Here is a 71711-nt window from a genome sequence, read left to right as displayed (position 1 = left end):
TGTAACTGGACCCACAATTGGTCTTCTCCAGCAGGTTGCGTTTTTTCTGCACACCAAGCGATGAGTTTTTGTATGGAGCTCAATGAGAGTTGTTTGGATGTTAAATGACGAGACAGAATCCTTGATGACAGTAACCAGTCTTGTTCGTGCCATCTTACACCCAAAACAAGAGTGTCTAATTTAGTTTAAAAAAATGGAATGGCTTATTTGCTCGAATATAAATTTTGTAACGATTTGGTTGTTAGAAGTGTACCGATATAAGTAGGACACATGACATCCCGGTAACTTTGAGGAAAAAAACACTGTCGGAGTTGTGCCTGGTCGTCACTAATTACCACGACCATAGTCATAAACCCAACCCATTTCTGCAATTTATCTTCTTAAAATGTGATTTTATACCTAACCTTAGGACCAAAAAGCAAATGTAGATTTAATGGCAACTAGTGGAAACAGTTGTGCCTGTTGTTCCTGCCCTCTCATTGGCTAGAATGGTCTTCTGTTTTTGAAGAAAGGTATTTCCATTGTTAGAGCGGCCACTAGGACGGCATGAAGCGAGACGGTGGATGGAAGAGCGCGCTTTGAAATGGAAAAGTGTTGCGGTAGTGTCACGCCCTGACCATAGAGAGCTGTTTATTCTCTATGTTGGTTAGGTCGGTGTGTGATTAAGGGTGGGTTATCTAGAGTAATTATATATCTATGTTGGCCTGGTATGGTTTCCAATCAGAGGCAGCTGTTTATCGTTTTCTCTGATTGGGGATCATATTTAGGTAGCCATTTCCCCATTGTGCTTTGTGGGATCTTGTCTAGGTATAGTTGCCTGTGAGCACTCGTTTGAGCTTCACGGTTCGTTTGTTCGCGTTATTGTTTTTCCCCTTTGAGTTTTCTATTCCAAATAAAAGGATGGAAACATACCACGCTGCGCTTTGGTCCAATCATACTGCATTGTCGGAACTAGAAGCACAAGCATTTCGCTACACTCGCATTAACATCTGCTAACCATGTGTATGTGACAAATAAAATTTGATTTGATTTTGATCATTATGACGAACGTGACAGGTAGCTTTTGATAAAGAATAACATCAAGTGAGATGCAGTGTTGAGCGCCACATCCCGAGGGGTTCGAGCTGATTGTGACAGACTGTTAAATGGCGTCCCTCGAGAAGACAAGAACAATATGTATGTCAGAAGTGCAGTATTATCATAAGGAGACATATACTTGGAATACGGAGGAGGAATGGAGGTCTAAGAGAGAGGGGGGGGAGTATGAGTCGGTTAAAAAAGGGAGATGGTTTGTTAAAATAGAATGGTAGAAAGCCTTCCAATTTCTCGCATGGAATAGCCTTCATTTCTCAGCACAAGAATAGACTGACGAGTTTCAGAAGAAAGGTCTTTGTTTCTGGCCATTTTGAGCCTGTAATCGAACCCACAAATGCTGATGCTCCAAATACTCAACTAGTCTAAAGAAGGCCTTTTTGTTTTTCTTCTTTAATAAGCACAACAGTTTTCAGCTGTGCTAACATAATTGTAAAGGGTTTTCTAATGATCAATTAGCCTTTTAAAATGATAAACTTGGATTAGCTAACACAATGTGCCATTGGAACACAGGAGTGATGGTTGCTGATAATGGGCCTCTGTATGCCCACCCGACTAGCATCACTACCCTGAATGGTTCTGACTTAAAATATGTGGACAACTACAAATACTAGGTGTCTGGCTAGACTGTAAACTCAACTTCCAGACTCATATTAAACATCTCCAATCCAAAATTAAATCTAGAATTGGCTTCCTATTTCGCAACAAAGCCTCCTTCACTCACGCCGCCAAACATGCCCTCATAAAACTGAGGGAGACTTGACATCAGAAGAGTTACAGAATGTGTTAAGTGGTGGTGTCCCATCCTTTCAGGTTGTTGGCCTGAGGTAGGACTAAATAGATTTAAATAGTAGAGTAGGGTGGTGTAATTTTGTATTTTTTTTGTGAGTAGTGTTAGATGGTAGGGTATTTACTTATTTTTTCATTCAAAGTATATGGGAGTTGTACTCCAGTCTAGCAGGTGGCGGTAATGCAACATTTTATTGGATGCCAACCGCAGTTAAAGCTCAGCTAAGAAGTAGAGAGCGGCCACTAGAGTATCTGGTCAATATAATATATAAATATATAAAATATCATCTGTGTTCTAGCAGACGTCTCTTTAATGAGTGTGAAATCAAAGACGGTTTAGAAACTCTGGTGGAATCACAGGCTATAGGAGAGTTAGCTAATCTGGCGGTAAACAACGTGCTCAAAAGTTCGTAGCTAGCTATATTTCTGTATTTTGAAGAATTGTCGATTTACCCAGTGGTGTCACTTAACTTAGGCGTCCTGGCTGGGTGTTCAAACTAGAATGGGTCGAAAAGTGCCTGACTAACTAGCTAATGTAGACTGATTTGCCAGCTAGTAGTTAACCCTAGCGGCTAAATTATGATGGACAAAGCCTTCCCTGCAAACAAATTATTTAGCTCGCTAGATGGCTGCAAGAAGCAGTTTTGTTTTAGAAAGATTGGTTAGCAGCGTGTGTTGTTGCTAGCTAGCATTGGCCCTTATACTAAAGATGGTCTCATGAGCTTATCTGTGTTTATACTGTTTGTTCCAACGCGCTTCACCCATCATTATCGCCACCAATTGACGAGGATGTGCAACTGCACTGCAGTCCCCACGAACTTCGGACCTGGGCAGGGCCGTTCGCAGTGTTTTGGTCTTAAATAGCTTCATAAACCCCGTACATTTCTACAATTTCTCTTTTTAAAATGTGATTTAAACCTAACCACACTGCTAACCGTATACTTTCTTTTTTGTTATTGCAATTTTTGCTATTTTGTGGCTGTGGAATCTGACTTTGTTGCTAGAAGCTAGTGGAAACCTAGCTAGTACTTCGGTGGGACGACAGAGTTTGCAAGTACGATATCAGAATGCAGTTAATTTGTTAGCAATTCTAATAATAACAGGTTATTAAGGATGCCCACAGGTTGAATATAAAACATTCATATGAAGATCTGTATTGGCAAGTAAACAATATTGTATAATTGCTGCACTCATATCATTTTTCACTTCCGTGTAGCCATGGCCGATTCTGTAGCAGTAGAGGACCCGAAATTCACTTTACAAGAGGTTCTTGACACTTTTAAGTCATGCCTATCTGAAAACAAAGAAGTATTCCTCGAACATTATGTAGCAGGATGGCTTGGTCTTGTAAGGTAAGTCGTTTAAATCTATGCTAGCCTAGATTCTTAACTAACTAGGTAGCCCTGGGCTAACATTAAACATACAGCTGGCAAATCATTGTGTGCACATAATCTAGTTATATGTACTAAAAAAAAATCTGCTATGTACATTACAGGGATTAACATTAAAGTTAGAATCCTTAGTTGAAACAATAACAAAGCGTAACCCCACCTTTGTTTTGATAAAAAGCTGAGAGATTGGCCTGGAGAAGTGTTACCACAATCAAATTCGTAGAAAGAGCTATTTATACAAGGACTGACCATCCCTGATATCAAAATTATAGTTTGAACAATGTTTTGGGCCTATAGCTACAGTGTTTGTTTACATTGTTTACAAATAAAGTAAAACTAGCTCATGTTTAGGTTCTGATGGGGTACAACAGTTGAACTAAGTTCAGGAGGCATTTATAAGTTATATTCTTCAAGAATCAATGGGTATACATCGTAATTGAATTATAGCATTTAAAAAATGGATGTAGCAACTAAGGACTCTAGCTTTAAGTGTTGCCCTATTGCCTGGGGCAAGTGAAGGGAGTAGTCACACAAGTTGAGCCGGCTCTGAGAGCCGGCTCTGAGATTGCACCATGTTAATAAAAAAAAAAAGACAAAACAACCAAACTGCAAAGAATTCCATTAGCCTAAAACTGATCTTTCTGGTTCCTCACCATTGTTTAAGTGAACGACAGACAATGTATGGTATTTATAGACAGGTTGGTTGTAACAGACGGGGTTGGCGTAGACTGTTGATAACATGTAAACTGTATTTAGTCTCCATGTTTATTGAAAACATACATTTTGACAATGAGCAGTTGTTTCTCAAATATATCTTTACAGTTGTTGGTTAGCTAGCTAGCAAATTTGAGCCATATTGGCATATACATGACATCAGTCAAAACAAGACATGGTATCAATAACAAGCTACGAGCTGAAACGAGCCATCTACGATTTCCCACATGGCAGCTTTTTGTCATTGATGCTTGCTATCTGACCGTTCAGAATCATAAGAACGCACGCCACATCAATGCGCACACATCATTTTCGTGATGTCAGCCAACCCGGGCAAGTTGAGCCTGCACTGAGAGTTTTTTATTTACTGATAACAACACAAATACAAAATCCCAGTACTGATCTTAATTGTTCCTTGATGTCAACCCCTGAAATGATTCTGGTTGTCTCAATATAGAGCCATTTAGCATAAGGAAACATTTGAAGACTCTTCCAATAAAAAAGCTTTTATGTTGTATTAAATGTGTTTATTGTCCTTTGTATCCAGATTCATGAACAGCCTGGGGAGTGTGTTCTCCTTCATCGCCAAGGATGCTGTCAACAAGATCCAAATCCTGATCAACCATCTGAACGGTGAGAATGGGGCCCACTACGTCACCGTCCAGTCTATGGTCAAATACGAACTGGACAACCAACTGGTGGACCTGACTAAGAGAGGCAGCTTCCCCGAGTCCGGCTGCCGCACCCTTCTGAGGCTGCACCGTGCCCTGCGCTGGCTGGAGCTCTTTCTTGAACGTCTGCGCACCAGCACTGAGGAAAGCAAGACCTCCGTCATGTGCTCTGAGGCCTATAATGAGTCCCTCTCCCAACACCATGCATGGATCATCCGCAAGGCTGCCGGTACAGCTTTCTGGGCTCTCCCAGGGCGTGCTACGTTCTTTGATGTGATGAATGTAGGTACCCCAGAGCAGGTAGTGGCCATGCTAGGGGATGCCCTGCCGCTCATCTCTGAGGTGTACCAAGTGACAGAGGACCTCTATGCCCAGAACAATATACTGGACTTGCCCTAGTAGGCAGGAAATACTGTAGTAGTAGTTGCCTGGTGGTCCCAGATCTGTGTGTGTCATCTTGCCAACTCCAATGGAATTGTTTATGAGAGTTGGCAAGACAGCATAAATAGATCTGAGACCACCAGGCTACTGTAGGCATCGTAGTCCAACCAGCACATCAATGCTGGCAAGCCGTGCTGCTCCTTATTGTTTCTTGGTGACAATTTCTGGTGTATAGAGATGGGTGAATTACTGTATGTACATTACATTATTATGTAATAAGGCAGCATTACCCATATATTTATTTCTAATTAGATTTGTGAAATGGGATTTCTATGGCATTCAGTGCTGTTTTTGTGCAACACATCTTTTTGCATTTAAGTCTCTCCTTAATTTGTTTAAATATGCATCAGTTTTTATCGCTCAAAGTAGGTTTTGTATTACGAGAACAGTATGATTTCATTGCGAATGCAATAGCATATTTTTAGGTTGTATGTCTGTCTTGTCTAATCTAAAGATATACATGTCCTTAATTGTCCCCCTACAATGAAATTGGGGGGGGGACTGTGGATCTGTCTCTGTCCGTTATCACGTGTGACGAACGAACGTATTATCTCGGACCGCACTGGCCCAATTTTGACAAATCGACAGCAATTTTGTGGAATGATGCGTCTTGCCATAGAAATCAGGCATTTACAAAATTACAGTGATTATTCAGATGGCGTGACAAAGGAAGTGCAGCCCATTGTTCAGATGGGTTAAATGGAAACTGAAATCTGGAGACTGACTAGGTCTATAACCTTTCACGTAGTCTTAATATTAACTCCTGCAGAATTAAGCATTTCTTGAAGTAAACTGATACACCAAGTTTTACTCTGGAACAGGAGTGGAGAAATATGATTGGTTTATTTCAGCATCTTGAGAGAATGCAAATGTGCAGTCTGTAGAGGTGCTATCTTTATCAGTGTCATAAAAGCTGATAGATGTATATTTTATGTGGTTGAAATACTAAGTCGAATGGAAATCTTATCAGAAACATGTTGGGTTGTTTTCACAGCTTTCTATTTCCTTACAACCGGTTAAACTGATGTCATTTGGACATTCTGCACAGAAAATCTTTCCCATTTTCTTTTGTTCTTGCATTTTCTCCCCGGTCCCTAAATGTCTTTGCTCTGTGAAAGAAGCAGAGATGACAGGGGAGCTTTACCGTTGTCAACTAAATTTAAGCAATCATTCTATCATTTATACAATTCTGGTGAGCAAGGGTTTATTTAGGGTGTGTTTGTAAATTCACTGGCAGTGCCAGAGTGCGCTCTGGGCAATCTTAAATTCAGAGCATTGTCAGATAGTCGGTTCACAAATTCAGAGCGCTTCCCTCTCGGAGCGTTCAGAGTGCACACTGAACGCTTTGGCCGAGAAGTAGGGTTGATCCGAGCATTCTGACCTCACCACGGCACCCAATCTAACTGGCTAAAGTTGGCTAGCTACTTCCAGACACAAATGACAACACCTCACTCTGACCATTTTACTTGGCCCTTGCATAGCTGGTTAGGCTGTTTTCATGTTATCTAGAGCATTGGTGACTAACTGTGCTGCTGGCAACAATTTAATTATATGTTTTTTTTGCTGACGTTTACTGACACACCTTACAAAAAAAGATTGCCGTATAACTGCAGTATGTTGCAAATACTGCACCCAAAATATATATATTTCTTTATAACTGCAGTGTATCTGCAGTTACAGTGCAGTATAACTGCAGTGTATCTGCAGTTATTCTGCAATTACTGCATCCAAAATACCACAGTCAACTATAGTTACTACGCTTTTACTGCAGTTTCAAATCTGTAATCTTTATTTGGAAGAGACCGATCATATTCAACGAGAGTTGTGCATTCTTAAATTCATCAGTTATTCTGCACTCAGGCATACTCAGAGTAGTGCTCTGAAATCTTAGTAGATAGCCAGAGTGAATTTACCAACTCACCCTTAGTGTTCTAGGGCAACATAATGACAGAAGAGAAGGTGCATGTAGGCCTATCTAAATATAGACAAGTTACCTAACAAATAGCCTACCAAAATGTTGGAAATTATAAGCAGGAACATATCTAAATTAGGCACACAAAAAATCCTGCACCTCCTGTCAAAAACGTATTCTGCGGTATGACTGTAGCCTACAGGGCATTTTCTATATTTGCTGGTTAGGGTCAGGTGCGGGCCTCAGATTTTCACTTTAACACATATAGTCAGTGGTTGCGGATGGGTTATTAGCAATTGCGGGTAGGTACGTGACAGGTGAACAAACTTCTGAATCGTGCACCACTATCAGACAAGACTGGCTGATTTTTGAGGAAACTTGGGTGAATGATGAGTCTTGCCCAGTGGCGTTCAGTGCCGTTTAAGATGAGTGAGGACAATTATTTTTCATGAGCATGGCCTTATTTCTATTACAGCATATTGGATGACTCTAATTCATATTCCATTCACCTAGTTCAATGTAACAGCGATAGGTTTAGACTACTACATGATACTCAAATTTTCCCTATACCCATCATGAGGTTGCTACAACCTAGCCTATGAATGAAAGTTTACAACTTAGGTGCGTGCACACGTCGAAAGACATAGGGTGTCTTAATTAGTCCAACAGTTGCAAACGAGTTTCTATTGGACAAATTCAGGTATGTTTGTTTCATTTGATTCCATTTAAGAAACGTTTTTCAACAGAATTGGTTGAATGAATACACCTCTGATAATGTGTAAACACCGTTCACTTTCATAACAGCCACGTTGTATTCCTTCTCGCATCTCCTCTCACCTCTTCCCTTTGTTGTGGACTTCAATGCACAACACATCAGCTGTATGTGACCAGGCGGAAAAAAACCTTTCCAAGCCAAACCGCTACACACAGCCTACATCATTGTCACCATATTAGCTAAAGTAATGTCATAGTCAGCATAGATAATAGAACTAACGCGTTAGTAAACCCGCTAGAGTAATTCAGTAACGCTACAGTGTACGGTCAGTAAGAAGTTACATCAAAGAGGCCCTGGTGGCAATAAATTAGTAATACCAAAAGCTTACCTTGGAGAAAAAAGAAAAAACAACTTGGAGTTCCAGTGTTAGGTTGGAAAGTCATAGCCAGCTAGCTAGCATAGCATCCCTCTGTTTGAGAAGGGTGTTTCAGTAGGCTAAACTAGCCAGCTGCATTTGCTAGCTAAGTGAAACTGAAAGTGGGGAAAAAGGACAATCTTTATTTCTCTCTTGCTTCCCCTTAATTTGTTAAAAACTGTTCCAACTATTGTCTTTCTCTTTGAGTCAACTACTCACCCCATTGTATACACTGCAGTGCTAGCTAGCTGTAGCTTATGCTTTCAGTACTAGATTCATTCTCTGATCCTTTGATTGGGTGGACAACATGTCCTGTTCATGCTGCAAGAGCTCTGATAGGCTGGTGGATGTCCTCTGGGAGTTGTCATAATTACTGTGTAAGTCTATGGAAGGGGGTGAGAACCATGAGCCTCCTAGGTTTTGTATTGAAGTCAATGTACCCAGAGGAGCACGGAAGCTAGCTGTCCACCGGCTATACCATGGAACTATACTACAGAGTGCTGTTGAGGCTACTGTAGACCTTCATTGCAAAATAGTGTTTTAATCAATTATTTGGTGATGTGATTATATTTAGTATAGGTTTATCTAAAAAGGGTAACTTTTTTAATGTTTTACAATTTACATTTTTCTGAAATTCACTGAGGAGGATGGTCCTCCCGTTCATCCTCTGAGGAGCCTCCTCTGGTTTTGCCTTAAAAATCTGTCATTTACAAAATTACACTGATTGGCCCAGGGGGGGGCTGCATCATTCGTGGGGGATGACATGTTTACTGTTGCCTTGTTTGTTTAAAATATGTACCACTTGATCTTACAGTTTGGCATTTTTTCTGTTGACAATGAATGAATGAAATTAAACACTGAGACCTGATAAGTCTAGACTTTGTCTTTGTTCTATTTCTGCAATGATTTATGTTTCTTCATAATTGTGTCATGGTATTATATAACCTAAGAATGAAGATGGATATTAGCGTTAAATCTGGTGCAATGTTTCAAATACAGTTTGCATAATGCAAAACATCTCTGTCTGGAGTACAGTTCCAAAATTACAGAAACTTTCAATAAATTCTCTGGTATTCCCTAAATCTCAGTTGGAGGGAATCAGGAGGGAATACACAGGAAATCCAGAATCCTCTAATCAGGATTTACGAAAAAACAGGGAATTTATTGAAAGTTCCTGAAATCTTGCAACCCTAGTCTGGAGCAGTGTGATTAGAAATGAAATAGATACGACTGATGCTGCACGCTCCTTGACTTGCACCAGGGGGCAGCTTTGTTGATGTGTGAGGCAAGCAGCGTTGTCAAGGTAACTATAGCTGTGTCGGTAACTGTTACGCTGCCTGCTGAAAAAGCTTGAAAACTTCCCTCGAGTGTTGACAAGCAAAAAAAGAGACTGATCTATCAGCTGAAATGCAAGGTATGGTGCATATGTTTGTTAGTGCACGATAAGAATACTATCTGTAATTCTAGTGGCAAGTATGTCCCCTCTTTGTCACCTACTTGGATCGGACAGCTTAGTTAGCTAACGTTAATTTGGTAACGTTAACTGGTCAACAAGGAAATCAAATGGAAGACATTTTCTGTCATTTGCATGTCAAGATTAGTAAACTTTCAAGCTGGCTAGTGCTCTCAAAAAGGGTGGCCAGTCTCCTCCTTAACAGCTACTGGGCATGAAGACTTTTGCGCCAACCCTGATGAGCAGACCGTAACAGAACTTTCAGCAGGGATGTAACAAAAGCCTGCACACCCAGTGGCTCTCCGCAAGAATGCCATTCACAGTGTGACTATGATGAGACAGAGAATGTCACAGAATAGCTATTACATTTATATTTCAGTTCTCTCTTAACTATCTTCCATCTTTTAGAGTTGAGTCACATCTAAAACACTCGACTGCTGTGGAGAAGAATGCATTTGACCAGGCCAAAGTCCTCGAAAGGGCGTAGTCGACCCAACCTGAGCCACACGCCAAACATGGATGTGGCTGACAGCTTCCACAACACACCTCTGATCCCGAAGCCTCCTTCAATGGGCTACGACAGGTCCGGTCGTTGCCTCCGCTCCCGCTCTCGCTCTCAATCCCTCTTCAGGCAGAGCAGCCAGCTGAGCGTGAAACAAGACCCAGACTACCTAGATACGGTTCCCGAGGTACCCTCTCTTCCCTTCCCTTGGAACAAATACAAGCCCCTCCCCTCCATTGAGAAGAAGCCGTCAGAGGAGGGTGTCTCTTTGAGGGGCATGGAGGAGAAGACATCCAAGCTCAGCCTGTCCGACAGCCTCATTGTCCAGGCTCGGCAAGGGCACGGGGAGCATCAGCTGTCCTCAGTGAGGACCCGATCAGTATCCCGGAGCAACCCGGAGATAGGCAACATGTCAGAGGTGCTTTGCAAGGTCTGCCCCACTCCCAACCCTCCGGGCCTCAGCGTGATGGCCACAACCCCAGAGGCAGAAAGCCCACCAGTATTCTCCCCTGGCACTCCTGATCCTTTGAGCTTACTCCTTGCCATCCGGGCTCCGTGTGGTAGGAGGTTTGAGTACCACTTCCTACCCACAGACACCCTACTGACGGTGCTTGCCAGTGCAGAGGCCAGATATGGGGCCAGATATGAGCATGGTTACATTGAGATCGTGGATGGCTACGTTAAGAGTGGTGTGGATAGACCCCTCCGAAGGACATTCATAGACCTGAACATGACTTTGGCCCAATGTGGCATCTTAAATAGATCAGTACTGTGCATCTTTCAGGAGGATATGGACTCTGCCTGAACTCAAGATAGATGACACAGTATAACAAACATTAAAGTAATCTGACAAATAGGCCTATATATATTAACAATGAAGCCATATGTTTTTAGAGGAAAGAGTGCTTGTTTCCATTGTAAAGAGGAGCTTAGGAAGGTGTGTTTTGTATTTAAGGTAAAACAAAACTAGCCTTTTCTCACAGCCACTGTGCCACAGAATAAGCCCAGACAGACATACTTTAGGTAAGTCATCTTTATTACAACCACCATTTAGAAGTGACAAAACCAAAAAAGTGCAGAAAGTATAAGAGAATAGATTCAGCAGAGGCTATTTTAGCTTTCATAGCCAAGGTAAACACTCTAAACTCTTGTTTAGTTCAAGCAGTCCAAAAATAAATCATATTCACCGAGGTACAAAATAAAACAATTCAATGGTGTTTTGCTCAATAAAGCTTTTCCTCTTGAAATAGATCTATTATTTATTCCTAACAACTTAGGTATATTCCATACAATCTTATTTTACTTGGTAAAAGTGACCAACTTCTGTCAGTTGACAGAATAAGCTTGAATGTGACTGAACAAAACTTGTTTCCACTGAAACAACCTCCCGCAATAGATTTGCAGAACCTATTGGGGGAAAAAAATAAAAAATAAATGAGGGAGCAACTGCTCCAATACTTGCCGTATTAATACAATGGAATCTTTGGATTATTGTGAAGCACACATCTAAATTATCAAGAATGTATTTAGTGTTGTGATCCTGAAATGCTTTATATCACTTGAGGATTGTTAGTCTAGACTGATCATGAGTTGCCTGCCTTCTCATTAATAAGGAATTGACATTTCTCCAGTTTGATTACTACTTCCCATTCACTCAACTTCAAATCACATTACCTTCCACTCATATTATTCTATAAGAAAAGGGTTTTTAAGACCAATCAGCACAGCAAACTTCCCCCATTCTAACAATTGCAAAGTCTTGTTTGATTCAATATATTGTATATTGCTAACAACCAATGGCTACCTATACATGCCTCAGAGAGACTTCAAGATCTAGAGGGTCAAATATTAGTTTAGTGCAACCACTCAATAAAAAAAAATATATATAGCAACTGAACACCAACCGTAATGCTAATAGTATCAATATCCTGCTTTTGTCAGATTTTACTTTTCATAGCAGGTTATGAGAATTAGGTTAAGGTTAGGATTCGCTAAAATACAAAAAAATGTCAACTTTTGACATTCATTTGAAAAAAGCTGGATCCCTCCTAGCCTTGACCTCTCTTTGGCATGAACTATTGTCCTGAAAATGCTAAAATGCTTTGCATTTAAGGCATGGCTAACATCTGTAATTTAATGTAAACATTCAAATAAATCCTTAAAGTGACAAGTCCAAAAGCCCAAATGAGTTAGTCCAAACTGCATAAATAGTTGCATTAAATGATTCGTGATCAAGGTTAGCAGCATCTAGTTGCTGATTTTCTCGATTTCATCGAGATCATCAGTGTCAAGCTTGTTGATCTTCTTATCTATGGAAAAAAAAATACAGGAAATTATTAGAACATTGTCTTATAGATCAAAATGTACAACCTTGTGAAGACTTCTAGAAACAGAGTGACGTACTGAAATGTTCCTCGATTTGGTTGAGAATGTTCATGCTGTGTTTGCTGTCAATCATATTGACTGCAAGGCCCCTCTTGCCAAAACGTCCTGTGCGACCAATCCGGTGAAGGTATGTCTCGTTGTCAGCGTTTCCGTCTTTGTCCATGGGCAGGTCAAAATTTATCACCACAGAAACTTGCTCAACATCAATGCCTAGCAATAGAAAGAGAGAAAAAAAACATGCCCGCCCTTAGGCCTATTCAATGTAAAAAAATATATATATAATTAAAAATGAATTAAACACTCATCCTCACCCTCCTACATGGGATAAATGGTACCATTAATCTAGCTTTCAATGACAGTCTTTATACCTCTGGAGCATACGTTGGTGGTCACCAGGACTTTCTCTTTGCCCTCCCTGAAGCGTTCGATGATGGCCGCTCTCTGTTCCACAGTCATCTCCCCACTAAGCAGCGCCACCACATGGCCCTCCTTGGTCAGCTCTGCAGCCAGCCAGCCAGCTGTCCTTCGGGTCTAGAGGCAAAGAAGCCTACTTTATTTCTTTACTTCATTAGTTTATGTACCGTATCAAATCAAATCCCTCAGAGAATTCCTTCAATCCTAGGATAAGTTGAGGACACTCACGTGACAGAAGATCATAGCTTGGGCGATGGTGATGGCGCCGTAGATATTACAGAGTGCTGTAAACTTCTCCTCCTTGTCGCTGCAAAGCACGTAATACTGCTTGATGGTGTCCAGAGTCTCCTCTTCACGTTTCAGCTTGATGACGTTGGGGTCGGGCACAACCCTCTCAGCAAACTTCCACACGGAGTCCTCAAAGGTGGCAGAGAACAGCAGCATCTGACATTCCTTTGGCAACATTCTGAATGGGGGAAAGAAAAGTCCTTAGATAACTAGACTGTTACGCTGTTATTGAGTCAAATAGCATCTGAAAATCATCAGTGGTCATTAAGAGCCCTTTTACAGGTGTCTGTAAACAAAGTTAAATGGCAGCACTCGTGATTACTGGCCTGCAAGACGAACTTGTCTCGTATCACTTAAGTTCTGCTAGATGAGAGTACTGTGCATTTACAACTTTCTATATGGAAAACTCACCTTTGGATGCGGATGCTCTGGTCCTGGTGACCCTGTGTGGCGATCATGACATCAGCCTCGTCCAGGACAAAGACGCTGATCTTCTTGGGGTTGATGATCTTCAGTTTAGAGCACCAGTCCAAGACCGTGCCAGGTGTCCCGATGACAATCTGCTCCTGAAGCTTCGCCCCTCGGTCCACTGCTCAGCACCCAGAGACAAACAGGACAGTTAATGATATTGTTACAATGATGCTTTTCATCAGCATCTTATATTTACAGAACATCAACTCTATAATACACGTGTGGCATTTTCTTCATTGACAGTTATGCTTTCGACATGAAATTTGTGAGAGAGCACTGGCAGTGACAGCATAGGCCTACCATTTCCCCAGTGAAATTAGGCACCCAAACATTACAGGTTGTATTCAAAATAAAAGAGGAATGTTTTGAGACTTACATTTATTGCCACGAATGGCATATGCCAATTTGACCTCAGGATAGAATTTCCCCATCTGCTCAATGACTTTACCAGTCTGCAAAGCTAGCTCGTACGTTGGGGCAATGCAAAGACACTGAGGGGGGAAAATAAGAAGTTTCAGTAATAAGAGGCTTCCATCTACAAAATCAACAAAAAAAGCAACACATTGTGATAGATGTTCTCTAAACTAAGACAATTTCCTGTAACTCTGATCTGTAGGTGCTCTTAATAAAACAACCCATACAAATCCACCTAAAGAGCAAACTCTTTCTGACCTCACTGATTACCTGACCTCTTGAGGTCTAACCTCTCTCATAGCCTGAGTAATGCTAATGGACCATAGCATTGCTGAAGATGGAGATGCCACTCACCTGTGCCCATTTGTTAGTTGGGTCGACATGGCTGAGCATGGCCAGCACGAAGGCAGCTGTTTTACCTGTGCCGGACTGTGATTGGGCAATCAGGTTCTGAGGTCTGTAACCAGAGGGATAATACACGCTGAAGAGAGATTAATGGGGGACTAAAAGGTAGATTCCATTAATTTCACATAAATTCAATCAAACAACTATATTACTGTGTACATAAACAATGGTTAATAACTAGTTTGACTACATCTGACTGAAAGTTGAAATTAAATGTGTAATCTCAGAACACACATCACAACACCTTCAAATGTCCAGAATATCTAGGCTATTTCCTCTATTATCGCCAACAGCATACCACCCTGCATACCACTGCTGGCTTGCTTCTGAAGCTAAGCAGGGTTGGTCCTGGTCAGTCCCTGGATGGGAGACCAGGTGCTGCTGGAAGTGGTGTTGGAGGGCCAATAGGAGGCACTCTTTCCTCTGGTCTAAACAAAGATCCCAATGCCCCAGGGCAGTGATTGGGGACACTGCTCTGTGTAGGGTGCRGTCTTTCGGATGGGACGTTAAACGGGTGTCCTGACTCTCTGAGGTCATTAAAGATCCCATGGCACTTATCGTAAGAGTAGGGGTGTTAACCCCGGTGTCCTGGCTAAATTCCCAATCTGGCCCTCAACCATCACGGTCACCTAATAATCCCCAGTTTACAATTGGCTCATTCATCCCCCTCCTCTCCCCTGTAACTATTCCCCAGGTCGTTGCTGCAAATGAGAACGTGTTCTCAGTCAACTTACCTGGTAAAATAACGGTAAAAAAAAAAAAGGATTTTTTTGTTTGTTGATAAATGGGTACTCACGGCTCTGCCAGCATCATGGGCAGGGCATTCTCCTGGATCTTAGAGGGTCTGTTGAAGCCCATGTCATACACTCCCTTTAGCAGCTTATCTTTCCTGAGATGGATTTACAATTTAAAAAAGCAATGAGGCCATGAAAAGGACAAAATATAATAAAAAGGCTGACCAAACACCACATGATGCCACAAAAAAAAGCAATGTTGCGGATCCTAACTCAGGTTGAAATACACTGTATAATCTAGGCTTCATGTGAGGTGTAAGCAATGGTGAATTTGAAATCAGATATCACTTACAGTCTCAGCTCTTCAAATGTCTTGACCGAGTAAAGAGGAGAGTTGGGATCCCTCTGAAGAACCTCTACTTGATTGGTAGTGTTCACAAGGCTGGTGTGGATCATCTTATTCAACAATGACTGGGCCGCTTTGTCCTCTAAAAGACAAGAGTGACAGGTGAATGACCTGTCCGACTACACTAATTGAATGGAGACATGACAGGGAGATGAGAATAAACCCTAAGAATTCACACCTTTTTCTTCCCCTTCTACATTGGTGCCATTCTCCACTTGCTTTGTGGTACCTGGCAGAAAAACAAAAACTCATCACAAAAATGTAATGGACAATACATAGAAGAATATCAAGAGCAAATGTTTGATTGACATCAGTGATTTTACCCTTTGACTTATTAGGTGCAGCATCACCTCCACCTCGAGGTGGAGATCTTATCACCAAGGAGCCGAACTGGTAAGAGAAACAAAAATGTTTTATTAGTACGCAAATATCTCATCTCAGAATGAAAGTTTTCCCTCATAAAATCTTGGCAAGCAAGTGTCAAATTCGACCAACAACAAAGCCATGACAAACACAGCTACAGTCAATGACAGTGCTTTCAAAAGGTGTGTCACTAAGTGGAACACCACCAGCACATGGTATGCTAAAGTAATAACTCGGCCACAAATTGCCTCAGTTGCAGTTGGCTGGGCTCGCAAACTAGCAGCCTAAAGTTAAATACTTTTCGTAAAGCATAGCTGAGAATATAGCTGTCTAGCTAACTGTACCAAGCTAGCTAAACTTGCTAGCCTATACATTTAAACTTACTGAGTCAGTCGAATATTCCTGTTTATCGACAGCAAGGGCCCAGGAGTCAGTAGCCATTATTAACCTTTAATGTATATTATTTTAGACCAAGTTTAAGAAGTTTTAGATACACAAACGATGCAATCAAGCTGGGCGTCGAAAGAGATACTGCCTGCCAAGCCAAAGAAGCTACTGCTGAAGCGCACCGGCTGTAGCTAACTCAGCTGCACTCATTCCGATGGAAACTCGGAAGTGGAATTCTGAGTTCCAATCAACTTTGTTTTACCCCCAAATGTGTTTGTGTAGGAGGTGGTTTAAAATTAGCAATACCACAGTCTATATTGGAATAATACAATCTTTATCAGATAAGCAGGTTTGGCTATTTTTTACTTGTCAGTTTAAACTATTGTTTGTTAATCGTTAACGTATTACAGCTATAAATTATATGTAATTTCTATCGAATTTGATATGGTTTATTCTTTTTGATTCGTCATCTGGACGCAGACAAATTGAGTAGGAGGAGAAGAGATTATGGATGTCCTGATCAGTCCTAATGAAAGTGACCCAGCCAGGTAGAGACCTGACAGTCCACATCACTCTCTCCGCTCTCTCTCTCTCTTCTCTCTCTCTCTCCTCTTCTCTCTTCTCTCTCACTCACCCCCCCCCCCCCCCCCCCCCCCCCCCCCCCCCCCCCCCCCCCCCCCCCCCCCCCCACACCACACACACACACACACACACACACACACACACACACACACACACACGCACACAGAGATTAAGAGAGGAAAGAGAGAGAGGGGGGTAATGGCCAGCATTATGCTAATTTAATTGAGGAGCGGATGCAGCTTCAGCCAATACCCTCCACCCACACAACCCCCTCCCTCATGCCAACCAAAATGTCTTTTAAGATGCCAGTAGAACTCTATATTGATTGTCATGGTTACCTCCTCAGTGGAAAATAATAAAAGGTGGATCAGACTAACAGTGGCCACAATGCAGACAGCTAAACTCCCACTACCCACATTAGAATAAAAACATTATAGGCTTTCCAATAAACCAGAGACAGAGCACTTGTCGGCGATGGTGAGTGGGAAGGTTGATGCCTGCCCTGGGTGGAGGCAAGAGAGACATGCTTTATGTCTCCCCCCCCACTACCCCTTCATGCCTGGTGCTGCATTTCATCTATTTAGTCTGATCCCCCAGCTATCAAAAAGGATCCATAAATGGGGTCTCCCATCATCGATTGCAGGGAAGAAGAGTGGTGTTGCAGATGCTATAAATGCAAAGAGGAGAGGTAGTAGGGGAAAGGGATGCTAATCTGTTGCAAAGGACTGTCTGTCTCTCTTTCTCTCTTTCTCTCTCTCTCTCTCTCTCTCTCTCTCTCTCTCCGTTAGCGAAAGCCTCTAACTCCAGCCACAAGGAGGGAGGACAGCGACTGAGCTGAGAGATACTTTTTATAACCACATGTTGCTGTGCTGACTGAATTGCCGCCACGGTTTCTGCCTGTCAACTGTCCTTTGATTTGTTTAGTCCCTCTGTGAAAAGCCAGAGCCATTTAATTAATAGTAACTCTGCCCACCTGTGACAGCTGGCATTTCCTCTACGCCACATACTGTAGAGGCAAGAAAAAAGGGAGGGAAGAGAAATAGAAGGGAAAGGACATCTTTCATGAAAAGTGGGCATCCAAAAGACAGACATAATTTCACTCCCAGTTGACACAAATGAAAGGTAAGAGGACGTGTTGATATCAGATGATGTCAGTGACTGCTTGACATGATGCTGCTTCCATTCTCTACATTCTAAATATGATTTGTATATTTTAAAAGTTGCTAAATATTGTGCATGTATATTGTATAATGGCATTGATATTTTTTGTAATTATAATGGTCTGCAATGAAATCCAGCAAAAGCAATCAACAGGTGGTTTTTTCAGACCTGTTTCCTTGGAAAGCTGTTGTTATTGTGATGTTATTATAACTACTGTATTTATGGTGGCTTCTGGTATATTTATAGTGGATGAAATTAGGTTATGTTTGGATGAACCTTTCTGGAGATTTCAGAATGATTCATACGACAAGAAGAGGGGTCTCATGGGGTCTATCACTTGGACACAATCAATATCATGACCTGTCAGACTGAAAAACAAAAACTCCCATTAAAAGAGAAACGCTAATGGATTGCCTTATGACCACTGGCCAGAAATAATTGGAGCAAGTTTCTAGAATTATTGAAAGGGGATAGTTTTGTTCATAAGATAAATCAAGTTAATTGTGAACATTTTATGTGAACATTCCCCTCAATTTGAGTTCCTGTTCTCATATTTTATATATGTGTGTATATATATATGTATGTGTGTGTGTGTGTATATATATATATATATATATATATATATATATGTGTGTTTTTTCTTTCTTCTTTTCCCCCACCTTGATTGCTTAGCATGGCTATAAAAAAAGTGGATTTAGTTTATTAATCATGTTTGCATTATAACTGTACATCAATATGAGGCTATCTGATTTCACAATGCATTTCTGTATTTTCCAAGCGAAAACAGTTTACAGTCCGGTTATCCTGTTCAATTTATTTTTAGAATAAAGTAAGAATAATAGCATCAATGTATGCTTCATTGTACTGTGAGAGATTTTAAGTCTTACAGGAACAAGACACTGCATCTCTACCACATCAATATTATAATATATATAATATAATAATATAATTAAATATAATACTATATCAATATTCCCAGCTTGTGCCCCTTAGGACACATGGTGGCACGGTTGACACTGATTGCAGAACAGAGCAGAGCAGACGTGAGCAATGTTGATTCATCTGTCTGACCTTTTCCTTTTCAATAAATGACAATGCTGTGCCGGCCAGCCAAAACCTCCTTTTGATTAAGTAGTACGAGGAGGGGGAACGCATTTTGTCAATGAATTATGGATCCTGTAAAGTGTGGCTGCATTATGACAACAGACAGAGTGGTCTGGTCTGTTAAATGTTGTCATCTTATCGAGTCCAGGGAGTCCGGGAGAGCAACAATCTTGAGCTCCATCGTGTAGATAATTAAGATCTTGAGGTTTCACAGAAAATACTCTTTGTCTGAAGAAGTAGGTAGAGTTGTTCACTATCTGGAAGTATTGTAGTCTGTGTAGTCTTATAGCCACTAATACTGGTATATTAGGCAGGCAGCCTCTCAGTTTCTATGGAAATTGCTTTCCTCACAACACCTCGCATAAAGCCAGTGTTAGAATCTCAGGCAATGGCTCTCCGGACATGACAGACCCAGAACACCACATACAGTACCAGTCAAAAATGTGGACACACCTACTCATTCAAGGGTTTTTCTTTATTTTTATTTTGTACATTGTAGAATAACAGTGAATACATCAACACTATGAAATAACACATATGGTACCATGTCATAACCAAAAAAGTGTTAAACAAATCAAAATATATGCATTTTATTTTAGATTCATCAAAGTAGCCACCTTTTGCCTTGATGATAGCTTTGCACACTCTTGGCATTCTCTCAACCAGCTTCACCTGGAATGCTTTTTCAACAGTCTTGAAGGAGTTCCCACATATGCTAAGCATTTATTGGCTGCATTTCCTTCACTCTGCGGTCCAACTCATCCCAAACCATCTCAATTGGATTGTGGAGGCCAGGTCATCTGATGAAGCACTCCCATCACTCTCCTTCTTGGTTAGATAGCCTTACACAGCCTGGAGGTGTGTTGGGTCATTGTCCTGTTGAAAAACTAATTATAGTCATATTAAGCACAAACCAGAAGGGATGGCCTATTGCTGCAGAATGCTGTGGTAGCCATGCTGGTTAAGTGTGCCTTGAATTCTAAATAAATCATAGACAGTGTCACCAGCAAAGCACCCCCACACCATCACACCTCCTCCTCCATGCTTCACGGTGGGAACTACACATGCGGAGATTATCTGTTTACCTACTCTGCGTCTCACAAAGACACGGCGGTTGGAACCAAAAATCTCAAATGTGGACTCATCAGACCAAAGGACAGATTTCCACTGGTCTAATGTAATTTGCTCGTGTTTCTTGTCCCAAGCAAGTATCTTCTTCTTATTGGTGTCCTTTAGTAGTGGTTTCTTTGCAGCAATTCGACCATGAAGGCCTGATTCACACAGTCTCCTCTGAACAGTTGATGTTGAGATTTGTCTCTGTGAAGCATTTATTTGGGCTGCAGTTTCTGAGGCTGGTAACTCTAATGAACTTATCCTCTGCAGCAGAGGTAACTCTGGATATTCCTTTCCTGTGGCGGTCCTCATGAGAGCCAGTTTCATCATAGCGCTTGATGGTTTTTGCGACTGCACTTGAAGAAACTTTCAAAGTTCATGAAATGTTGCGGATTGACTGACCTTCATGTCTTAAAGTAATGATGGTCTGTCGTTTCTCTTTACTTATTTGAGCTGTTCTTGCCATAATATGGACTTGGTCTTTTACCAAATAGGGCTATCTTCTGTATTCCACCCATACCTTGTCACAGCACAACTGATTGGCTCAAATGCATTAAGAAGGAAAGAAATTCCACAAATAAACTTTTAATTTAACTGTATTCCAGGTTACTAACTCATGAAGCTGGTTGAGAGAATGCCAAGAGTGTGCAAAGCTGTCATCAAGGCAAGGTGTGGCTACTTTGAAAAATCTCAAATATATATTTGTATAACACTTTTTTTCCATATGTGATATGTGTTATTTCATAGTTTATGTCTTCACTATTATTCTACAATGTAGAAAATAGTAAAAATAAAGAAAATCCCTTGAATGAGTAGGTGTGTCCAAACTTTTGACTGGTAATAAAGGTTGAGCTGCCATGTCACATGACATTTGCATAAGCATTGTCCACTTCTCATTGCCACATCTCATCTCACACACTCATTCATGCAATATTCTACCAGACCAGTGCAACGTTGATGTTGATCCTCTGTTTGTTGGATGAGTCATGCTTTTTCTATAGTGGGAACTTGAAATGTTGTGTCCTGAATATAACCTTGGACAAATGTGTTATATTGTTTTTTGCTGCCTTTGCCTTACATGTAGATCAGAGACCCCCACTCATGTCATACTACAGTGATCTCTCTATCTCTAATGGTTTTGTTTTCATTTTCAATCACTTGTAGTGGATGGACTGAACTGATAGTTTTAATTTCCCTGTGGTTTTACTGTCTGGGCAGGTATGTAACGTTTTGATGCAGGTGTGGAACGTTTTGGGCTCCTGAGTGGTACAGCGGTCTAAGGCACTGCATCTCAGTGCTAGAGGCGTCACTACAGACACCCTGATTCGAATCCAGGCTATATTACAACCGGCCGTGATTGGGAGTCCCATAGGGCGGCGCACAATTGGCCCAGCGTCGTCCGGGTTTGAACGGTGTAGGCCGTCATTGTGAATAAGAATTTGTTCTTAACTGACTTGCCTAGTTAAATAAAGTTTGGATTTATTTCAAAGGCATTTATAAGGCCCACTCTGTTTTCTTTGATGTTATTGCTGGATATCAGAGCTTATAATGAAAGCTGTTTGTTGGTTGATTTTTTTTTCTGAGTTATTAAAAATGTGTCTGAACAATTTGTTATTTACTCCCAGTCTATGAATGGTAATGAAAAGAAACTCAAACATAAAAGAAGCATCACCATGCCAGGCCTGATCAACAAGGAGAGGCAGAATGCTCTGCCTCTCAGTGTCTCTGAGATCACTTCGTGTGTCAGAGGATACACTCTAGCCCTGACAGCATCCATGACCTACAACAACTTCGAGGACCATCCTATTGAAGGTGAGAACCTCATTTGTTAGTATATACAACAAAGTAAGATCATTACTACAAGTGATCATGAACATTCTCTGGGGGCCTTATACAAGTGTGCTTAAAATTATTATTCTGAATTTACTTCCCTTGTCTCCTAGATAGTCTCCAGAGCTTCCACAATGCTTCTCAATGTAAACATTTACATAGGCACTGTCCAGGGGCTGTATTAACATAATTGAGTTAGTTTGACTTAATTGGCTGTTTGCCTATGGTTACTTGTCTTCATTTGATGCAGGTATCTTCATTTACCCACTGGAAGAATGCTCTACCGTTGTGGGATTCGAGGCTATGATCTCCAGCCAAATAATAACAGTGCAAATCAAAGACAAGTCCAAGATGGATGACTGTTACTTTGATTGCTGCACTACAGCTAATGGAGCCCTTCAGAGTGGCAGTGGTAAGAATGTGTCTCACGTCATGTCACCTCTGAAGGTTAGAGGAATCGTCACACACTGTCATGAAGTGGTCAGTGGTTCTGTAGCCTGGCCACAGATCTCTTTGTGCCATCTTGCCAACTCCTATGGTCATTTGTGTGACAATGACAATTGGAGATGGCAAGACAGTCCAAACACAGACCAGTCTAGTGGTTTTGGTTCCAACTATGTATCTAGAATATAATCCAGTGAATAATGATAATATTGCTCAGAAAAATACAAAACATTACCATTTATGTGAGTTGTTCTGCTATGGTATTCCAGGACAGATAGTGCTGGATGAGGACATGGAGAGGACGGTGTTGGTGGTGAATCTGGGGGTCATCCCACCCCTGGAGACGGTCAACGTGCTGGTCAGCACCTCCTCTGAGCTGCCCACCCTGCCTGACGGGGGAATCCGTGTCACGTCACCCTCCGTGTGCACCCCGAGGGTCCAGAGGACCATCAACGAGGAGCAGGGACTCTCCCCTAACTTCCAGAACAGAACGTAAGAATTCTGTGACAGTGTGTCATCATCATAACCACAACTGAATGTCAACGCTGTCTTGTCCAAATAAAAAATCTATAGTGCCATTTTGATCTTTAAAGGATACTTGATCTTTAATTTGTATTTTTTTTACCCCTTTTTCTGCCCATTTTCGTGGTACCCAATTGGTAGTTACAGTCTTGTAACTCTTGAGTCTTGAAGTATCCCTTTGACTGTGAACTTAGAAGTTAAGTTATTCACAACCTTCCGGTATTGGACATAAATTATTTTAAATGTTCTAGACAGAGAAAGAGCTGACTCGTGGACAATACATGATATGATTTTGTATTGTGGTATTTTTGCACAGGAGGGATAGGCATAATTGTGCCCTGGGTCCACATGAACAGACACCCATAAATCCCCAGCTGTGCATGGCCCTGCTGCTGGAGGAAGAGGCCATCAACTCCATCGACTATGAGTTTAGCTTCCAGCTGGAGATCAGAGCACCCTATCTCCTTGCAGGTCATAGACACAACACACACCCATCTACACATTGCAGTTTATTTGTATAATAACAAATGCAATTTATGTTCCTGACCAACAGTGACTTGCATAACGATATAGATATCCTTCCACTATGAGTAAAAAGCTACCTCCACACACAAACAGGATTTATTTGAGTATTTTTGTATGTGGACACCTGCTTGTCGAACGTCTCATTCCAAAATCATGGCATTAATATGGAGTTGGTCCCCCCTTTGCTGCTATAACAGCCTCCACTCTTCTTGGAAAGTGTTCCACTTGATGTTGGAAGATTGCTGCGGGGACTTCCATTCAGCCATAAGAGCATTAGTGTGGTCGTGCACTGATGTTGGGCGATTAGGCCTGGCTCGCAGTCGGCATTCCAATTCATCCCAAAGGGGTTTGATGGGGTTTCGGTCAGGGCTCTGTGCAGGCCAGTCAAGATCTTCCACACCGATCTTGACAAACCATTTCTGTATGGACCTCGCTTTGTGCACGGTGCCATTGTCATGCTGAAACAGGAAAGGGCCTTCCCCAAACTGTTGCCACAATATTGGAAGCACAGAATCATCTAGATTGTCATTGTATGCTGTATCGTTAAGATTTCCCTTCACTGGAACTAAGGGGCCTAGCCCGAACCATGAAAAACAGCCCCAGAGCATTATTCCTCCTCCACCAAACTTTACAGTTGGGACTATGCATTCTGGCAGATTCGTCCGTCGGACTGCCAGATGGTGAAGTGTGATTCACCACTCCAGAGAATGCGTTTCCACAGCTCCAGAGTCCAATGGCGGCAGCTTTACACCACTCCAGCTGACGCTTGGCATTGCGCATGGTGATCTTAGGCTTGTGTGCAGCTGCTTGGCCATGGAAACCCATTTCATGAAGCTCCCGATGACGCTGCTTCCAGAGGCAGTTTGGAACTCGGTAGTGAGTGTTGCAAACAAGGACAGACAATTTTTACACGCTTCAGCACTCGGCAGTCTCGTTATGTGAGCTTGTGTGGCCTATCACTTTGTGGCTGAGCCGTTGTTGCTCCTAGAGGTTTCCACTCCACAATAACAGCACTTACAGTTGACTGGGGCAGCTCTATCAGGGCAGAAATATGACGAACTGACTTGTTGGAAAGTTGGCATCCTATGACGGTGCAACGTTGAAAGTAAGGACATTCTACTGCCAATGTTAGTTTATGGAGATTGCATGGCTGTGTGCTCGATTTTATACACCTGTCAGCAACGGGTGTGACTGAAATGGCCGAATCCACTAATTTGAAGGGTGTCCACATACTTTTGTATGTACTTTTGTATGTCTTTGTCAAGTGAAATCACAGTGGATGCCACTGTTTATTACGCACTGTAGATTCTACACTGTAGATGCTTTAGAGGTGTTTTTGTGCAGGTGTGGAGAGCCCCTCTCATGCGATCCGGGCCGACGCAGACCCCCTGGCCCGCTCAGCCACCAGCGTTGTCATCACCCTGGCTGACAAATACACCTACGACTGCCCTGTGGAGATCCTCATCTACCCCAGCGGTGGGTACTGCACTTTAGTAGACACACCATCCACCACCCACCACTCAGCCTGGCAGACACTACGATTACTCACTCCTCTTCAAAATACAGTATCACATACCCAGAATAGACCAGTGTTTACCTATCCTCTGTGTTAAATCATCAACTATCTGCAGCAAACCATTCATTTAGCTAAGCCCTGTTATTTATATGAGGACCGTTAATCAGATCACATGGGGGGAATCATCAGCCTCTCTCGCTTTCTCTGCATATCTGTTCACCCTCAGCCCTTCCCCTCCATCGACCCTCGGGCTTACCCAGTCACCCACTCTCTCTCTCTGCATATCTGTTCACCCTCAGCCCCTCCCCTCCATCCAGCCTCCACCTTGTGCAAATGTATGAGCTATCCTCGGGCTTACCCAGCCACCCACTCTCTCTCTCTGAATATCTGTTCACCCTCAGCCCCTCCACTCCATCCACCCTCCACCTTGTGCAAATGTATGAGCTGTCCTCGGGCTTACCCAGCCACCCACTCTCTCTCTCGCTCACTCTCACTCTCTCTCTCCCCCCTCTTGCTCTCTTTCGCTGTCTATCTATCCTCTCCTGGTTGTCTTGACCGCTGCATGGACCAGTTGTCTCCCAGAGGCAATAATAAATCCCCAGATTGCTTATTCAATAGGCGCTAAGAGATGGCTTTGGCTACAAACAGACCTGGGGCCAGTTGCTCGCTGTGCAATTCAATTCAGCCCGATGTGGTGCTGGGGTTTCAATCTCATCAAGGAACTTGCTGAGCTCAATCAAATGGATGGCGCAGCGGTCTAACTGACTTGCCTAGTTAAATAAAGGTTAAATAAAAATAGAGAGATGAATGGAGTGCTTGCCGGTTTTTCGTCAGTATTGGTATAGCTAAATTAACTTGAATGATTTTGAAAAACGATTGTCGGTTTTCAAAGAAAACGCCATTGATTTAGTAAATGGTCAATAAAAACAGCTCGCCGTAAGTTCACTGCAGAGAGATGTTTTGAGAGATGCCTGTGGAGAGCAGAATTTGAGCAGGAAATAACAGTAATGGGACTATCATTTTGACTCCGACATCATTACAACTTGGAAATCTAAATCCAAGACGGATTTCTGTGACAGAAAAAATACGTACTATATCTAGCCACTATCTAGCTCATACTGAAACATGCTTGTTGTCTAGGTGATAATGTATCACATTAGTCTAATGGCCACAATCTCCTCTTCTGTCTAGATCCTCATCTGCCACATGTGCTGATTGAGGATGGAGACATGACACTGGAGGAGTACGATGATCACCTCGCGGGGAAGAGTGACTTCATCAAGGCCACCAAGAAGGACTCCAGCAATGAAAATAAAGTGAGTGCTGCATCAGATCTGAAATGCATCTTACACAGCAGCCTTAATGAGAGACACAGAAACAGCTGTCAGAAAATAACTTTTAGATTAAACAGGCTTTGTAAAATGGCAAGATGCTGCTTATAATTAAAGAAGAAAAGGGTGTAGCATAATGAATATTCAATTATACTCATCAGACAATAAGACCTTCTGCAAATATTTGTATTTGTATTTATTTGGACCGCAGCAGCTATTCTTCCTGGGGTCCAAACACATTAAGGCACTTGCATTACACATAAAACAACAAATAAAACAGTACACCATATAACATTATTACACCACTACTTATCTACAATACAAAATGTCCCCGCTGTTCCATAAGGTGTATTTCTATCATTTAAAAAAAATATGATTCTACTGCTTGCATCAGTTACCTGATGTGGAGTAGAGTTCTTTGTAGTCGAGGCTTTATGTAGTACTGTGCACCTCCCATAGTCTGTTCTGGACTTGGGGATTGTGAAGAGACCTCTCGTGTCATGTCTTGTGGGGTGTGCATAAGTGTCCAGTAGTGCTAGTAGTTTAAACAGACAGCCCAGTGCATTCAGCTTGTCAACACTTCTTACAAAAACAAGTAGCGATGAAGTCAATCCCTCCTCCACTTTAAGCCATGAGATATTGACATGCATAATTATTGTTAATGTTAGCTCTCCGTGTACATTTAAATGCCAGACGTGCTGCCCTGTTCTGAGCCAATTGTAATTTTCTTATGTCCCTCTTTGTGGCACCTGACCACAAGACTGAACAGTAGTCCAAGTGCGATAAAACTAGGGCCTGTAGACCTGCCTTGTTGATAGTGTTGTTAAGAAGGGAGAGCAGCACTTTATTATGGACAGACTTCTCACCATATCAGCTACTATTGTATCAACATCCAGGGTTATTCCAAGCAGTTTAGTCACCTAAACTTGTTAATTTCCACATTATTTATTACAAGATTTAGTTGAGGTTTAAGGTTTAGTGAATGATTTGTCCCAAATACAATGCTTTTAGTTTTTGAAATATTTAGGACTGACGTATTCCTTGCCACCAATTCTGAAACTAACTGCAGCTCATTGCTGCAGTCATTTCAGTTGTTGTAGTAGCTGAAGTGTATAGTGTTGAGTCATCTGCATACATAGACACACTGACTTTACTCAAAGCCAGTGGCATGTCATTAGTAAAGATTGAAAGAAGTAAGGGGCCTAGACAGCTGCCCTGGGGAATTCCTGATTCAACCGGTATTATGTTGGAGGGGCTTCCATTAAAGAACACCCTCTGTGTTCTGTTAGACAGGTAACTCTTTATCCACAATATAGCAGGGGGTGTAAAGCCATAACACATACGTTTTTCCAGCAGCAGACTATGACCAAGGAACACCTTCAGTGCTCGATTGTCTCCACCAATTCTGTCCCCAAACAATTCGATTTTCTGATTTTAAGCATTCAACTTAAAAAACATATATCTTTGTTGACTGTTGCTGGGTGTTATCATCTACCATCAGCACTGGCCTGTACCCCACCTGTCCTATGGTCTCTCCTGGCCCCTTACACTAAGTCTGAATTTGTTCTGCTACGTGACCTAAACTGGGACATGCATAAACCACCTGACCAGGTCCTAAAGCAATGGGACTCCCTAAATCTTTCTCAGATTATTACCAATCCCACAAGGTATGACTCCAAACACCCAGAAAAGGCTACTCTCCTTGATGTTGTCCTCACAAATAATCCTGATAGGTATCAGTAAGTGTGTTTTTTGTAATGACCTTAGTGATCACTGTTTTACAGCCTGTGTTCGTAATGGCTGCTCAGCGAAACGACCTGTCCTTATTTGTCATAGACGCCTGCTAAAAACCTTTAATGAGCAAGCCTTCCTTCATGACCTGGCCTCTGTAAATTGCTATAGAATCAGCTTTATCCCTTCTGTCGAAGACACTTGGAACTTATTTTTTTATATTTTCTGTGGTATTGTTAACAAACACGCCCCCATAAAGAAAATGTGTTATTAAAAACAGGTTCAGCCCCTTGTTCGACCGTGATCTGGCAGAGTTACTCCACCTCAAGAATTCCATTTGGTGAAAGGCTTGGCACACGCATAATCAGGCTGACTGGCTCTCGTTCAGGCAACTGAGAAATAAGTGCACTCAGGCTATCCGGAAGGCCAAAGTTAGTTATTGAAGGAGCAGTTCTCTCTCTGTGGGTCTAAGAACATCTGGAAAATGGTTAAAGACCTGGAGAATAAACCCTCCTCCTCACAGCTGCCCATGTCCCTTAATGTTGATGTGGTTTTTACTGACAAGGATGGCTGAGCTCTTTAATCACCAATTCATTAAGTCAGGATTCCTATTCGACTCAGCCATGCCTCCTTGCCCGTCCAACATTTCCTCATCTCCCACCCCTTCTAATGCGATTAGCCCTGATGCTCCTCCCTCTTTTTCCGCCTGTCCCGTTACAAAGTTGCTCCCTGCAGGCGGTCACTGAGTCTGAGGTGCTAAAGGAGCTCCTTAAACTTGACCCCAAAAAAACATCTGGGTCAGATGGTTTAGACCCTTTCTTCTTTAAAAACCTCTTGACACTACAGGGGGTGCTGTTTCAACTTGGACATTTAGCGTTCCCAAATTAAACTGCCTCGTACTCAATTCTTGCTCGTACAATATGCATATTATTATTACTATTGGATAGAAAACAATCTCTAGTTTCTAAAACCGTTTGAATTATGTCTGTGGGTGAACCAGAACTCGTTCTGCAGCGAAAATCATGACAGGAACTGCGAAGGTTCTGAAAACGAGGCTCTGTTCTCAGATCAGTTTAAAATCTGTATGTATCCTATGGGTCGACATGAACTGCACCCGCCTTCCCCTGGATGTCAGTAACCAATGAGAATTGGAAATGGAGTGTCTACGTAGATCTCAGAGCTTATAAAGCTTCAAGGAACGAAGGGACCTCTCTTTTTGTCGTTCGTCATGACGCGAAGCAAGACCTCAGGATGAAATTTTTGGAAAGCTCAGTTATCGGCCTTAGATGTATCCGTCTGTAATTTAATTCGATATAGGTGTTAGAACATCATAACGAAGTTATTTTAAACGAGTTATATCAGTTTATGTGAGTATATTGCTATTTTCGGAATTTCCTTAGTATTGCATTTTGAGGATTTTGGCATGTTTGCTCCACATGGCTATTGTTAGCTGCTAATTCCGATGTTGAAGACGACGTTTTACAACCAAGCAACGATTCTTTTTGTACAAAGGACACCTTGCCCAAGATTCTGATGGAAGCTCGTCCAAAAGTAAGAACTATTTATGATGTTATTCGTATTTATGTGGAAAAATGTAAACGCATTTGTCCGCCGTTATTGCGGCACTAGTCTGGCTGTAACGCACACTGTATGTCTAGTAACGTTAATTTTAAAAATCTAACTCAGCTTGCATTAATAACTAATGCATCTTTCATTTGCTGTCCAACCTGTATTTTTAGTCAATCTAATCGATAAAATAATCGTAAACTTAGGTGCCTTTCCAAGATGGCGCCGGCCAGAATGCATGACCTGTTGCCACTCATCACATTGTATAACCACGATTTGTGCTGCTAAATATGGCACATTTTCGAACAAACACTATATGCATTGTGTAATATGATGTTACAGGACTGTCATCTGACGAAGTATATCAAGGTTAGTCCAAAATTATATATCTTTTGCTGTATTGTTACGATCGCTAACCTGTGCTGCTGGTAAATTGCTTGTGTTTCTGGCTATTGTGCTAAGCTAATATAATGCTATATTGTGTTTTCGCTGTAAAACATTTAAAAAATCTGACATATTGCTGGATTCACAAGATGTTGGGCTTTCATTTGCTGTACGCTGTGTATTATTCAGAAATGTTTTAAGATGAGTAATTAGGTATTTGACGTTGGTCTCTGTAATTATTCTGGCAGCTTCGGCACTATTTCAGATTGCAGCTGCAATGTAGAACTGTGATTTATACCTGAAATATGCACATTTTTCTAAAAAAACATATGCTATACAATAAATATGTTATCAGACTGTCATCTTATGAAGTTGTTTCTTGGTTAGTGGCTATTTATATCTTTATTTGGTCGAATTAGTGATGGCTACTGATGGATAAAAAACTGGTGGAGTAAAAAAAGTGGTGTCTTTTGCTACGTGGTTAGCTAATGATTTACATATTGTGTCTTCCCTGTAAAACATTTTAAAAATCAGAAATGATGCTGGATTCACAAGATGTGTATCTTTCATCTGGTGTCTTGGACCTTGTGATTTAATGATATTTAGATGCTAGTATTTACTTGTGACGCTATGCTAGGCTATGCTAGTCAGCTTTTTTACTGTGGGGGGTGCTCCCGGATCCAGGTTTGGGAGGAATTAGAGGTTAAGGTTGCAGCCCCTATCATCGTCAAGCCTATCTCTGACCTTTTTAACCTGTGTGACAATAATACTAGTACGAACTCGGACCCAGGCACAGAGAAACACAGCAGGCAGAGGTAAGGGTAAATCCAGAATATTTACAAAGGTCTTCACAGAAAAAACAAAGCAATAGCACACTAGCACACTAATCATTCTCTCTGGTTTGCAATCTTTTTTTCACTCAGGTTATGGATGTGATCACTACATCCGATGAATCTGAATACTGATTTCAAGCACATTTCTGCAACATTAGTAAAGATCTGATCAATACATGTGGATGATTTCATTCCTGTGCTGTTTGTAACTACTCTGGTAGGTTGACTCATAACCTGAACCAGGTTGCAGGCACTCATTACAGTTTGAAGCTTTTTCTTGAGTGGGCAGCTTGATGATAGCTAGTCAATATTGAAATCACCCAGACAATATTCCTCTCTGTTGATATCACATACATTATCAAGCATTTCACACATATTATCTAGATACTGACTGTTAGCACTTGGTGGTCTATAGCAGCTTCCCACAAGAATGGGCTTTAGGTGAGGCAGATGAACCTGTAGCCATATTACTTCAAAAGTATTTAACATGAGATCCTCTCTAATCTTTACAGGAATGTGGTTCTGAATATAGACCGCAACTCCACCCCCATTGGCATTTCTGTCTTTTCTGTACATGTTATAGCCATATATTGCTATCACTGTTTCATCAAAGGTATTATTTAAGTGAGTTTCAGAGATAGAATATGAATGTCATCTGTTACTAGCATGTTATTGATTTCATGAACCTTGTTTCTTTCTCTACATATGTTATTGTGGGCTATTTTTAGCACTTTTCTGGGATGCTTGATTGTTTTTATTGCTTTATTGGGAAGCTTATCAGAAGTAGACATGACAATAGTATTTATGTTTGAGCTGTGCAGGGTGAGCTGCACACGGTGGACTTCCTACTAGGGCACACTGCCTCATGCTAACAGTATAACTCTGGTTCATAGGCACGTGATTATTGCATACAAAAGCTGTAGGATCAACAGAGACATTCAGGGCAGTTAGAGGGACATAAATTAAGTTACTTACATTGTGTCTGCCAACACCCCTGGGACAATGTACATTTGCAGCAGCACCACGACAACTCAGCGACACAATGATAGGGATTATCTGAGCTTGGCGTGGGTCATTGATAAGTCATTGTCTCAACACAGCCTTGAAATGCGTCCAGGACCCAAGTCCAGGACCCAAGATGATTTGTATGGACTTTGTCATTCCTGTAGAGCATCTTCTGTTTCCAGAAGGTGCCAAAGTTATCTATAAAAGGGATTCCAACAGAGCTACAGTAATATTTTATCCAGGTGTGTAATGCCAGTAGCCTGCTGTATCTTTCACACCCGCAGCCCATTGATGGTACCGGACGTGAAATAATTGGCCATTTTTTGGAATCTTTCAGTGCTAGAATCAGTTCTTTAAAATCCATTTTCAGAAGTTCCGAGCTGGCCCTCCTGATGTTGTTGACCCCACATGGACTATGACAGCGTCAGCTCCCAGAATTTGTCGTAGAACGGTCGGAAGCAGTCTTGTAATGTTCTGTACTCGTGCTCCAGAATAGCACAGGGTTTTTGCCCCCACACCTTTTGCAATTTTTGCATATTCAGGTATTTTACATTATTCCTGTGTCCATTATTATTCCATAAAAGTGTTTGATTTATTTCCACCTATCTGAAATTATTTTAAAACCACATATGACACACATTGGAGCTACGGTATGTTATTGAAATGGTGAGTTTATCATTTTTCTTGAGGTGAAATTATGTGTCAGTACAGATTGTACTTTATTCTCCACATGTCAGAATGGCACAACGGTGGTAGACACATACATCCTCAGTGACCAGTAGACCTAAACGGGAGGGAGAGAGAAAACACTTACGCCCTAAAATGGTGTGTGTGTGATTAAAAAGGGGTTACTATGGAAACAATGAAAGGTCCTCAGCCTTCTGCTTGGATCTACCTGCAAGAACACATTCACCGGTTGATCGAGTGCCCTTTCTTTCTCAGCTGTAATTCAGCTGTAATTCAGCTTATCAAAAACATTCTGCGTGGAGAATATTTAACTGTTAGATCTATGTATTTCATGCACCTTTTGCATTATGGAAACAGCTGTGTTGTAGTTTAGGTGAACACTGTTTTGTTAAGAACTAGCTCTTTTTAATGCTGATCTTATCAGATGTGATTTGTAAGATAACTATATTTAAAAACAAATGCATGTACAAAGTTATTCCAATATGTGGATATGGCTCTCATTCAAAGCTTGCATGACGTGATTTTGATCTCATTTTCTTTCGTTCACCCTTCTCTTACTGTATCCTGTGGACCATGAGTAGACTAGATCTCAAGCACTTCACTCACCATGTTATCCTCTGGTCATGCGGCCATATGTAGGTGGATATCATTCGCAAGCGTCTCCACAAGGACATCCTTCACAACCCTGTGGTCATGCTCAACTTCTGCCCAGACCTCAAGTCCATGACCTCTGACCTGAGGAAGGTGCATGGAGAGTACATCTTCCTCATTGACCGCAGTGGGAGCATGAGTGGGGTCAACATCAGCCGTGTCAAGGTACTGTACGAGACTTCATAATAACCCATACATAACACATTCATAGGAAATGCATATAGTAAGCATAATTAGCTACATTCTAAACTTGTTAATTCGGGGCAAAGAAAAATGTATTAATGATAAAGGAATGATGTAGTATACTAATTAGGTGTCTTAAGTGCGGTTATACACGAATGGTGTGCTATTAATGACTCAATGACTCACTACTCATAGAAAGTAGTCTTTACAAAGATGGAGTGAAGCTGCCACACCTTTCAATGTAATGGTCAATGGAAACTCAGCCCAGCTCAGACTTTATTTCCAGTGCATCTGACCGTAACGTTACCTGATTGGGCCAGGCTGAGTGATGTTTGACTAACCTCTCTGTCTGTGATGCAATTCGGGCCAGTGTGACTCAGATAGCTTCTGATTGTGAAGGGATGGGCTCCTCTTCCTTTGACACTCTCTGACACCCAAAGTCTGGCTTTCATCGATGATGATGCAACCATTCCTCCTCTGTTTCTTTGATCAGCCAGAAACTCCCCTAAATTGCCAGGCCCCAATTTGATACCACCTTTGACTGAATATAAAGAGATTGAGAAATTTAACACCCCCAAAATGCCAGACAACTATTTGATACCACCTCTTAAAATAAGGAGGGGAAATGAGGAGAATATGTGGTTGATCTCTAGTGTTCCGGAACAGAACCGTTATTGTCAAATCTTGAGAATCAGTAAATCATTTTATTTTTTGCTCCAAAAATATGACTCATGTCTAGTATATAATTATGTAATTTGGTGAAGTTATAATGCTAGTGATAGGCTAAACACATTTCAATTCACATCATATATTTCAGTTCTTCAAGCCAAGCCCCAAGCCAAGCCAAGTCCACCCCTCTCTCTCGCTCTCTCCCCACCCATGAAATGTCAGTCTCATCTCGTGCCTGCACCAATCAAACATGTAAACAACTATCTTACCCGATCCACAGCAAGCTGCTTTATCTGGATGTAAACAACTATCTTACCCGATCCACAGCAAGCTGCTCTATCTGCAGTAATTGGGGGAATAAATTAATGAGCTAAATGTAAAAACGAAGTTGATTTCAGAGGTTTAAAAAAAATTACTAAAAGGAACTATATGAACCGTTACCTTTTGTTTCGAACCGGTTCAGAACTTTATTTTCTGGTCGGAATACCAGAACGGAACAAAATAAATAGGGGTTCTGCTCAGAACGGAACAATGGAAAATTATTTTGGTGCCAACCCCTGGTGTTGAATACACAATGTGGTGTGTCTTCCATATTAGAGCAAAACTTGAAATGACAGTTTTTTTGAGCGTTCTCTTTATAATAATTCACTGGCCCCTTTGTCACACAGAGAAAATAATACAAATAAATTGGATTATATGGCACTTCTCTAGTGCACTACAAAGACGCTAAGAGTTATGAGGGCGCGTATCTTGCCGATTCCTGCTCGACTTTGCAACGCTGGCAACGAAGAAGAGGATAGAAAGGGAGACTCCAAGCTAGGTTGAAAGGACAGGCTACACGGCCTCCTCTTCCTAGTATCCTGATGGCTAATGTCCAGTCACTGGAAAATAAACTTTGTGAACTCAGAGCAAGGCTTCAATTGCAGAGGGACATTAGGGAATGCTTTGTCTTTGTTTTTACAGAGACATGGCTTACGGACAATTCACTTGACTCTGCTATTCAACCAGACGGCTTTTCCATTTTCCATATGGATCGTACGGCAGCTTCTGGTAAGAGTAGGGGGAGGTATATGCTTCCTCATCAACAATTCCTGGTGTACCGAAGTTTAAAAAATCTCGAGCTCCTGTTCACTATATGCTATATATGCCACTATATGCCCAGAGAATTCACTTGTGTTATTATCACAGCTGTGTACATGCCGCCACAAGCAAACATCAAGGCGCAATTCAGCGAACTGTACAAGAACATTAGCCAGCAAGAATCCTATCACCCAGAAGCAGTCTTTATTATCACGGGAGATTTGAACTAACCAAGTGTTACCAACATTTATCCTGCGCCACGAGAGGAAACAACGTGCTAGACCATGTGTACATAAATATCTGTGACGTGTACAAAGCCATCTCCACCCCAACTTTGGCCAATCAGATCACGTCTCTCCTTCTCCCCGCCTACAAGCAGAAAATCAAGACTGAGCCACCAACACAGAGAATAGTTAGGCGCTGGACAGAGGAGTCAGACTCAATGCTGCAGGACTGTTTCGAGAATACTGATTGGAATATATTCAATGACTCATCCATCCAGGACTCATCCATCAACATTGAGGAATCGTCAGTCACAGGCTTCATTAGGAAATGTGTTGATGAATTGTTGTACCCAAAATAACAATCCGGACACACCCGAACCGAAAACCCAGGATAAACTGAGTAATCCGTACCATTCTGAGAGCCCGTACTGGAGCAATCAATGTCCGCAGAACAAGCCCCAACGACTCAGTGGTGTGCGACGTGTACAAGGCAAGCAGGTATGAGCTCCGCAAATCCATTAGGGACGCAAAAAGATAATACAAAAACATAATACAAACTCAAACTTGAATCGATGTTTAACAACTCAGATTTGCGATGCATGTGGCAAGGACTACAGGCTATCATGGACTACCAAGGCAAATCCAGCTGTGTGGTGCCCACCGAAGCCTCCCTCTCAGACGAGCTTAAGACATTCTATGCTCGCTTTGAGGCAGACAATACCGAGCCATCCAGGAAGGCTCTCGCTGCTCCGAATGAGCAGGTGCTTTTGCTCTCCAAGGCTGACGTAAGAAAAACTCTCAAAAGAGTGAATATTCACAAAGCCGCAGGCCCAGATTGAATCCATGGCCGCATCCTCAGAGTGTGCGTTGGACCTCCCGAGTGGCGCAGACCCGGGTTCAATCCTGAGCTGAAGAGCTTGGACTGGCCTGAGTGGAAGCTGCCATCCCTTAGGCCAGGAGACCTGAGGTGGCAGAACGGAGTGCTCAGGTTGGGGTTTAGGGTTTGAGCATAGCCTGAAGGAAGGGAGGAGCAGTTCCTCTTGCTGTTCCGTAGGTAAGCAACATGGTCTTGTAGTGAATGCGAGCTTCAACTGGAAGCCAGTGGAGGAGTGGGGGTGCCAGGACAGAGAACTAGGGAAGGTTGAAAACCAGGCGGGCTGCTGCGTTCTGGATAAGTTGCAGGGGTTTGATGACACCAGTGGGGAGCCCAGCCAACAGCGAGTTGCAGTAGTCCAGACGGGAGAGGACAAGTGCCGGATTAGGACCTACACACCGCTTCCTGTATGAAGTAGGGTCGTACTCTACGGATATTGTAGAGCATGAACCTGCAGGAACGGGTCACTGCTTTGATGTTTGCAGAGAACGACAGGGTGTTGTCCAGGGTCACGCCAAGCTTCTTTGCACTCTGGGAGGGCGACACTGTGGAGTTGTCAACCGTGATGGAAAGGTCTTCGAGCGGGCAGGCCTTCTCCGGGAGGAAGAGCAGTTCCGTCTTGTGGAGGTTGAGCTTGAGGTGGTGGGTCGACATCCAAGTTGAGATATCTGCCAGGCACGCAGAGATGTGTGTTGCCACCTGGGTGTCAAAAGGGGGGGAAGGAGAAAGGTAGTTGAGTGTCATCCGCATAGCAATGATAGGAGAGACCATGTGAGGATATGACGGAGCCGAGTGACTTGGTGTATAGCGAGAAGAGGAGAGGGCCTAGAACTTAGCCCTGGGGGACACCAGTAGTGAGAGTATGTGGTACACACACATCACAACTGCTGCTACCAGACTCTTATTTACTATTGCTAATACTGCACAATTTAAACATTTGCCCCCTAATCCCCCCTTCCCTGATACATAAATGTAATTCATTTACTACAAACTTCCTGTATTATACATATGCTAAAATGTCTATTCTATTCTACTAAGCCATTTACTTTCTGTTCATATTCTTATCTTTTATTATTTCTTATTGTTTCATTATCAAGAAGGAACCTGTAAGTAAGCATTTTGTTGGGCAGTGTATACCATGTGTATCCTGTACATACGACTAATAACACTTTAAACTTTAAACAGTTTGTAATAACTAGCCTGATGCCAGAGAAGATCGTGTTAGAGGAGCTGTAATCTGGTCAACTGCTGCAGCCAAAAACGTTTTAACACATTTCCTCATATAGGTAAAGAACACTTGCAGCAGGTGAACAAGGTTGATTGTTAGACAATGACTTAAAAAATTGACTGCCTGGTCTGCCTGTCTTGTTTCTTTTCTTTTTCTCTTTTTGCTCTCTACCTCGCTCTTTCCCACTTTTCTCATTTTGCTCTTCTACCTCTTGACCTTGTGTTTCTATCATGTCTATTCTGTTCCCAGGATGCCATGGTGGTGATTCTGAAGAGCCTTGTGCCTGCCAGCCTCTTCAACATCATCGGCTTCGGCTCCACATTCAAAACACTGTTTACTACCAGTCAGAGCTATGATGAGGTATGAGGTTGGCAGGACATGTAGTGTTTCTGCTTTCAGGTCAATATTAATTAACTGCATGTCATTAATAAAATCTCTATTAGTAAATACTTAATCTCGCGAGACAGATTTGACAACTACAGGTAATCGAAGTATGAGTCAGAGACACGTTTGTCTATTGAGAGATCACTTTATTGGTCAATTGCAAACAATATCCAACCGAAATTTGACTTCCACTTTTAACCCAACCACTAGGAGAGGTGCAGGGGCTGCCACACTGGGCGCCCGAGGCGCTGTTGTTGTAGGGTGTTAAGTGTCTTGCTCAAGGGCACAACTGCAGGCAATAGCGTCTACAATTTTATACAAGCAACCCTCTGGTTCCCAGCTCACTTGCCACCAGATTTTTCCAGTCAGACCCAGGATTCGAACTGGCAACCCTCCGGTTGCAGGCTAGCTTTTCTAACTGCTAGGCTATTTAATGCTACTATGCTTTTTCTCTTGCTTTCTACATTTTTCAGGAAACAGTAACCATGGCTTGTGAGTACATCAGGAAGATCCGAGCTGACATGGGCGGCACAAACATCCTGGCACCGCTCAAATGGATCCTGAGGCAACCGATGCACGCAGGTCATCCTCGCATGCTCTTCCTGCTCACGGACGGGGCCGTCAACAACACAGGGAAGGTCATCGAGCTGGTCCGCAGCCATGCCCGCTACACCAGGTAAACACACAATCAACATATACCTGTCCTTCACTTCCTCTTCTTACAGGCACTGGGGGAATCGATCAGTATGCAAACCCAGCATCCCTTACCATGGTGTAAAGGGGTTTATGAGTATTGTTAAATTGCTGTTCATTTTGCCCTAGCTGGAGGCTTCTAATCTAAACCCATTGCAAAGTGCCCCATTTGATACCACGTGTGAATCAGATGTCCTCGAGCACCGCTTTAAGAGTTGGAATGGAATTGGACACAAGAACAATAGCAGCACAACACTAACGAGCACAGTAGTCATATTAAATCTGATTGGGCTTGCTAATGCATTATGCACAGAGCAAATAAACAACAAACCATTCAGACATGTCATCAAGGCTAGGGGATTTTATTGCAAAACCTTCCCAGCTAGCACATTGGTTGTGGGAATGAAGCCGTTTCCTGACCGGTAACTTTCTTTAAATGTTCTGAGAACAGAACTGAAAATTTCACCTTTTCTGGGAATGTAAACTTTTTTTGATTGCAGGGAGGTTCTGAGAATGTTCTGGGAGGTTTTATTCATGAGAAATGATAGGTTATTAGGTTTTTTAAATAACTTCCACTGACTATTTCAATAAGACTTTTAATAACACAGCTAGCTTATATTGGCTTAGCACAGATAGGATACATGGACATTTATTTCCTTAGGTAGTAATCATGCAAACACAAATATTTTTTTTTTGTGACAAGGCATCAGTGAGATTCGAGTCTATAATCTTCTGTTCTCTATCCATGGATGGTGCTAGCATGCCCTTCCTTTTTTTTGACACGTACAAAACTGTTCATTTTTGTCTATTCAAACAGGCCTCATTTCAAACGAATCAAGCACTGATTAAGATCAGGTGTGGCCAATAAGTGGGCGTGGTCAACACACCTGAACACACTTAACAAGAAAGAGGATAGAGAGACATTTGTTGATGCTGAGAACAGAATGTATATGTTTTTAAATAACATTCTTAGAACGTTCTCTCAACATTACTAACGTTTTCTTGTGGTTTTTATGGATAGCTTTCTTAACGTTCTCGGAACAACTGACCCTTCGCTAAGCCCCTCTCAAGAATTTGTGGCAACCAATCGCAGTGCTCCAATGGATAACAACTGTCGTCGAGTCCTACACCTCGGACAAGCTCAAGTTTAAAACATATTAAATTGAGAGTTTTCTTCAAAAAATACATTGTTTAAATGGTTAAATAATTTTACAGTGCACCAGGGGTACTTGCTACTGTGATTCCTGAAATGCAGAGCCTGATGGAGTATTTTTCGAATCTGAAATGATACTTTTGTTACATTGTTTGCTAGCTCAGCTGGTTAGCTAGCTCTCAGTCTCATTGACCACCAAATGTTGCTAATGCTAGCTAGGTAGCCACTTAATATAACATGCTTTTTGAAATGTATTTTAACTAGCTAAGTTAGCCATGTTATTAATACACCTGCCATCTGCTGTCGACATCAAGATTTGAAAGCACTAGCTAGTTAGCAGCATTGACTGCATGCTGACAGTGAATTCGGAGCCATTCAGTGGCTAGCCACACCACAAACAAATTTTACCAGGTTCTCGTAAAGCAATTGTAATGACAGTCCACCACAACATACCCGAGCATTTCCTGGTTAGCAAGGGGTAGTCTGTATTTAATTTCATTGTGTATTAAAGACACAATTTGAGATCATTCTGAGGGGATTTCGCCAGTGGTTCGTATGGGGAAATGGGCTTCCCGGGAAAATGTTGTCCAAGGTTGCAACAGTAACCAAGGGAGGTGGGGCTTAGTGAAGGGTTAATATGAGAACATTACTTTAAATAGAATGAGGAAACCTGTAGGAAACTTAATGCTGAAGTACTGAGATTTCCACCGAAGAACGTTGTTTCTTGTAGTTCTCTGAACTATTTGAGAACATTCCTAATGTCAAACCAGTTGGAGAACGTTCCTATAACATTACCAACATTTTAATTAAAAATGGAATTAAATGTACCCATGTTTCAACTTTTAGGTAACGATCTGTTAACCTTTTACTGCAGTGGGCTAAATCAGGGRCACAGTGATTATTGGTAGTCTTAAGCAAATCTACTTTGAAACTAAAGTATACCCCTGACACACATGGTTATGGGCTTAAAGAAAGAAGACACCAGTACCATGTCAGATATAAAGTTGAAATGTATTCAATTTTGCATCCCAATATTACACTTTATATACAACACAGAAGACTGAAATATATAACAAAACTGTTTAATATAGAAACACCAGATTGTCAATCATTTAAAAAAAAATATATCTTTATGAATTATGAAAAATATTAATAACATTCCACCCATGAGGCCAAAGAGGGCACTTTTGGTCATTGGGCTACAGTACCAACAAATGTATGTTTTTTGTCAAGTCCTTAAATGTGTTGCGAATTTTCAAAGCCAAGGAACTATCCTACACCATTCCCAGAAGGTTGTGTGATGGTTGTATGCAAAATAACCATATGACACCAACACGCTCATTAAGCTCTAAGAAACATATGGCTCTCAGAACGTTATATGGTGGCTGTGCTGTTATTGCTCAGTAATCTTTTTAAAATGAAGCTTGGAAATATGCACCTTATGTTCGCACAGTACTTGATATTATTTGGTGTGACTTCAAAAACCTGTAGCTCAATCAGGATTGGATATTAGGGGTGCGCGGGTCAGCTGTTTGTTCACCCGCACCCGCAATTGCTAATAACCCATTCGCAACCTTCCGACTATACAGTGCCTTCGGGAAGTATTCAGACCCCTTGACTTTTCCACATTTTGTTACATTTCAGCCTTATTCTGAAATTGATTAGATATATATATTTTTTTTAATCCTCAGCAATCTACACATAATACCCCATAATGCCAGAGCAAAGACAGTATTTTATGTGGTTGAAATAGGCTACTATCAGCTTTTAAAGATAGCAACTCCACAGATGGAACTGCATTCACATTCTCTCAAGATACTGTAAGGAAAAAATCATATTTCTCCACTCCTGTTCCCGAGTCAACATTTTGCCTACATTTGGTGTATCATTTTACTGCAAGAAATGCTTAATTCTGCACGTGTTAATATAAAGGTAATGTAAGATGTTATAGACCTGCAGTGTCCAGAGTTCAGTTTCCATTTAACCCATCTAAACAGTAGGCTACAGTTTCCTTGAGGTGCCATACGCCTATTTGAAGTCAGTCTTGCGACTATCCAATTGGTATAGTATCCATAGTTTCCAAACATTACTTTTCTGGCCCCTCCCTTCTCTTTATTTTCAACTCTCCATTTCGCAGGTTTTCTCTTATTGAATTAAAGATGCTCTATGCGGAAATCACTCCTCCATTTCCTGGTTGCTAAAATTCTAATAGTTTGCCTAATTTCAGTTTATGTGACAAAACAAGCAAGTATAGTGTAGAGAATCCTTGTACCATCTAAACCATTGTGAAATATATTTTACATAACCAAAAATATTGTATTTTCAGCTGTTTGAAGCTGGTGTACAAAATCGAAAGTGAAAGATGCAAAAACGAAATGTAAGAACGGGCACATAAAACAGATCTACTGCTTCTTAGACTTGCTTTAAATTAGATTGACCGTTCTATAACACAAATGTTTATGTGAATTTGGTAAGGTCACTCATAAAGTTACATACAGTGGGGAGAACAAGTATTTGATACACTGCCGATTTTGCAGGTTTTCCTACTTACAAAGCATGTAAAGGTCTGTAATTTTTATCATAGGTACACTTCAACTGTGAGAGACGGAATCTAAAACAAAAATCCTGAAAATCACATTGTATGATTTTTAACTAATTAATTTGCATTTTATTGCATGACATAAGTATTTGATCACCTACCAACCAGTAAGAATTCCGTCTCTCACAGACCTGTTAGTTTTTCTTTAAGAAGCCCTCCTGTTCTCCACTCATTACCTGTATTAACTGCACCTGTTTGAACTCGTTACCTGTATAAAAGACACCTGTCCACACACTCAATCAAACAGACTCCAACCTCTCCACAATGGCCAAGACCAGAGAGCTGTGTAAGGACATCAGGGATAAAATTGTAGACCTGCACAAGGCTGGGATGGGCTACAGGACAATAGGCAAGCAGCTTGGGGAGAAGGCAACAACTGTTGGCGCAATTATTAGAAAATGGAAGAAGTTSAAGATGACGGTCAATCACCCTCGGTCTGGGGCTCCATGCAAGATCTCACCTCGTGGGGCATCAATGATCATGAGGAAGGTGAGGGATCAGCCCAGAACTACCCGGCAGGACCTGGTCAATGACCTGAAGAGAGCTGGGACCACAGTCTCAAAGAAAACCATTAGTAACACACTACGCCGTCATGGATTAAAATCCTGCAGTGTACACAAGGTCCCCCTGCTCAAGCAGCGCATGTCCAGGCCCGTCTGAAGTTTGCCAACTGGATGATCCAGAGGAGGAATGGGAGAAGGTCATGTGGTCTGAATGAGACAAAAATAGAGCTTTTTGGTCTAAACTCCACTCGCCGTGTTTGGAAGAAGAAGAAGGATGAGTACAACCCCAAGAACACCATCCCAACCGTGAAGCATGGAGGTGGAAACATCATTCTTTGGGGATGCTTTTCTGCAAAGGGGACAGGACGACTGCACCGTATTGAGGGGAGGATGGATGGGGCCATGTATCGCGAGATCTTGGCCAACAACCTCCTTCCCTCAGTAAGAGCATTGAAAATGGGTCGTAGCTGGGTCTTCCAGCACGACAACGACCCGAAACACACAGCCAGGGCAACTAAGGAGTGGCTCCGTAAGAAGCATCTCAAGGTCCTGGAGTGGCCTAGCCAGTCTCCAGACCTGAACCCAATAGAAAATCTTTGGAGGGAGCCGAAAGTCCGTATTGCCCAGCGACAGCCCCGTAAACCTGAAGGATCTGGAGAAGGTCTGTATGGAGGAGTGGGCCAAAATCCCTGCTGCAGTGTGTGCAAACCTGGTCAAGAACTACAGGAAACGTATGATCTCTGTAATTGCAAACAAAGGTTTCTGTACCAAATATTCAGTTCTGCTTTTCTTATGTATCAAATACTTATGTCATGCAATAAAATGCAAATTAATTACTTAAAAATCATACAATGTGATTTTCTGGATTTTTGTTTTAGATTCCTTCTCTCACAGTTGAAGTGTACCTATGATAAAAATTACAGACCTCTACATGCTTTGTAAGTAGGAAAACCTGCAAAATTGTCAGTGTATCAAATACTTGTTCTCCCCACTGTATATTGCAGCTTTAAACTCCAACATTGTCCTTTTCGCCTCCATGGATAGACATTGACATTTACTGACCGATCCCAAAAGCATTTGTCGATTAGCGTGTAGGCTGTTTGGCATGCATACAGTTAGGCCTATAAAGTTTAGGCTTATGCGCAAATGCCAGAGCATGAAATGATGAAATAAAAATGCCAATGTAACATATAGATATAAATTGCACAAGAATGATAGGCTACATTTATGGATATAAGATATTATTTTCTCTTTGTTCAACCCGCCCACCACCACCCGCCCTTAATCCACACAATATTTCATGGCCCTAAACCCGCCCCGCGCGGACTGCTGGTTATGAGTCAACCCGCGCAACACTATTGGGTATGGTAAAGTCAAAGCAACTCAGTGTCAACAAAGTCATATGGTAATATGCTAATATTTTCAAACACTGCAGCATCTGAACATGGGGAGATGCTCTGAACATGCCCCTGAAGAATCAAAACACCAGCTGTTGATAGACCAAGACTGCCAATAACACAATACTGTCTACAGGGAATTGGTTATTGTTTCACTTTGGTTGTTGTATCTCCAATCTCAGTCCGCAGTCATCCTCTCTTGAACTACAACTGATGTAATTAACTTTAAATATTGCCCTTTTTAAAGGATGAATAACCCCTAGATGATTGGATTAGATACACAGTGGTCTGGCCAATCCGTCCGCGCGCCCAGAATCATTATCGCTCCACACTCACAAATCAGCACATCCCAGGTCAGTGGACAGAGAAAATACTAATGAACCTCTGCTACCAGGTCTGCATCACAAATAGCACCCTATTTCCTATATAGTGCACTACTTTTGACACTATGGGCCCTGGTCAAAAGTAGTGCACTGTATAGGGAATAGGGTGCCATTTGGGACACAGGCCACGTCAGACATGTAGCTATGCTAAAGGTTGTGCTTCCTTTTTAATCCCCACTGTTTGCCCTCACCAACTATGCAGAGCGGCCATCGCTGGTGCATCTGCTGATGTTGAGATGGAGATTGACATCTCTAATTTGTACTCAGTGTGACATGTGAAATTAACAAACCTAATGGGAAATCTGATAAGGAGACATGGCATTAGGCTGCATGATGATGAAAATTGACCATCAACAGAGTCCGATCATTTCTCACTCTCTGTCTCACTCTCGGTCCTCATCAGGCTAGTGATAGGTAGTTCTGCTCTTTTTACTGACTCTGATCTTTTCGACTAATTTAGTCAAAAGAGCGAATCTTTGGACTAATTTCATTCATTTGACTCAATAATGGCCAGAGCCACTAGGACCAGGACCCCCTATCCATTTTTATTTTACCTCAGTGCCCTTTACCGGCGAGCGATGAACTGAAAACTCGAAAAGAGTCATGAATGATTCTACTAGCCTCTTGTTCACATGTGCCGCATTCAAAACAACTGGGAACTGAGATCTGGGAGATCTCCTACTTCCGACTTCAGGGCGTTCAAGACAACTGGGAACTCAGATCTGGGAGATCTCCTACTTCCGACTTCAGGGGCGTTCAAGACAACTGGGAACTCAGATCTGGGAGATCTCCTACTTCCGACTTCAGGGCGTTCAAGACAACTGGGAACTCAGATCTGGGAGATCTCCTACTTCCGACTTCAGGGCGTTCAAGACAACTGGGAACTCAGATCTGAGAGATCTCCTACTTCCGACTTCAGGGCGTTCAAGACAACTGGGAACTGAGATCTGGAGATCTCCTACTTCCGACTTCAGGGCGTTCAAGACAACTGGGAACTGAGATCTGAGAGATCTCCTACTTCGACTTCAGGGTGGTTCAAGACAACTGGGAACTCAGATCTGGGAGATCTCCTACTTCCGACTTCAGGGCGTTCAAGACAACTGGGAACTCGGAAGGAAACAAGCTCCAACTGGGAAAATTTGTTTTGAACGGTCATACAACTCAGAATTCCTACTCGGATCTCTTTCATTGACTTCATGAGTCGTCGAGTTCACAGTTGTCTTGAAAGCACCAATGTTGTTCACCATAGGGGGTTTATTGGAGCTGTCATTTGTTACTGAGACTTGTAAACGTGTGCTTTAAACGATGTACATTTGTTGATTGGTAGGCATACAGATTCATATTTCTTGATACATTTGAATCGAGGTCTAGTTTGTGAACTACTCTTGCTGCAATGCATTCATTGACTGCCTTGAGGGTGCCTGACGACACACTAAATTCTTCCTCTGCTCTGTCATTTGCTACATACTTCTCATTGCGGAGAATTAACTACATTTCACATCATCTAGTTTTCTTCTGCTATGTGCAGCAAATTACATGGACTTATAAAACCAAAACTTTGCGGGGGGGTGTGTTGTAATATACCACCACAACTTTGAGCTACTGGACCATCTCAAGAGGTCTCTGTGAGGGAATAAATGTCTGAGAGATAGGGTGTTTGACGCTTATTAGACTCCGATACCTACAGACATTTTCAGGCCGCTGGTCTTTCCAGGCCACTAAGCCACTGAGATGCGAATCTTGTTTTGGCAGGTGCTACACCTTCGGCATCGGTCAGAGTGCTTGCAGGAGACTGATGACAGGACTGGCGGCCGTTTCCAAAGGAACGGCAGAGTTCTTGGCAGAAGGGGAGAGACTGCAGCCCAAGGTCCTCATTTCCAATGACATGTTTATCCTCCTCTTTGCGACAACCATCTATTCTGAATGTCATAGAGGGCCATTATGCAGTGGATGCAAATTGTTCAGACAGAGTGCTCGCCACTGTTAGCAATTAACAATTCATTTTGTTGAATAAAACGCCCATTAGAATCAGCCTGATTCACAGCATACTTTATGTTTTAAAAGGATCCTTTATTATTCCACACTCACAGGCTTACAGGCTCTAGTCTTGTTTTCACAAAACAAATTGTATTGTACAGACGGAGGGAATGTCCTAATTTCAGTAGACAATGCGGTATTCTAGGAATCCGCGTTTCACCTCTATAATGCTGGCACTCAAGGAAGGCAATGTCATCTGCATCTCTGCCTGTACTCTCCCAGATCACTGAACATCATAAGAATAACTTCAATAGATCTCTGTTTCTATTCTATTTCAACTGCATCTCTCTTATCTGTATATTCTCCCAGATTATTAAATCGCTGAAGAAGACCATGGCCCCAGTGCTGAGTGACATAGCCATCGACTGGTTGTTCCCTGACACCAAGGAGGTGTTGCTCTCCCCAGTGGGCTCCACATTCCTGTTCCCTGGGGACTGTTTGATTGGCTACAGCGTGGTGTGCGACACCACGCGCTACCATCCCAATCCCAAATCTGTAAGTAGCCCTACACCTTGACATAAAGTGTCTATGTAATATGTATTCATATTTCTTAGTGTGATTAAGATATTGAGTCTCCTCACTCCTGAATGAGACTCAAGCACATCATCTGTTCCCCTCTATTTCAATTCAATAGATCTTCTATGTTAAGTGATTGAAGTGAAGGATGTGGATTATTTTTTGAAGGCTAAAATATCCTCTCTGAATGGTGTCGAAAAGCTATATCTTGAAATGAATGGCTCGGTCAGCAACTATCAATTACTCTCTCAAGTGGTGTAGAGATGCAGCACTCAAACATTTCTCTTTCAACTCTTCCGCCAGGATAAAAGGAGGCGATACAGTATGATGCATTCCAATGTGTCAGCTAGCTCAGTGTTTTACCACTCCCAAGAGGAGGACCCAGGGACGACTACAGGCTTCTCTGACGGTCCAGAAATGCACAGGGACATACACTCCAGCCTGCCGTTAGACTCCTATCTGGACTCCATGTCAGAAAGCAGCCCTGGCCCCACAGAACACAAAGCCATGGGTAAGAATCTAGAGGTCTGAGATCATCTCTGCCTTTCCACTGGTTCAAATGCCATTTGTGTTTAGTTGGTCCAATTCATGCGATAACGATCACTTGGTCAGACATGATAACGCGTTCAGACATGAAAACTTGTATTTGTGCACACAAATGAATGTGATCTTTTCACAAACCCATAGGAATGGACAGCAAATCGTCACCTAGAAGACGTGTGTATAGCACCAGCCAGATAGTGGAATACAACCAAAACATGAAGAAGATCTACACTCCCAGTGACCCCAGGTCTGTAGAGGGGAAGAACCCACTGAGGAGAGCTCAGGTCCAGGAGCTGAATGGACAGACCAGCCCTGACTATGGAGCACAGTGGAAGACTGACTACCACGTGAGTGCAGTGTCTGTGATCTTGTGGCACTGCCAACAGATTTGGGTCTCGACCCTGGAAACTGCAGTTCGATTCCTATGTCCCCTCTTCCTACTGTGTCTCTGTCCTCATCTATCTCACACTCTACTTATAACCTGAGGAAGAATGACTACGAGGGGAATTGTTCAAAAAGAAAAACATGTATAGAAATCATTAGAAACATGTCTTAATATGATACACATGGTTCATTGATTTCAATCTTCAAATATAATCGTTTAAGTGACAATCCAATTTAACCACACAAAAGCAATTCAAGAAACACCACAGAATACCTAAGACATTGGCGCAAAAATAATAGGCTTTCATGGTAAAAGTAAAAACCATTATTCTGGAAAATATTGTTTTTTACAGGTTGATCTTGCAGCATATGTCATTTTGTACACGAACATGAAAACCCCAAATCTCTTTCGGACAATTATATTGTCTTTTCGATAAGATATGCCAGGAAGTCAGTGTTGAAATTGCAGTGACGGTGGATGAGTAATAATGGCGTGGGAGAAAGCGATCTGACCCTGGGCTGAGTTGGAGTGTAATCAAGAATACAAAAGAGGAATGTTCTCTCATCACTAATGAGGGCCACCATCATTTCATGAATGATAATGGACTGTCTGAAAGTTGCCCAGAGCGCATTGATATAATGAGGCAAGGCTCACCTGTCATTCCATGGTTTCTGCCCTTGTACAAATGATATACTTGGAATTTGACTTTGATCTGCATAGTGTGATAGTTACTAGTGCACGCAAGACTTGGTTCTGGGTGCTGAAATTATTGACCTGCTTATTAAGACAAAACAGGTTTTATGATCATCAACAGAAAGCATATAAAGAAATATAAGAAAACATTTTATACAAATTGACATCAGCTAATTCAAATTATGGCATAACCCATGTCATAAAAGGCGTTGTTCTTGATTTAGTACAGGTATTCCCAAGCAATGCCGTCGGGGGTACACCAAATAAAAATGTGATTAAATTTTTTCTCGCCTGAGTAGCCTCGTTTCACTGCCAAAAATAAAATTAAACCAAGTGTTCAGCGAAATAACAACACAATGTCAAATACAGGTAGCCTAGTCAAATAATTAACATCCAATCACATTAACCGTTACTCTCTCGCGGGAATTCCACTAACGGTCCGTATGTAGCCAAACGTAGCTGCTGATCATGTTGGTATCTGTACTGATGGCGCAAAAGCCATGACAGGGAGACATAGTGGAGTGGTAACGGGCATGCAAGCAGTTGCTCCCAACACCACGTGGGTACACTGCAGCATCCACCGAGAGGTTATTGCTGCCAAGGGAATGCCTGACAGCTTGAAAGACATTTTGGACACTGCAGTGAAAATAGTTAACTTTGTTAAAGCAAGGCCCCTGAACTCTCGTGTATTTTCTGCACTATGCAATGACGTATCCGGGTGATGTTTTTTATTGCCTGAATGATCTGAATCTAGGATATTCAATGTGCGGGACAAAATTCAGGCTATGATTAAGAAGTTGGAGCTCTTCTGTCTGCATTAACAAGGACAACACACAGGTCTTTCCATCATTGTATGATTTTTTTGTGTGCAAATGAATTTAAGCTTACGGACAATGTCAAATGTGATATAGCGAAGTTCCTGAGTGAGTTGGGTGCGCAATTACGCAGCTACTTTCCCGAAACGGATGACACAAGCAACTGGATTCGTCATCCCTTTCATGCCCTGCCTTCAGTCGACTTACCAATATCTGAACCAGAGAGCCTCATCGAAATTGCAACAAGCGGTTCTGTAAAAAATGTAATTTAATCAGAAGCCACTGCCAGATTTCTGGATTGGGCTGTACTCAGAGTATCCAGGCTTGACAAATCATGCTGTTAAGACACTGATGCCCTTTGCAACCACGTACCTATGTGAGAGTGGATTCTCGGCCCTCACTAGCATAAAAACTAAATACAGGCACAGACTGTGTGTGGAAAATTATTTAAGACAGACTCTCTCAAATACAACCCAACATTTTTTTATTTTTTTATTTTACCTTTATTTAACTAGGCAAGTCAGTTAAGAACAAATTCTTATTTTCAATGACGGCCTAGGAACAGTGGGTTAACTGCCTGTTCAGGGGCAGAACGACAGATTTGTACCTTGTCAGCTCGGGGATTTGAACTTGCAACCTTTTCGGTTACTAGTCCAACGCTCTAACCACTAGGCTACCCTGCCGCCCCAAACATTGCAGAGTTATGTGCATCCTTTCAAGCACCTTCTTCTCATTAACCTATGGTGAGTCATTTACAATTTTCGATGAACAAATAAGGTTTTATATGTAAGATGGTTAAATAAAGAGCAAAATTGTTGATTGTTATTATTTGTGCCCTGGTCCTATAAGAGCTCTTTGTCACTTCCCACAAGCCGGGTTGTGACAAAAACTCACACTCATTCTTATGTTTAATAAATGTATTGTATAGTGTGTGTGTGTGTGGCAGGATTACAATGATGGCAAAAAACAACATTTGAGAGTGCGCTGACCTTGGTGCTAGAGGGGGTACGCAGCTGGAGGTTGAATGTTTGAAGGGGTACGGGACTATAAAAAGTTTGGGAACCACTGATTTAGTGTAATCAGTGGAATGGGCAAAAACACTTTGCTCTGATGACTGAGTCTATCATTACTGCATGCACAATGCCATCACTGTAATGGTCCTTATTAACACTTAAGTGAGCTTCTTGCCTGAATGGGCATGGTTGCATTAGTCTGTGTTCGGTTCACAGTCGTGGAGAGTAAGTCAATGGATGTATTGCAATTATTCTGGACATAAATTAACATTGCAATAAAGTTTAATAACATCTTTGGTCATAGTATTTAGCTAAACATGTATCTTTATGTCTAACCCCTGACAGCCACAGCTGGTGAACCTGTGTGCCACATCTGCCACGGATTCCAGGGGGCGCACTGCCAACGGGGCTTCTCACAGACCTTCCCCCCATCTGGAGTGGGCTCCCCAAGAGGTGGACCCAGAGCAGGCCCAGCCCCCCGGCTCCAACCTGCAGGCCGGAACCACCAGGAGCAGGGCTGACCCAGAGCACACTCCAGGAGGAGCCAGGAGCACCAGTGGGGAGGACTGCTCCTCCTCCACTGACCCTTCTGTCGGCAGCTTAGGAGACGCAGGTGCGTCCACAACCACAACCCTCCCACTCACCCTAACATTGAGCAATGGTAGACACACTAATCTATTAAATAACTGATATCCCAGACAAGATGTCTAACTTCTCATTGTTGTGTTACCAGACTGCTACCCCAATCAGCTGTGTGAGATAGAAACCCCCCAGGAGCCTTCAGCCACGCCAGACCTGAACACCACCCCTGCCTGTCAGGAAGTGGTGAAGGGGGACTGTAAGGCCGTGGTGTCGGGCCTGCTCTGCGGGAAGCCAGTCAAGTGGGAGGTGACCTTTGATATAAACCCCTACCTGAAGGGCAGAGAGCGGGAAGAGAAAGTTCACGAGGAACTGTGGAACGAAACGTTCCATCATCTGGCTGGACGTTCCATTATTCAGGATTTTGAAAACATGGCAGATAAGGAGTGTGAGATTGAGCATGGTGCGTAAGACATGGGTAATATCTTATTGCTCAAATGTGACCGGATTCAGGATCGGGGTGTTTGATGTGATTTCCTACATCACAGTATGGCTGTGAAAATATATATTTTTTGTTGTTGCAGAAATGCCTTCTTGAACATGTTAACTTTCATATGCCTTACAAACTTGTATGAGATCTGTAAATATGAAAAACAAATCTCAAAATGAGTTTAGCCCAGTAGAAAGCACTGAGCTATATAGGGAGAAAGGCAGGATCCGTGATTGGCTGAGATAAGGGAGGGGGGATAATAGAGAGACTACATTCTGGAGGACAATATCATGCTGACTCATGCGTTTACATATGAATTCTTAGACATGGGTGGGGCTAAGGCTTAAGTTGTGAACATTGCTAAATGGTAGTAAAAATAATTTAATGGCATTTTTCTCCTACTTATCTCCAAAGTTATATAACACATTGTAGCACGCTCAAGGGTGTGGGGTTTCCACGTAACCAAGTTCAATAACAAAACATACACCACTAGCACAATTAGAATGCAAATGGCAAGTTTATTAGGGATTGTTGTACACTGGGGAAGAAGGGGGAATTCCCCAATTACTTCACAGTCCACAAGCCATTCTCGTTGTCTGTTCCATTCTCCAGGGGTAATCCTAAAACTCGGGTCCTCAGCCAATCCGGTTCAGTACACAAGGGGGTTAATCCGACAGTCCAGGTCACATCGGGTAATCTCAGATAGTATTCTCTCTTCTCCCACTCTTCATAACGCACGTTGCTCTCTTTACTCTGCCCCTTTGTGCAGGTTGCTTCCTCCTTTATCCCCAAGCACTCCCTTGCTTAACGACCTACAGCAACGCCTTGTTGGGGCTGGAAGTCCATATAAGGCTCAGGGGTGGAGCCAGTGGGCTGCAAGATATCTCCCCTCAATAACCACCCCTCCCTGCCGTCTGCCACAGACCCCACCCCTCAGCTCTGACCATGAGGGAGGGGCGGTCCAGCTCCCTAGAGCATCCCTCCTGGAGAGGGCATCTGCATTTCCATGGGCTACACCTGATCTGTGGACGACAGAGAAAGCAAAGGGCTGTAAGGATAAGAACCAGCCGGTGACGCGGGCGTTACTGTCCTTATTCCATGACATCCGAACCAATGGTTCATGGTCTGTTACGAGGGTGAAGGGCCGTCTCAGCGTTTCCAGCGCCCACTTGATCGCTAGACATTCTTTCTCCACCGTGGAATATCTTTGTTTCCGCGGCAACAGCTTCCGGCCAATGTATATGACTGTGATAGGATGGCACCCACCTCTGTTTCGTACGCATCGGTCTGTACCACCAGTGGTTTGGAGAAGTCCGGTGTCACCAGCACGGGTCCAGAACACAGTGCTCCCTTTAGGTCCTGGAAGGCTTTCTCCGTCTCCTCGGTCCACATCACCTGGGAGGGCAGACGGCTCCTGGTCAATTCTGTCAGGGGACTGGCTAGGGAGGCAAAGTGGGGAATAAGTCTCCGGTAGTAACTAGTCAACCCCGCAAACGTGCGTACCTGCTTCTTGGTGAGGGGGCAGGGCCAGTCCCAAATCACCTCCACTTTCTTCACCTGGGGTTTGACACATCCCCTCCCGATCATGTACCCCAGGTACTCAGCCTCTCGCAAGCCGAGCCGACATTTCTTTGGGTTCGCTTTTAGCCCCGCCTCCCGTAAGGCCTGCAATACCGCGCTCACTTGGTTTAGATGTGTCTCCCACTCGCTCCCCTGGATCACAATATCGTTAATGTATGCCGCCGCGTACTCCCGATGGGGTCGGAGAACCCGGTCCATCAACCTCTGGAAGGTGGCCGGGGCCCCGTGCAGCTTCTTATAATCGAACAGTCCGTTCAGGGTGGTGAAAGCAGTTTTCTCCTGTGCCTCGAGAGCTAAGGGCACCTGCCAATAACCCTTTGTCAGGTCGAGCATGCTGATAAATCGGGCAGTCCCTAGCCGTTCGATTAATTCATCAATTCGGGGCATGGGGTAGGCATTGAACTTTGAGATTTAATTTACCTTTCTAAAATCATTACAGAATTGAAAGGTGCCGTCTGGTTTCGGCACCAACACTATGGGGCTGCACCACTCACTATTTCACTCTTATATCTATTTCACTCGATTATATCAGCTTCCAACATCGTTTTGACCTCGTTCCTGACAGCCTCTCTCCTTGCTTCCGGTAGGGTCTCAACTTCACCTTTGTCCTGGGTTCGGTGATGATGCTGTACCAGATCGGTGTGTCCTGGTTCACTGGAGAACACATCTTGGTTTCGGCCGACCAACTCCCTCAGCTCCTGCTTCTGGGCATGGCTCAGCTGCTCCCCCATAGGCACCTCCATCGGCTCGGTCTCTGTGGTAGCCTTCTTCGGGGAAATAGAGAAGAGTACATCACATGCATTCCATTTCTTTCGCAAATTCACATGGTAAATCTGGGTCAGATGCCTACGTCCCAGCTGTCTGACCCTATAGTTAACTACACCCACCTTCTCAATGACTTTGTATGGCCTGTTCCATCGGGCCAAAAACGTACATTCTGAGGTTGGGACCAACACTCTCCTGGCTGAAAGTCCCTTCATTGTGCTCCTCTGTTGTACACCCGCGCTTGGGCCTCCATCATGTGTTCCCGTACCAGGGGCCACAGGGTTGCCATCCAATCTCTTGTGTCTCCCACGTGCTCCACCAAGGTTCGGTGGGGTGATGGTTGCTGTTCCCAGGCTTCTTTAGCCACGTCCAGCAGTCCTCTGGGTTATCTCCCTTACAGGAGTTCGAAGGGAGAGAATCCTGTTGAGCTTGGAGCACTTCTCGGATCGAGAACATCAGGTAGGGTAGCAGTTGGTCCCAATTCTTTCCATCAGCCTCCATCACCTTCATCATCTGCTTCAGGGTTTGATTGAATCTTTCCACCAATCCATCGGTCTGAGGGTGATACACTGAGGTGCGCAACTGGGTTGTTTTCATTAGCTTGCATAGATTCTTCATGATTCGTGACATGGGTGCCCTGGTCGGTCAGTCTCTCGTCAGGAATGCCTACCCTGGAGAACAGCATGACCAACTCACATGCAATTCCCTTGGTGACCATGGTGCGCAAGGGAACGGCTTCTGGGTACCTGGTGCATAATCCAGAATCACCAGAATGTATTGGTGCCCTCGGTTGCTCTTGGGTAGAGGTCCCACCAGGTCCATTGCGGCCTTGCTGAAAGGAACTGAAATAATTGGTAGGTGGAATTAAGGGACAGTGAAAATTGGGTGTTGGCGCAACTTTCGGGCACTCGGGGCAACTACGGCAGTATTCTTCCACTGCTTTCTTCACTCCTGGCCAGTAAAATCATGCCTTGATCCTGTCTAGGGTCTTCCCAACCCATAGGTGAGCCCCAAGAAGATGGGAGTGTGCCAACTTCAGGACAGATGGTACAAAGGGACGGGGCACCAACAACAACTCCAGACATTCGTCATTCTTCTTCACGGCCTGATATAGCAACTTCTTTATAGAGAAATGGGGGTAGGTGATTTGACTTACCCCCTCCACGGGATTTCTGTCCACCACGGTCACCTGCTGGAGAGCGCTGGTCAAGTTGGGATCCTCCAGTTGGGCCGTGCCGAACCGGCCCGCTAGAGAGGCGGGCTCTGGTGTCACCTCATGGTCCATTGGGAACATGTCTTCCAGACTCGCCACCTCTCCCTCCAGTCTGGCTTCCAAAGCCACCTGTTGGCCTTCCACCAGTACTACCAGCTTAGCTTGGCTGGCTAACTATTTAGCTTTGAACAGGAGAGAGCATATCAATTTATCTATGACCACTTTTGATGGTCGTGAGCATCAGGGGTTTAGCAGTTAGCCAGCTCTCGGCCAGCCTAATTATATCATGCATTTGTGATCGGGGGATGCTGTAAGATCATACGCCCAATCATTGAATCGTTGTGCCCTGCTAATCAAGGTGTAACCATACCGGTGCAGGATTTCCTTTTTCAGCACCTCGATTGTCTTTTATTGTTTTGTTTTGGTAATAGTTTACTTCTTCAAATCAGTTTTATAATGGAATTTATGTAAATTAAAGATGATAAGGTGACAACATGTTATTTTCCAGGTTCTGGCAGAAGATGCCAGTTGTATGCCATCCACACCAGCAAAGCCTGTAACATTCTCAGTAAATACACTGCATTTGTCCCTGTTGATCTGGACACTAATGAATACCTACAGACCTTAATCGACTACAACCCAGGTGAGACACTCCTGTTCATTTTTATTTGTTTATTTTTATTTAACCTTTATTTAACCAGGTAGGCCAGTTGAGAACAAGTTCTCATTTACAACTGTGACCTGGCCAAGATAAAGCAAAACAGTGCGACAAAAACAACAACACATAGTTAAAGCTGAAGCTCGTTTGGAGGTTTGTTAACATAGTGTCCAAAGAAGGGCCAGATGTATACAGAATGGTGTCGTCTGCATAGAGGTGGATCAGAGAATCACCAGCAGCAAGAGCGACATCATTGATATTTACAGAGAAAAGAGTCGGCCCGAGAATTGAACCCTTTGGCACCCCCATAGAGACTGCCAGAGGTCCGGACAACAACGATTTGACACACTGAACTCTATCTGAGAAGTAGTTGGTGAACCAGGCGAGGCAGTCATTTGAGAAACCAAGGCTATTGAGTCTGCCGATAAGACTGCGGTGATTGACAGAGTCGAAAGCCTTGGCCAGGTCGATGAAGACGGCTGCACAGTACTGTCTTTTATCGATGGCGTTATATATCCATCTAGGACCTTGACAGCCTAGGTGCCACCCCCATGACAGCTCCAAAGAACCAGATTGCTACGTTGAAGTTACGAGCATTTCGAAATGGGGTACTCTGCTTTTAACCTGTTGAGCCACGGGTGCCGCTAGCGGCCACTCCCTCCCACATTCCATTGAAAAGGCCATAGCGGCAATTCAAAAAACAAAATTGAAATATTTAATTTCACACATTAACAACAGTCCAATGACAGCCATTGAAATAAAACCATCTTTGTCACTATCCACCCCAACATTCGATTTTTTAAATGTTTACAGAGAAAGACACCACATATATCTTATGTTGTAGGTTCACCAGCCAAATAAAAAAAGACAGACAGACATTTTCACAGCACAATAGGGGGGGACTGCAGGGGTAGCCATGCCACAAGCAAGCCTGAACTAACCTAGAACAACCTAAATTAAACCTAGACAAACAAAACCTACGCTCAGATGAAAACCCAAGTCCTATAACATGTACACAAATAAATCTATCTTTTGTCCAAAAAAAAATATGCATATTCTTTACCCTATAAAGCAGTTTGACATTACTGCTACCACTCTAGCTACAGTCCCAGACAATCGCCACGACAGTAGCCAGAGTAAATACAGACACCAACTACCTAATTACACATCAGGAAATCATTGCAGACAAACGATAATGGTGGATAAAGTACATGAAAGACCAAATATCTTGTGAACAAGGACCCAGATAATTCCCGATTGTTAATGTGTTTTAGCGAGCGAAAAACACCACAATATATTTATTTATTCCCACCACCAAATACAAAAGACAGACAGGACCAGTTTTCAACAGCAACGGTAGCATGGCAAGTAGCTAACCCTAAACTAGACCTAGAACCAACCTTTAAACCAACCTAAATAACCTAGAAAAAACTCCCTCAGATGACAGTCCTATAACATGTTACACAATAAATCTATGTTTTGTTCGAAAAATGTGCATATTTTAGCTATAAATCAGTTTTACATTACTGCTACCATCATAGCCACCATCACAGCTACAGTCAGAAATCGCACGGCAGTAGCCAGAGAAAATACAGACACCAACGTCAACTACTAATTACACATCATAAAACATTTCAGAACAATATATGGTGGATAGCTAATGAAAGAATAAGATCTTGTGAACAGAGCCAATATTTCCGATTTTTGAAGTGTTTTACAGCGAAAACACAATATAGTTTATATTAGCTTACTACAATAGCTAGCACACAGCAGCATTGCTTCTAGTCAAACGGTAGCATAGCACAGTTCGATATATATATATATATATTCGATATATATATTCGATATAGATATATATGAAAAAGCATCCCAAATTGGGTCCTTATCTTTGTGGATCTTCCATCAGAATGTTCTCCAAGGGGTCCTTTGTTCAGAACCGACTTTATTTGGATCCATAACGAACGATTTCCCTCAGAATTAGCAAGCACCATTAGCTAGCATTGCTAGCCTCTCGTTCTTGAACCAATTCTTGCGTCGCATCACGTCTAAAGTCCAGAATAAATTTCAATAATATAATTAAACTATATTGAAAAAACATACTTTAAGATGATATTGTGACATGTATCAAAGAAAATCGAAGCCAGAGATCATATTCACCTTTAAAAAGGTTCTTCAATGAGCCGAGTACAGGTCAGACTTCGCGCCCAGAAAATAAATAAAAGTGCGCACGTCTCAGTCCAAGACGTTGTGTTCAGTCCCTGGTCGAGATAATCAACTGATTTTTTCTCTCACTTCCGCATTACACCCAGGCGAAGGCGTATGACGTGTTTCTACAGTCATAAGTGACATGCCCTTTTATAGACAAGCTCCTGAAGAGAGAGTTNGTATGACGTGTTTCTACAGTCATAAGTGACATGCCCTTTTATAGACAAGCTCCTGAAGAGAGAGTTCGCTTTTGGAAATCTCACTTCCGGTTAGGAAATGGTCTGTAAAAGGAGTTCTGTTTCCCTTAGAGAAATAATTCAAACGTTTTTAGAAACTAGAGACTGTTTTCTATCCAATAGTAATAATAATATGCATATTGTACGAGCAAGAATTGAGTACGAGGCCGTTTAAAAATCATACGATTTTCTCCAAAAGTGAAAACAGCACCCCCTTGTCTTCAACAGGTTAACTTGGCTTTCGAAGATTTTAGAAAGGCAAAGCAGGATGGATATAGGTCTATAACAGTTTGGGTCTAGAGTGTCTCACCCTTTGAAGAGGGCTTGGGAAAGTTGCTGCAGGGGTTCAGAGCTGTTGGCCGGGGTAGGGGTAGCCAGGTGGAAAGCATGGCCAGCCGTAGGAAAATGCTTATTGAAATGATCGATTATCGTAGATTTATTGGTGGTGACAGTGTTTCCTAGCCTCAGTGCAGTGGGCAGCTGGGAGGAGGTGCTCTTATTCTCCATGGACTTTACAGTGTTCCAAAACTTTTTGGAATTCTTGGTATGCATACGTTCACATTGAATGGATGGGAGTTTTTTTAATGCTTATTTTATCCATTGACACTTCGTCAGACCTTTATTAAAATCAAGGTAACTTTGTCCTTTAATACCACAAATGTGTACAGTTCTAAGACTTCTGTCATCCTTTTGGTTAGGAAATACACTGTGTCTCTGTTGGGTGTTTCAGGTGAGGGTCTGAAGTGGGGCTCTCGCTCGGGGAGCAGGAAGAACCAGGGTTACTCCATCGGACTGGGCCGCTCCCAGTCTGGCTGCATGTCAGAGGAGGCTGAGGACGGGCATCTGCACCCCAGTAAGACCTTTACCATAGTAGAATAATGTGTGAAAATGTGTGACAGATGATAGGTTGAAGAGGTCATACGCCTGCCAAACAGACAGATCTGACAGGTTTTAGTCATTTCTATATGAAAAGCTTCATTCCAAAACGCTATTTTCAGAAATGTTGGTAAATTAGCTTTTATTGTTTAAAGAAGTTATGAAAGAGGTTGTGTGTTTTTTGACTATCTAATCGTGGCATGGGGTTGTGCAATGACAGACATGTATTTGTTTGAAATCTATCAATTGATGGTTTCATTTCAGAGAGACAAATATGTTTTTTGCAAAACGCTATATATCCGCCTCACTCTCAGAAAAACAAATAGTACTGCTAGGTTTTAAACAGTCAAATAACTATATTTTAAAAAAATAACTGTACAAAGGACACATTTGTGAACAATATATTTTTTTAAAGTTTGAATCAATGCAGTTATGTGAGATCTGTATGTAAAACATTTACGTTTTATATTTTAGTCATTTAGCAGATGCTCTTATCCAGAGCGACTTACAGTTAGTGCATTCATATTAACATAGCTAGGTAAGACAACCACATATCACAGTCAAATGAATGAATATGCTTTGAGTGTTTTACCTGTGTAGTATACTATTCATGTTGTTCACAGTGAAACTTTTCAAATGACATTGACCTATCTTTTTGCTGGGTTTTAGGTGTGGAAGATGGGGCCTCTCCATGCAGCACCCCCTCATCATCTGGCTGGGAAAGAAGCAGCTTTACAAATGGTGAGTTTTTATCTGGCCTGTTTTGCTTTCAAGGAAAATAACTGGCTCGCAAATAATATTAATGTCTTCATTAAAAAGCCCATTTGTTTTCTTATGGTCTACATTGATAGTGTCTAAACATGCACGCTCACACACACAAACACACACACACAAACACACAAACACACACACACACACACAGCTGCTAGATTGTGTTTGTCCTCTGCTGTGGCTTCCAACCTTCTGTGGGTGTCTTATCTGTGTACTGTGTGGTGGTGTCATGTGGAGTGTAGTCGTGATGCTCAGGGGAGAGAGGAGAGAGAGCTAAATGGAAAACTAACATGCCCTGACTGACTGTCTCTCTCTTTATTTCTCTTTCTCTCTCTGTCTCTCTCAGCCCCCCAGAGGAGCCCGTCTGTGACCTCAGACCAATCACAGAAGTTGGTGGAGAGCCTCTTCTCAGCCAGGTGGGTGATGGAGAGGGCCAGGATGGAGAATAAAATACTAACTAGACCGCTAGTGCTGTCTCATTGCCAACTGATAATTGTTACTTCCTGTTACTCTATATTCTGAGGGCACCTGCTAGGTCTAGTGACTTCGAGTTAGGACTGACCCCATTTAGTCGACTGATTGATTGTTTGGTCGATAGGCTGTTGGTTGACCAAGATTCTTTTAGTAGAGCAGTGGCAAATAGAGTGCATTTGGAAAGTATTCAGACCCCTTGACGTTTTCCACATTTTGTTACGTTACAGCCTTATTCTAAAATGTATTAAATAGTTTTCCCCACCGACAAAGCGAAAACAGGTTAACATATTTTTGCTTTTTTTTTTTTACAGAAATACCTTATTTACATTAATATTAAGAGAATGATGAGGGAAACATTTGAATTTAATACATTTTAGAATAAGTCTGTAACATAACAACATTTGGGAAAAAACATTTTTGCACACGAGACACCTGTCTGATTCACGCCTGTCTGGTTGGACTAATCCATTGCATAGGCCAAAGGGATGGCACACCAGTATCACCAGTAGTACATTTATCCGATCATTATTTTCCATCATTCTCATCTATAATGTTTGTTATCCCGGATCCGGGAGCATCCTCATCAAAAAATCTGACTAGCATAGCCTAGCCTAACGGGACAGGGATATCATATAATATAATTTTCATGAAATCACAAGTCCAATACAGCAAATGAAAGATAAACATCTTGTGAATCCAGCCATCATTTACGATTTTTAAAATGTTTTACAGCGAAAACACAATATGTATTTATATTAGCTAACCACAATAGCCAAAGACTCAACCGTATATTTTCACCATGTTTCTACCGCATAGGTAGCTATCACAAAACCGACCAAATAGAGATATAATTAGTCACTAACCAAGAAACAACTTCATCAGATGACAGTCTTATAACATGTTATACAATACATTTATGTTTTGTTCGGAAAATGTGCATATTTGAGGTATAAATCATAGTTTTACATTGCAGCTACCATCACAAATAGCACCGAAGCAGCCAGAATAATTACAGAGAGCAACGTGAAATACATAAATACTCATCATAAAACATTTATGAAAAATACATGGTGTACAGCAAATGAAAGYTAAACATCTTGTGAATCCAGCCAATATTTCTGATTTTTTAAGTGTTTTACAGCAAAAACATAATATAGAATTATATTAGCTTACCACAATAGCCAAACACACAACGCATTTATTCACCGCAAAAGGTAGCTATCGCAAAAACCAGCAAAAGATATAAAATTAATTACTAACCTTGAACAACTTCATCAGATGACAGTCTTATAACATCAGGTTATACAATACACTTATGTTTTGTTCGAAAATGTGCATATTTAGAGCTGCAAACCGTGGTTATACATTGTGAATATGTAGCAACATTTCCCCAGAATGTCCGGAGCTATTTTGGACACTCACCTAATCTGACCAAAGAACTCATCATAAACTTTACATAAAAATASTTGTTGTATGGCAAATGAAAGATACACTGGTTCTTAATGCAACCGCCGTGTTAGATTTTTTAAAATAACTTTACCATAACATACAGCTTGCGTTATTACGAGACAGCGCTCACCAAAACGGCGGAGAATAGGAATCAACATTTTCCACAGAAATACGAAATAACATCATAAATTGTTCTTACTTTTGCTGAGCTTCCATCAGAATGTTGTACAAGGAGTCCTTGGTCCAGAATAAATCGTTGTTTGGTTTTAGAATGTCCTTTTCTTCTGTCGAATTCGCGCCACAATGCTAGCCAAGGTTGATAACGTTCCCATCTTCTCTCGACGCAAAGAACGGAAAACTCCAAAAGTCCCAATAAACGTTGAATAAACTGATAAAACTCGGTTAAAAGCTACTTTACGATGTTATTATCACATGTATCAAATAAAATCAGAGCTGGAGATATTCGCCGTGTAAACCGAACGCTTATCAGAAGACAATGTCGAGGTACTTCGCGCGCCTTGGTAGACAAAGAAAATTCCTGACCTGCCACTCCAAAAGCTCTCATTCGACCTCAGATCAAGCTAGACACCCCATTCSACCTTCCACTGCCTGTTGACATCTAGTGGAAGGCGTATGAAGTGCATGCATATCGATAAATATAAGGCAATTGAATAGGCAGGCCCTGAAACAGAGCCTTGTTTTCAGATTTTTCACTTCCTGCACGGAAGTTTGCTGCAAAATGAGTTTTGTTTTATTCACAGACATAATTCAAACAGTTTTAGAAACTTCTGAGTGTTTTCTATCCAATAGTAATAATAATATGCATATTGTATGATCTAGAAAAGAGTACGAGGCCGTTTCATTTGGGCACGATTTTTTCCAAAGTGAAAACAGCGCTCCCTATTGACAAGAAGTTTAAGGTCATTTCTGTTAATACATTCAATATATTAACTGATACAGTCTTACCATTGTCATTGTAGGAGTGGACACGTTGTTTTCAGCGCACACAACCTAGGCTACACCTGTTTTTGCTTATTTACATTTACATTTAAGTCATTTAGCAGACGCTCTTATCCAGAGCATTCCATTTACGAGTTGTCAATTTATTAATTGTCTTTTTCTTGGAGCGCTCCTGTCGATTTTGAGTAAGGACACCCACCTGATTACGCATAGAAGTAGGCCTAGGCTACCTGGCCTGGGCGCAAATGTAGGCCTATACATGTGCCCATTTTGGGATCTGCTACTATTTCTGATTGTCTTAACTCACCATTACTGTGGAGCTTCTCAAGGTATGTTTTTCTTTTGCCTCCAACAGCAAGTAAACAAAGTCTGTTTTTACATCCATTGAGAATGACAATAGTTCCTCAACATAGCCTATTTAAAAATCTTTCCAGATTTCTCCCTTTCGATAACCACTCAGCATGAAAGGGAAAAAAATGTCATGTGTTATTTTTTACATCCATTGAGAATGACAATAGTTCCTCAACATAGCCTATTTAAAAATCTTTCCAGATTTCTCCCTTTCGATAACCACTCAGCATGAAAGGGAAAAAAATGTCATGTGTTATTTTTTACATCCATTGAGAATGACAATAGTTCCTCAACATAGCCTATTTAAAAATCTTTCCAGATTTCTCCCTTTCGATAACCACTCAGCATGAAAGGGAAAAAAATGTCATGTGTTATTTTTTCTTTAACTAGAAATGCAAATTGATTTCTGATTCGAATAATATTACTAGACAGATCATACACGTAACGCTAGCTAGTGAGCCAGCACGCTAACGTTCCCTAGCTAACTAACAGTACGCTTTAACTTGCAATAAAAACGACTTTCTGACTAAATTAGAAACGTTTATCTGAAAATGTGGCTAGACTATTACCCATATACATGGATGAACGTTTCACGGCAGACTGGAACCATTTAACTCCGTTTTGTTTGTAGCTACATCTTGTTTGGCCAATGTTGTGTCAAGTCACTCCGGTTCACACTGACCGTGGCGTGTGCAGAAAGTAGTCCATAACTTTTTCCAACTGAACTGTTGATAGTGCCTGCTAAATTCAGGGCATCAACGTTGTTGAGAAAAGTAGCAAAACTTTTGTAGTTCTCGATGGCTAACGTTATATATTTTTTTAAATGGCGCGGTAGAAAGGACTATCAACACATACTGAACAGCTCACGTTACAGACAGAAGCATGCTACATAGCAGACCAATCCAAAGTCATCTCCCGGCACGTCCAGCCCACCCATTATCTCAGCCAATCATAGCTAGCGGTAAGATTCCTGTCTTTTTCCATGGCTAAACCAACTAGGCTTGGAATTTCAAAAATGTATTTGTATTTATGGATGGAATACAAGTTTGTTATTAAGGCACATGAAAGTTCAGATGTTTCAGAAGGCATTTCTGCAAAAAAACACATTTTGACAACAAAATAAATGTTTATGTTCACATCCCTCTCCTGTGAAGTAGTGACGTGCGACATACGCCTAGTTTCCTTAAACGAATCACATATATGGAAAAATACACGTTTTAACTTTTTGACCAATCAATCGGTCGAGTAAGATTAGTTTTAGTTGGGGACAGCCCTACTTCGAGTGCATTGTTTTTGTGTGATGTAATGTCTCCTTTCTCCATTTCATCTTATCTCTCAGGCACACATTACCACTCAGTCGCCTTTTCCCGCTATGCATCATTTGTACATTTCCCAGTGTAGGAAAAATGTCCCTTTCCCCTCCTTTCTCAAAATGAAAACAATTGCACTGTGTGCCAGTGCCCTTGAGGTCCATTCTTAAGGATGCTATGCATCCTTACTGATGGAAGGATCTTAAAATACGCTTCGACCAATACGTTTCCTTTTTTCCCTTTGTTATGAAATAACATAAACGGAAGAGGCATTTGGTGTTTATTGAGTTCAGTTGTTATTATGTTGAACTATAGGTATGTGCCGAAAATGCAGGGTTATGCTAGGAACAGGAAATAAGGGCTGGGTTCAGTTGTTATTATGTTGAACTATAGGTATGTGCTGAGAATGGCAGGGTTATGCTAGGAGCAGGAAATAAGGGCTGCGTATGCTTCGTTATGTCACAGAGAAAATCCAGTGTATGTATTTGTGCTTACAAATGGCAATGAATGAAACTTGAAGTTGATCTTGAGATGCTGCATCTCTCTCCTGTCCTCTACAGGCTGACTCTCAGCCGGACAAGACTCCTGACCCTGGCTGCCAGAGGCTTCATGTTTGGCTCACACAGCAAAACCAGCAACTCTGTAGCGGAGAGCGAGAATGAAAAAAAAGACTACATTCCTCTGGTGCGTAATTCAGTGGTGACAAAACGCTACGTTTTTGAAAATATAAATGTTTATATTTTTTCACCCTACATCTCCCTCTCTCTGGTACAGGTGTCCTTACAGTTGGCGTGTGGTGCGTTCTGCCTGGACAGCGCTCTGTGTGAGGCCATCAATGTGCACATGGACAAGCTGAAGTGGACATCTCCCTTCACCAGCCACCGGGTCAGTCTGAGTCACCACGTCTCCCACTCAGCCAGTTGCCGCTCAGACAGCAGCACTGCAGAAGACAGCCACAAGTCCACCTCTCTGTCTCCATTTGAGAGCTCAGCTAAGGTAACAGAGACCAGCCTGGCAGGCCACCACCAGACTGGAGACCTGGCTGTCAGCAGCCACAGCCAGACGGGCCACAGCCCCTCATACCTGGCCAGGAGTCTCCGGATGGAGGGTGGGCCAGGATCTTCTCTTTTCTTCCTGGACGGCCCTTCCACCCCTACCACCTACGCCGAGCCCCCTCTCTACCCTCACTCCCTGACTGACGGCGGACGTGGCTCGGAGTCAGAGAGTGTGGAAACCCCCCCAGCAGTGCCCCTTGGGTCTGAGAAGAGGCTGGATACGGAGGGCATGGTGTGGGCCACAGCTGTAGCCCTGGCCTGGCTGGAACACAGCTCGGCCAGCTACTTCATAGAGTGGGAGCTGATAGCAGCTAAGGCTAGCATGTGGCTCAGTGCCCAGAGCATCCCTGAAGGAAAGGACTTAGCCTCGGTTAAGTCTGCTGCCAACCAGCTCTTTATCATCCTCAGACACTGGGACGAGAACCTGCAGCTCAACATGCTCTGCTACAACCCCAACAGTGTCTGAGGCTGATCGCATCGCATGCACCGTCCACCATCCCGACATATCCAACCATACTATGCTAACTGACTAATGCTTTACATACAAAAAATGTGTATTTGCTGTTCTGATGATTTTGTTAGTGAGGTTGTTGTGAGCATTGTGTAGTTGGATTCATTTTGTTGTGATAACTTCTAAACATGTCAGAAGCTTCTCAGAGGCACGCTTGTTGTCTGCATGTGGATGGATACAGACCATGCATTCACTAGCTATGGGTCAGTGAAAGAAATCCGAAGTGTTCGAGTAAACATGCTGTAAAGTTACTAGCTGACTGTTTACATATTTGAGAGAAAATATATGTTTTGTTTATGTTTAATATTTCCATCATATTGATGTCCAATGATGAGAGAATCTGCCAAAACAATACCAATTATTAATATTGCATCTATTGTGTTTGATCGTCACCATCATTTCAAAATCCATATTGTGATATGAAAATTAGCCTGGTAGCAGATCTGTTTGTGCCGTTTTGCCAACTTTGCGAATTCCTCTTCTCATGTTTGATGTATTTTTATTGTATTTTCATCAGCCATAAGTGCCTAACAATGATCAAACACAAACAACGATTGGTTATCTGGAATAAGTATTTAGATGTTTTGCTGATGTCATGCATTGTCCATTCATCAACATGTTGTTTGACATACTGTATTAATTGTGTTTCCTTATAAAAAAAATGCTCAGCATGTTTTCTTTGTAGATGGCTTCATAGTTCTGAATAATTTGATATAAACTTTTTCCTTGGTCTTTGTTATCTTTTACAAGGCGTTGTACTTTGCTCTCATATTTACTCATGAACTTGTGTTGTTTTACTCAGGTAATATTATTTTCCTCAGGCTTTGAAATTGCATCCATCCCACTGCATGGAAACCAGGTGTTTGTGTTTTAAAAGATGTATCAACAGTGGGAGCAAAGCAATTCCCCCCACACTCAACCTATTCTGCTGTATTTGCTGTCGGAGATGAGATCTATGTGTGTCTTAAATGTCTCCCTATTCCCTTTATAGTGCACTGTTTTTGACCAGGGCTCTGGTCAAAAGTATCTCACTGCATAGGGGATAAGGTGCCATTTGGGACGCATCTCTAGAAATGTCATAATGTAATTGTGATCTGTATAAGCTTATAGTGGTTGTGGTGGCTGGCTTTACTTGTGAGAAGTTGTATTTTTCATGTTTCGAGGTCAAACATACTCTACATGACCAAAAGTATGTGGACACCTCCTTGTCAAACATTTCATTCCAAAATCATGGGCATTAATATGGAGTCGGTCCCCCCTTTGCTGTTATAACAGCTTTCACTGTTCTGGGAAGGCTTTCCACTAGATCATTGCTGCGTGGACTTGCTTCCATTCAGCCACAAGCGCATTAGTGAGGTCGGGCACTGATGTTGGGCAATTAGGCCTGGCTCGCAATCTGCGTTGCAATTAATCTCAAAGGTATTTGATGGAGTTGAGGTCAGGGCTCTGTGCAGGACAGTCAAGTTCTTGTACACGACATTGTCATGCTGAAACAGGAAACGGCCTGCCCAAACTGTTGCCACAAAATTGGAAGCACAGAATCGTCTAGAATGTCATTGTATGCTGTATCTTTAAGATTTCCCTTCATTGGAACTAATGGGCCTTGCCCGAACCATGAAAAACAGCCCCAGACCATAATTCCTCCTCCACCAAACTTTAGTTGGCACTATGGTAGCGTTCTCCTGGCATCCGCCAAAGCTCAATTTTATCCTCCTGTCAGCAATGGGTGTGGCTGAAATAGTCGAATCCACTAATTTGAAAAGGTGTCCACATACTTTTATATATATAGTGTACCTCGCCATTGCTGCTGTGTGTTTTGAAAAGATTGTTGACTGTTTGTTTGGGGCTGCATGTAATAAAATATGTTTACTCATGAAGTCGTAAAAGTTTGTATTGAGACACAACAAAAACTATTGGTCCCATTGGTCACACAAACAATATAACGAACGTTACCCTGAATGGTGCAGTCGTGGTTTATGTCCAGTTTTATGTTCAGTTAATGACGTTTGTCATTTTAAAAGAATTGCACCCAAAGGCAGTACTCAAAGGTTTTGAGAATGACACAAATATAAATTTTCACAAAGTCTGCTGCCTCAGTTTGTATGATGGCAATTTGCATATATTCCAGAATGTTATGAAGAGTGATCAGCTGAATTGCAATTAATTGCAAAGTCCCTCTTTGCCATGCAAATTAACTGAATCCCCCCAAAAACATTTCCACTGCATTTCAGCCCTGCCACAAAAGGACCAGCTAACATCATGTCAGTGATTCCCTCGTTAACACAGGTGTGAGTGTTGACGAGGACAAGGCTGGAGATCACTCTGTCATGCTGATTGAGTTCGAATAACAGACTGGAAGCTTCAAAAGGAGGGTGGTGCTTGGAATCATTGTTCTTCCTCTGTCAACCATGGTTACCTGCAAGGAAACACGTGCCATCATCATTGCTTTGCACAATAAGGGCTTCACAGGCAATGATATTGTTGCCAGTAAGAGTGCACCTAAATCAACCATTTATCGGATCATCAAGAACTTCAAGGAGAGCGGTTCAATTGTTGTGAAGAAGGCTTCAGGACGCCCAAGAAAGTCCAGCAAGCGCCAGGACCGTCTCCTAAAGTTGATTCAGCTGCAGGATCGGGGCACCACCAGTACAGAGCTTGCTCAGCAATGGCAGCAGGCAGGTGTGAGTGCATCTGCACGCACAGTGAGGCGAAGACTTTTGGAGGATGGCCTGGTGTCAAGAAGGGCAGCAAAGAAGCCACTTCTCTCCAGGAAAAACATCAGGGACAGACTGATATTCTGCAAAAGGTACAGGGATTGGACTGCTGAGGACTGGGGTAAAGTCATTTTCTCTGATGAATCCCCTTTCCGATTGTTTGGGGCATCCGGAAAAAAGCTTGTCCGGAGAAGACAAGGTGAGCGCTACCATCAGTCCTGTGTCATGCCAACAGTAAAGCATCCTGAGACCATTCATGTGTGGGGTTGCTTCTCAGCCAAGGGAGTGGGCTCACTCACAATTTTGCCTAAGAACACAGCCATGAATAAAGAATGGTACCAACACATCCTCCGAGAGCAACTTCTCCCAACCATCCAGGAACAGTTTGGTGACGAACAATGCCTTTTCCAGCATGATGGAGCACCTTGCCATAAGGCAAAAGTGATAACTAAGTGGCTCGGGGAACAAAGCATTGATATTTTGGGTCCATGGCCAGAAATGGCCAGAAAACCCAGACCTTAATCCCATTGAGAACTTGTGGTCAATCCTCAAGAGGCGGGTGGACAAATAAAAACCCACAAATTCTGACAAACTCCAAGCATTGATTATGCAAGAATGGGCTGCCATCAGTCAGGATGTGGCCCAGAAGTTCATTGACAGCATGCCAGGATGGATTGCAGAGGTCTTGAAAAAGAATGGTCAACACTGGAAATATTGACTCTTTGCATCAACTTCATGTAATTGTCAATAAAAGCCTTTGACACCTATGAAATGCTTGTAATTAGTAACATCTGATAAATTAGTAACATCTGATAAAAATATCTAAAGACACTGAAGCAGCAAAGTTTGTGGAAATTAATATTTGTGTCATTCTCAAAACTTTTGGCCACGACTGTACTATTCATAGTCAGTGGATGTTGCACCACAATTTGAAAACTATGTACACGGAATAAAAATATAAACGCAACGTGCAACAAGTTCAAAGATGTTACAGTTCATATAAGGAAATCTGTCAATTCAAATAAATCCATTAGGCCCTAATCTATGGATTTCACATGACTCGGAATACAGATAACTTTCAAACAAAAGTATGCGCGTGTACCAGAAAACCAGTCAGTATGACCACCAATTGCCTCATGCAATTCACATAAAATTGATGGGCAAAAACTGGGCAAAAACTGGGCAAAAACAGTTTGAATCAATGTTGTTTCTACGTCATTTCAACCCCAAAGATCTATGTACTGACGTTGAGCCAATGTGGAAAACTGATTGGATTTGCAAAAAGTCATCAACGTAAGGGCATTTCGTCTTTTGACCTCGTGCAATTTTCTGTTGATTTCATGTTGAATTCACATTAGTTGAAAACTCAACCAAATGTAAATCAAAACTAGACGTTGACCTGATGTCTGTGCCCAGTGGAAAGGATCTGGTCATGCTACCAACACCACGACCTGGTGAAGCACATATCTCTACATAGAGAGAGAGATGAAGGTAGGGGGAGAGAGAGCGGGGGGAGAGAGAGGGGGAGCGATAGAAAGAGAGGGATAGATGGAGGTAGGCGGGAGAGAGAGTGTGGGAGAGAGAAAGAGAGTGGGAGAGAGATATGGAGAGAGAGAGCGTGAATAAAGAAGAAGCAAGGCTCATTAGTGTAAAGACAGGCTATGCAACATAAGTCCATCTTGACCATTTCTTTATGAAGATCAAACACAGGGCTACAGCTGGTCCTGTTGCTGGTACACATGGCACACACTACACGCTGCTTTGAAGAGCTACCCTCCAAAGCCAGTGCAGGGGATGGAAATGTGCCCTTCAATTTGAGATATCTACTGCAGCCCTCATCCTCCACATACAACACCCGTTCTGCCAGTCACATTCTGTTGAAGGTCCCCAAAGCACACATCCCTGGGTCGCTTGTCTTTTAAGATCGCTGCAGCTACCGACTGGAACAAGCTGCAACAAACACTCAAACTGGACAGTTTTATCTCAATCTCTTCATTCAAAGACTCAATCATGGACACTCTTACTGACAGTTGTGGCTGCTTTGCGTGATGTATTGTTGTCTCTACCTTCTTGCCCTTTGTGCTGTTGTCTGTGCCCAATAATGTTTGTAACCTGTTTTGTGCTGCTACCATGTTGTGCTGCTGCCATGTTGTGTTGCTACCATGTTGTTGTCATGTTGGGTTGCTACCATGTTGTTGTCATGTGTTGCTGCCATGCTATGTTGTTGTCCTAGGTCTCTCTTTATGTTGTGTTGTGTTGTCTCTCTTGTCGTGATGTGTGTTTTGTCCTGAATTTAATTTGATTTATTTTTGTTTTTAATCCCAGCTCCCGTCCCCACAGGAGGCCTTTTGCCTTTTGGTAGGCCGTCATTGTAAATAAGAATTTGTTCTTAACTGACTTGCGTAGTTAAATAAAGGTTAAATAAAATATATATATATTTTTTTTACATTTGAGTCATTTAGCAGACGCTCTCATCCAGAAAAAATCAAGTGCGAGTGTTAGTTCAGAAAAGGTCGGGGTGAGGAGGGTTTGCAGGCGGTGCTGTGGCTTTATTTAAGATACTCTTTGAAGAGGTAGGGATTGGGATTTTTTCGGAAGAAGGGCAGGGACCCTGCTGACCTAGCTTCAGGCAGAAGCTGGTTCCACCATTGGGGTGCCAGGAGAGAGAAGAGTTTGGACTGGGCTGAGCGGGAGCTTCCCTCCCGTACAGGTGGGGTGGCCAAGAGACCAAAGATGTCAGAACAGAGTGCTTGGGTTGGGATGTAGGTCGTGTGGAAGGACCACCAGAGGGCAG

General features: G+C 42.3%; 4 protein-coding genes and 1 long non-coding RNA gene across 6 annotated transcripts; 3 read left to right on the top strand and 2 right to left on the bottom strand.

Annotated features, from left to right (window-relative positions):
- Positions 1-2177: 2177 nt before the first annotated feature.
- On the top strand, positions 2178-9016 carry LOC111977068 (ceramide-1-phosphate transfer protein). Its single transcript, XM_024006348.2, has 3 exons — positions 2178-2935; positions 3098-3233; positions 4534-9016. The coding sequence occupies exons 2-3, from the start codon at positions 3100-3102 to the stop codon at positions 5054-5056; spliced, it is 657 nt and encodes a 218-aa protein (XP_023862116.1). The 5' UTR covers positions 2178-2935; positions 3098-3099; the 3' UTR covers positions 5057-9016.
- A 436-nt stretch (positions 9017-9452) lies between these two features.
- On the top strand, positions 9453-11117 carry ubxn10 (UBX domain protein 10). Its single transcript, XM_024006665.2, has 2 exons — positions 9453-9554; positions 10002-11117. The coding sequence occupies exon 2, from the start codon at positions 10043-10045 to the stop codon at positions 10898-10900; it is 858 nt and encodes a 285-aa protein (XP_023862433.1). The 5' UTR covers positions 9453-9554; positions 10002-10042; the 3' UTR covers positions 10901-11117.
- ddx19a (DEAD-box helicase 19a) lies at positions 11114-16599 on the bottom strand. Of its 2 annotated transcripts, none has more exons than XM_070448020.1 (12): positions 16360-16599; positions 15936-16002; positions 15791-15841; positions 15559-15694; positions 15269-15361; positions 14422-14548; positions 14030-14144; positions 13594-13771; positions 13123-13360; positions 12849-13011; positions 12499-12690; positions 11114-12404 (listed from the first exon to the last, which is right to left on the bottom strand). In XM_070448020.1, exons 1-12 carry the CDS (start codon positions 16414-16416, stop codon positions 12343-12345), a joined length of 1479 nt encoding a protein of 492 aa, XP_070304121.1. In that variant the 5' UTR covers positions 16417-16599; the 3' UTR covers positions 11114-12342. The 2 variants fall into 2 exon arrangements, with proteins under 2 accessions (XP_070304121.1, XP_023862432.1); XM_024006664.2 differs by having other exon boundaries at positions 14422-14524; positions 16360-16598.
- Positions 16600-17776: 1177 nt separating this feature from the next.
- On the top strand, positions 17777-68491 carry vwa5b1 (von Willebrand factor A domain containing 5B1). The gene is made up of 22 exons (XM_024005206.2): positions 17777-18066; positions 21948-22134; positions 22403-22564; positions 22866-23088; positions 23435-23589; positions 24988-25119; positions 26351-26475; positions 33336-33512; positions 37855-37965; positions 38463-38665; positions 46470-46584; positions 47064-47249; positions 47574-47781; positions 47958-48160; positions 51065-51332; positions 51453-51761; positions 55856-55990; positions 59177-59299; positions 59992-60063; positions 60440-60509; positions 65198-65321; positions 65412-68491. The coding sequence occupies exons 2-22, from the start codon at positions 21951-21953 to the stop codon at positions 66156-66158; spliced, it is 4032 nt and encodes a 1343-aa protein (XP_023860974.1). The 5' UTR covers positions 17777-18066; positions 21948-21950; the 3' UTR covers positions 66159-68491.
- Positions 57884-58378, bottom strand: LOC139029057 (uncharacterized). The gene is made up of 2 exons (XR_011481320.1): positions 58163-58378; positions 57884-58050 (listed from the first exon to the last, which is right to left on the bottom strand). It is a non-coding gene; the product is annotated as an uncharacterized lncRNA (long non-coding RNA).
- Positions 68492-71711: the final 3220 nt, after the last annotated feature.

Source organism: Salvelinus sp. IW2-2015, linkage group LG17 (assembly GCF_002910315.2).
Source record: "Salvelinus sp. IW2-2015 linkage group LG17, ASM291031v2, whole genome shotgun sequence".
NCBI lineage: Eukaryota > Metazoa > Chordata > Actinopteri > Salmoniformes > Salmonidae > Salvelinus > Salvelinus sp. IW2-2015.
The sequence above is the reverse complement of the archived record's forward strand: the minus strand, read 5'-3'. Positions and strand labels throughout refer to the sequence as shown.

What these genes read in the sequence shown, in the direction of transcription:
- LOC111977068 (XM_024006348.2), top strand. Translation starts at nt 3,100, where the DNA reads ATGGCCGATTCTGTAGCAGTAGAGGACCCGAAATTCACTTTACAAGAG. An exon ending in GGATGGCTTGGTCTTGTAAG is followed by an intron (nt 3,234 to 4,533) that starts GTAAGTCGTTTA and finishes CTTTGTATCCAG; the next exon opens with ATTCATGAACAGCCTGGGGA.
- ubxn10 (XM_024006665.2), top strand. Translation starts at nt 10,043, where the DNA reads ATGCATTTGACCAGGCCAAAGTCCTCGAAAGGGCGTAGTCGACCCAAC.
- ddx19a (XM_070448020.1), bottom strand. Translation starts at nt 16,416, where the DNA reads ATGGCTACTGACTCCTGGGCCCTTGCTGTCGATAAACAGGAATATTCG. An exon ending in ACATTTGAAGAGCTGAGACT is followed by an intron (nt 15,362 to 15,558) that starts GTAAGTGATATC and finishes AATCCATCTCAG; the next exon opens with GAAAGATAAGCTGCTAAAGG. An exon ending in AAGCTATGATCTTCTGTCAC is followed by an intron (nt 13,012 to 13,122) that starts GTGAGTGTCCTC and finishes CTTTGCCTCTAG; the next exon opens with ACCCGAAGGACAGCTGGCTG.
- vwa5b1 (XM_024005206.2), top strand. Translation starts at nt 21,951, where the DNA reads ATGAATGGTAATGAAAAGAAACTCAAACATAAAAGAAGCATCACCATG. An exon ending in GATCCTCATCTACCCCAGCG is followed by an intron (nt 25,120 to 26,350) that starts GTGGGTACTGCA and finishes TCTTCTGTCTAG; the next exon opens with ATCCTCATCTGCCACATGTG. An exon ending in GGGAGAGACTGCAGCCCAAG is followed by an intron (nt 46,585 to 47,063) that starts GTCCTCATTTCC and finishes ATATTCTCCCAG; the next exon opens with ATTATTAAATCGCTGAAGAA.